The 72,089-nt window shown below is 45.3% G+C and overlaps 1 protein-coding gene across 1 annotated transcript; it reads right to left on the reverse strand.

The window, feature by feature from the left end:
* Positions 1 to 17,437: 17,437 nt before the first annotated feature.
* C1QTNF8 (C1q and TNF related 8) lies at positions 17,438 to 56,620 on the reverse strand. Its single transcript, XM_088464957.1, has 4 exons — positions 56,320 to 56,620; positions 51,236 to 51,374; positions 23,770 to 24,013; positions 17,438 to 19,377 (listed from the first exon to the last, which is right to left on the reverse strand). Exons 3-4 carry the CDS (start codon positions 23,987 to 23,989, stop codon positions 18,830 to 18,832), a joined length of 768 nt encoding a protein of 255 aa, XP_088321083.1. The 5' UTR covers positions 23,990 to 24,013; positions 51,236 to 51,374; positions 56,320 to 56,620; the 3' UTR covers positions 17,438 to 18,829.
* Between the last annotated feature and the right edge of the window lie 15,469 nt (positions 56,621 to 72,089).

A 72,089-nucleotide genomic window follows, 5' to 3' on the forward strand; every position in this document is an offset into this window, starting at 1 on the left:
ATTTGGTTATGCTTAGACATCGATGGAGGGAAACCATCTGGTTCTCCCTCATCGATAGCAAAAGCATTCAACATCGGCCATAAACCATCAATGACTATGAATCATCGATGGTCGATGGCCATCCCTAAAAAGTAGGCAAGTATGGTCTGGGTGTGTCCAGATTTCACATGATTAGATGTTGGTAGCTATGCGTGTACCAGCTAAATCACATGGAATTAGCTTCTCAAGGTATCAGAAGTGACAAATCTGTAACTACTTAACACAATATGGGTGCAGCCTGGACTGGTTGATTTTAATTAAGCATAAGCAGTTGTTACTGCCAGAAAATGTGCATGTAGTTTCTCTTGGATATTCCTAAGGGAATTGTGTGCTTGGATCAGGTCAGATGTAACTGTAATCATATGAAGTAACAAGTCGTTTTGCCTCATTAACGTGCAAATGTTATGTTTACATGTTATGTAGCGGAGCGAGCGTGGGCTGCAATGTACAGCGTCCTCTGCTTGTGGGAGTGAGACGGGAGCCGTTTCCGCTGACGGGGTCACTAAAAAGCCTTTATTTATTTCAGTGTCAGGTAAACAAGGCAATGAGCAAACAATCAGGAACACAGCAGCCAACAAAGGACAATTAAAGGAAAAATGTGAAGAAGTGAAGGGGAGATGTATCAAGCCGTGGAGAGAGGTACAGTGGAGAAGTTGCCCAAAACAACCATTCAGCTGATAGATATCATTTATCTAGGGCAGTCTATAAAATGACCGCTAGAAACCGCGTGGTTGCCACTTCATGTCTGTCTAAGGCCCCCATTTATTAATGAGCCAAAACGAGTAATAAATGTCACTGTGTATGATAAATGGTGCTCCAGCCAATCAGCTCCCATCTGTCATTTTTCTAACAGATGACAGTTGGGAGCTGATTGGCTGGAGCACCATTTACAGTAAAATGTATCACTTGTTTTGGTGATAAAGAACTTAGAGAACTTAGACACATTCTGTCTTGATATATAACTGTTCTCCCATTACTAAGTCCATGGGGTAAATTTACTAAGATGGGAGTTCTGTTTAAGAAGTGATGTTGCCCATAGCAACCAATCAGATTCTACTTCTCATTTATCTAGCACCTTCTAGAAGATAATACCTGGAATCTGATTGGTTGCTATGGGCAACATCATTTCTTAATAGAACTCCCATCTTAGTAAATTTACCCCCATGTCTCTTTTTAAATTTGTTTTATTCTGTTTTTTTTTTTTCCCCCTTGCCCGTCTGGCACTGCCGAGCTTGTTTTCTGATGATGATGCTTAGAATATATTGTAATGTTATGACAGCAGTGATTAGAGGCACACTACGTGGACCCAATGGCGTCGCTACCTCTCTTTTCACCCGGTGCGGGGAGCTTGTACTGCGCAGCGTGGCAGCAAATAAGGGGGCGTGGCATGGAGTGTGGGTGGGGTGTGGCCTCACCGGCCCGAACCCCCGCATTTTGTCACATCGGGAGTGCAGGAGCTGCAGGCTGCCCCCGGGGACCAGCCTGTGTGAAGTGCCGGCTTCCTCACTGTGCTAGGAGCCGAGTGCTGCACGTAATATGCAGCACCCGGCTCCTGTCACTGCAGCACTTTGGTGTCACCCTTCGGCTGGTGACACCTGGCTGCGGCCCGCATCCCCCTTATGACTCCAGTGCGTGGGACGATAATAATTTGAAAGCTGTCATACTTTTGTGGATGGTTAACAAAAGAAATCATATAATATATCAGTATGCCTCCAATAATAGTGGATATATGCCAAATATTCCCTCACTTAGGTGAGAGACCTATAAGCCTTACTTTCTAGAATGTGATGGAGCAGGAGTGGGACCCATCCCTTTTTGGAGCGAAAATAATTAAAATCCCATGAGCAGTATAGTCCTAGAACCACTAGACACACCTGGTTAATGGAGACAGGGATAGGAGCCAATCTCTAGCTCCTTCTCTGGCCAGAAATGGGCCTCATGTATACTGTACCTTTTTGTTTTTTGTTATAGAGCCAGATTATTGTCCAATGTTGACGCATACAATGAAACATCAGTACAGGTGGTGTCACAAGATCTCTTCTCCAGTGATAAAACTCCTTGCGAATGATAAATAGTGCTCCAGCCAATCAGCTCCCAACTGTCATTTTTCAAACAGATGACAGTTGGGAGCTGATTGGCTCATACGCAACAAGTTTTATCTCTCGTTGTGAGTGATAAAACTCTATGATACAGATCTGCGCAGCTACTACACCATGCCTGGCGCGAGACGGACTCCCATGATTGCAGACGCACATTCATATCTCCATAGGACGTAATGGGGATGCACTCCAGCGTTTGGGGACTCACGGGCACGTTTGTGCCACGATCAGCCTCAATGACCTTGGACACATCTGTAAATGAGGTCCATAGACTGGAAATTCGCTGATGCCTACAAGTCACAGGCTATTACAGGCTATTATATTTACCCCTCGTGTTACCACTAGTCTATGATTCTGTTATTTCTCATGTAGGCTGTAATCTATGGATAGGCCACAAAATTAACTAAGAACTCCTAAAGAAGTTTCCCTTGCTTCTCTAGGATGGACAGATCCCACCTGATCCCAGTGTATTAGTTAGGCCGAGCCTGATGCACAGCACCTTCATGTATAACTGTGTCCCTGCTTAGGAGGGAAATAGTAGCTATAATACAAGGTGCGGCGTGTACCCCTTTGTCCCTCCCCCCATCTCATCGTGTTTCTATGCAGTGAGAGGCGCACGGTCAGCACGAGGCTGCACAACTACACTCAGCATGTTTTATACACAAATGATTGGGGTTTATTCTATCATAGTGTATAGGGAATAATGGGGTTTAAAAAAAAAAAATTAAATAAAAAGGATAAATGATAAATAATAAATGATGCCCAATTTGCAGAGTTGTTACAGATTACCCCCCCAGTGGCCGTTGTTGTTTTTTATCTCCTCATTTTTTTAAGGAATTTGGGCATTTTTAATTTCAGCGCTTTCTTGGGCATTTTTTGCACCATTTTTTTCACGTTCATTTTTTTGAACGGATTCTTCACCATCTTGGGCACTTTTGGCTTCTTCACTTTCCTCTGACTCCTGCTCTTCTGCGTCCGCTCCTCGGTACCGGCTCTGTGATGTTCATGCGCTATTCACCATGAAAGAAATGGTGAGATAATATAAGTGCGGAACAGCAAAACCATCGGATATTCCAGACTTAGATATAGAAACTCTGATAACACAGGTCTGGTTTCATCATGTGTAATATAAGGCACTGCTCTAATATCTATTCATATAAGATTGCTAAATGTTTTCTCCGTGTTACTGATTTGGTGACACTGTGGACACAAGTCCATGTGCAGCGTGTATGAGTATGCTGTCCTACAATGTGCATGTGCAGAGCTATGTGATTGGGATATAAATGACACTTGTGGTCCCTTATGCTTGCAGTGGGGGCTCAGGGGTGGGCAGGTATAACCTCAGTACAGTAAGGTGTGCACATGTAAGTGTAATACTCACCCTGGTGGTGCTAGGAGGTACTGCATGCTGTATGAGCTCTCTTTCCTGACAGCTCTGTACATTACAGATACAGTAATAAAGAATTGAAAAACAAATCCTCCCTCACTTAGGGGCCTATTCATCATCACTTATTTTTCACAAAAGTATGTGACAATTAACATTGTCACATACTTTTGTAAAAAATAACTGTCAGGGCCATTCATCAAGGAAAAAACATTTTTTTCGTAACTTGATGGTGTTACTGCACGCCACCCTGAGATGGCGTTCAGCCCCCGATAACCCTCACAGGCTGCTGTTTACACAGCAGCCTATAAAGATTTACAAGGCAGCCGCACAGCACAGGGATCTATTCAGATCCCTCCCTGCTGTGTCTGCACTGCAGGGCACTGCAGACATTTGGCCTGGCTCACCTAAAGAAGACAGGTGAGCCTGGCACGACGGAGGCGTGTCACACTCGTGGGGGGGGCCCAATTGTACACCCGTGGGGGGGGAGCACACACCCATGGGTGGAGGGGGGAGTGCCCAGATCATACACCCGCGGGGGGGCAGTGAAGCTGCACGCAGCTTGAAGACATGTAGTGAAAAGATTCTCACTTACGAAAAACTGCTTCGTAGAAACAGCAATTTTCCGGAAGTGATAGTTTAGGGCAGGGGGCATGATGAATGGCTCCTAAACTGTGTTTGAACTTGCAGCAATTCAAACCATAATTATTATCACATGTGATAATTATGTTTTGATGAATAGGCCCCTTACTCTGCATCAGACCCTGGGGCCTATTCATCAACACTAAAATAACGTTTTTAAGAACATTTTCCTTAAATAGCGTTATTTTGGTATTCATGTAGCCACTTAGCACAGGAGATATCACAGATATCTCCTTGCTAAGTTCCCCTGTGTTAATTTCCACACTCCCCATACATTAGTATGGGGATGTGGAAATTGTGGTATTCAACAAAATCACGAAAATTATCAATTTTCGGAATTTGATGCAGTTACTATTCGCCACTGTGAGGTGGTGAATAGCAGGTGAAACTTACCTGTATCCGTGTGTGCAGGTCCCCCGACGAGTCCCTCCGGCGCTCTGCTCCGTCCTCGGGGTCCGGAGGCTGGTCGGACATGTGTGCTCCCCAGCAGAGCACAAGAAAGTTTAGACAAAAAAAAAAAAGTTTTTTTTTTTTTCCTAATCTGTCATGTGGTCTGCTGGGAAACCACATGACAGACCAGCAGGATGGAGCCGGAGGCTGCTGCGTGGACAGGTAAGTCGGGGGGGGGGGGGTAGTTGAGCGGAGGGGGGGGGGTCGGGGGGTACACAAACTTAACGCATCTGTAGGCAGTGCTGCGTATGCGCTGGTTTTACAGATGTAACAGCGCATGCGCAGCACTGTTTCCAGATGCGATAAGTTAGTGTAGGCAGGGAAAAGTATCTATTTCCCAAAAAGCTGTCATCGCAAAAATGACAGCTTTTCGGAATAGATACTTATGGAGAGGTGGAATGATGAATTCCACCTATAATTAGCTAGAACTCCATGAGAGTTCTAAAGCTAATTATCTCCAGAGAATTTTTAGGTTTAATGAATAGGCCCCCATGTCCTGTAGGGGAGAACTCAGACAGCCGTACACACCTTCGCATGCTAGTGATGGGTCTCTTAGTAAGAGAAATACCTGGCAGTGCCCACTTTGTATAAGAAAGACATAATTATTATTACCTGGCTTAGATATCTGGCGATTCAGGAATGCCTCTATATCTTCTTCATCTTCCGGGGTTGGACGTCCAGTCAGGTACTTAGTCAGGTGATCAGTCAGGTGATCGGTCAACTGTTCCGTCAGCTCCTCAGACCGCTCGCTCACACAATTACTTAGACGTTTGAAGCTGAATGGTAAAAATAATGAGACGCTGTCAGATGATAATAGCGCACACAGCACGGCCCAGAGACTGGTTCCCCCAGTTTACCCATCACTGAGCCATAATCTTATTCTCAGCATCTTTGTGTCCAGCTCAAGTTCTACCTTATTCATATATGTCTAGTCCCCCGGGACGGACGGATGGACGGGTTCCTGAAAAATGGGTGGTGCTCCCAACCACCTGGAAAAGTAGGTCAATATCCCCCAAGAACCCCCCCGCATCCCCATACACACACCCCACAGTGGGAGGGACTAATGAAGAGCATTTCGCAATTAATTGCGTTATCGTGGTTAGAGGTAAGAGACCTATAAGCCACGGAGGGGGCGACCAAAATGTCAGCAAGCATGATCCATAGGTATCTATGCAAACACGTGTATCTGGCAAATATAGGAATAATGTCACCCAGAAGCAGCCACAGGCTCTTACTAATCCATCTCCTGATCACAGCGATGACATAAATCTTAGTCTAGCAGATGTGTCCTCCTGTACTAGACACAATTAAAGTGCATCAGTCACCTACTGACATTGGAGGCAGCCATTTTGTGGGTTAAACCAAGATTCACTGGAATGCAGCCGATCAATTCATTGGGTACCAATGATATCAATGAGGCACCTCATGGCCAATATTCACAAGGCAACGGTTCCTGTTGAATTATTAGGATGCATCCTTATGAATATTGGATAAATCCGCAAAATGGTTTCCAGCACCGTGTGTATGGAGCAAGTGCACTTCAAGGACAGTAGATATTTAAGGTTAGAGCGCCTATAAAATGTAATATAATGTGTAGAGAATGTTAGTAACTTACCAGGCACGAATGAAAAGACATGCTCCCACCAGTATAGCAATGCACAGCATGCCTGTGCCAGCCATCACCACCTTCATCACGATGCCCCGCCCTGGTATAACTTCAGAAAAGAAAGAAAGATGAGAGAAGCACATAGAGAGACTGGGATTTGTGTGAGGTGACTACGTATGCTGTGATACTGCAGCTGATATCTGGCAAATGGTCTAGTACATTGCAAACAACTGCAAATAGCTGAGGTTGCCCGATAATGAGCCTATCGGGAAGATGGACACTGGGCACATAACTGCTGTCGGCCTATCACATGTGGTTATTTATGACCAGGCTAAGAATGGAGGAATCTTGTATAATTCCGAAACTGAATAATAATCCTGTCACAGCACCGTGTAAGAGACAGTGACCTGTACGGGCCTATGCGTGCCACCTGCAGAGAGCTTCTGTTTACCTGAGGTGGCTTCTCTTACACACACTACCATCCATATGGGAGTTATGTGCACTTTAGGGGGCTAATAATGTCATTTCCAGCCCACAAGGTAAATACCATTAATTTACACATTTACATTAAGTGAATTGGGGCAGGGCATAAAATAAAATAATTACTGTACTTGAATACAAATTAAAGCTCCTCTTCTCTATCAGATGGTACTTGGGAGCCTCCGCCGATCCTTTAAAATAAAAATAAATACATACATAATATATATATAAATCTGGGCACGTGTCTTTATTAAGAAAATATAGACACTATGGGACATGCTTATGAAAATTTGCTACCAGCCCCCCAACATTAAGACTCCTTATTGACACATTTAGCAGCAATAATGCAGTTATATAAGGCACAATGATCCCTATGGCATTTCCAAATGACATTACTCCTGGCCACTTATATGGAACCACCTCTGAGTGACAAACAATACATGGACGAGCCCTGACAGTATCTCAGCGTACAGATGTGTCCTCTTACATCATGAGAGATGTTACTATAGATGGTGTCTCATGGTCAGGTAAAGGTTGTGGACGAGTTCAAATTCTCAAGGGAATTTTAGTAAAAAGTTATTTAGTAAAATCTATTACAGTATCATTAAACTCATTCTAGTCTAAACACTGACTAAAATTAGACTGGAATGAAAACTGAGGTCCACTGAATAAATCTTGACTAAGACAAAGCAAAAAGAGAGACAAAAATGTGAGTTTAACCCAACTACAATTTTAAATAAGTGACTTTAAGACTAAAACTAACTTTAAAATTCTTGTCAAAAGTAACACTGGGGTGGGTAAACGCTCTCCTATTATAAATAGGTCCGTTATCCTATATGAATTAGTTTACCAATCCTTACTAATAGAAAATCATACAAATAATTCTCCATTACCTTCTGCTCTATATATAGGACGGCCTTCAGTCTCCGCGGTGATCAACATCACCAAAATCATAAACTTCATCAGCATACTCATCATTAATCCACAAAGTAACTCCTCCTCCACAGATAACCACGCCTTCTTTTCCCCGTTATCAGAGGCACAACACACAGCAGCAGCAATTTATACCCCTCCCCCTACTGTCTGTGATGTCATAATGACACCTATGACCTGCTGCAGGTGGCCAGCTAGCTGGGATTAGGCCTAATAGGTTTAAATAGTGTTTTAAATTGCTGACAAAACTGAAAATATGTTTCACATCCATTGACTAAAATGTAGTTTAGTACAAACAACACATGGTTTAATTTATCTTTATTATGGCTTCGTAAAAAACTATATCCAGATCTATCTTATTTTTTCTAGATGACATCTCATCAAAGGGACAAGAGATATAACAGGTTGTGTCTCCCACATCCAGATATTCTGAAATACGGAATATTTTGAAATACAGAATTTTTTGAACATGACTGAGATAGTGACACCTTTGCTTTCTGATGGTTCAATGTATACAAACTTTGTTTAAGTAACAAAATGAATCATAAAATTGTATAAAATTACCTTCAGGCTGTGTGTAAGGTGTAAATGAACCATAAATGTATTTCGTGTATGTACACAAACTTTGTTTGATGCACAAAATGATAAAAAAATATTGTATAAAAGTAACATCAGGCTGTGTGTATAAGGTGTATATAAAGCATAAATGCATTCTGTTTTTAGATTTGGGTCCCATCCCCAAGATAACTCATTATGGTATGCAAATATGCAAAAATACTGAATATTCCGATATCCATAATACTTCTGCTCCCAAGCATTTTGGATATGGGAAACTCAACCTGTATAGGCTTCTTTAACATAATGACGTAATATATTAATACAGAATTATCTATAAATAATGTTAGCAGCATATGTTTGGGAAATCATTTGATATCATTTAATTATTTATTTACCAAATCCAATGACAAAAATATTTTCCTTAGGACAGATAGTTTTGCAGTTATTAAATTTTATATGAATCACTTACATCAATAACTGATACTTAAAGTACAATTAATGCTCCTTAATAAATGACACATGGAGGTTATAATCCTGTTCTAGATCTAGTAAGGATTAACATGGCCCCCAGCACATAATGATGCTAATGTATCAGACCACTCACTATAAGTTTATATTACATTAATATAACGTACCTGTCTAATTAGTGTTTCTTACATAGGGATATGCGCCGACCCCTGTGTTTTGATTTTGGTTTTGGATCTGCATCTCCTTCAAGGTTTTGGATCTGGATTTGGTTTTCAAACCACCCTCAAGTGTTTTGGTTTTGGGTCTGGATTTTTAAAATAAAAAATAGATAAAAGTTTTAAAAACTGCTAAAATCATGTAATCTATGCAATCCAAAACCCGAAAATCGGATTTAAAATCCGAATTCTGAACCGCAAATAGATCAGAACCGTGACCCAGATTTCCTTGAATCTCCTCAGGCAATTAGAACCGTGACCAGGATGTATCCGAATCTCCTCAGGAGATTAGAACCGCGACTCGGATTTACCCGGATTCACGAAATTCGGGTGGATTTGAATTTCTGGAGAACCGAACCACACATCTCTATTCATGATACAGAAAAACAACCACTAATCCAGGTCCCATGGGATCTAATCATCCCGGACTGGTGCAATACACACATTATTCATTCAGGTCACTGTATTATGATTTGCCTATTGATCACCTGTCCAGTTATTACTCTGCTGATCCATTTTGATTTCCACATGCTAAATACCTCACTAATAGCAATAAGTGGTGTCAGCCATTATACCCACAGCCACTGAGGCATATTGTGGGCCAGAGTGCTAGAGGGGCAAGGCCAAACACAGACGGGAGGCCAAGGCCACAGGTCAGAGCCGTAACTAGACTTTTTGGTGCCCTGTGCCAGAGAGAGTATTGGCGCTCCCCACCCTCCCAATTTTTTAAATAGGGACATAAGATAGTGCACCTTAAAAAGGGCCACGGCCTAATGGGGAAGGGCAAGGGAAGAGATAGGAGAGGCCAGGAGATGCTGGGGATAAAAGAAGAGGAAGCTACAAGTGAGAATGATAATAAATAGGAAAATTGACAGCCCCAAACAGCGCCCCCTGCCCTGCGGTGCCCTGTGCCATGGCACTAGTCGCACTACCCTAGTTATGGCCCTGCCACAGGTGAAAACATTTTCTAAGAAGTCTTGCTGAGGTGGGTTGCATTCCTCCGCCTCCATGGCTGTCCCATATCCCCCCACGCAAGCCAGAATAATTAGTTCCCCCATCTGCCTCCTTTATACAGCATAGATAAGGTGATGCTCGTTGTATAACTTCACCGCTTATTTTATGCTTTTATTATCTTCATCCTTCATCTTCTGATCAGTGATTCCATTTAATCACAACTGGCCATGAATGCTTGCGCTCTAACCTTATAGAAATGATAAACTGTAATATAATAAAAGATATGTGTTGGGTATAATTATAACATTGCTGCAGCTGATAGTAGCTATAATAATAACTTCTTAAGAGTCGTTCTGCAAATCCTGTGGTTATGTAAATCCTGGTACACACTAGACGACTTGCAAACGATGTGATGTCAATGATTTCCCTTGAACTCCAAGCATACTTGCCAACTTTCCCCTCATTATCAGGGAGACTCCCTGAAATAGTAGCAATCTCCCTGTCTCCCTGAAGAGTCTAGCAATCTCCCTGATTACACCTTACCCCCATTATGTAGCTGTTATATAAAAAAAACAGAGATATATACATTCATATGGGATTATTGGTATCATTTCCCTGCATTGGTTATATGGCACAATGATCCCTACGGCTACATTGCATAGAAAAGCAGAGAAAAGTCCTGTTTTGAGGTAAACAGGGCTTCTCTCTGCTTGGTGCAATTGACAGTGCGGGTTACCGTGGAGAAGTTCATTACTTCTCCAGCGGCTCCCCCGCCCCGTGGCTGAATCGCATCACCATACTTTAGTATGGTGAGTGCAATTCATTAAAGGACCGAAAGCTCAGCTTTCTGCTTCTCTAGTGTGCTCAGATTCGACATCTCAGGATAGCATAATCTGAAGACCGCCACAAAGCGAGCAGGGAAGTTTCTTACCTCTCTGTCCACTGCCCGCAGTGCCTCTGCCCCCTTGATGTCCCAGCAGCCACTGCAGCCACCCCTGAACTCCGCCACCGGTTCATGCGCGGGACGGACCTGCCTGCCTTCTCCACCAAGCTACTCACCCAGGCCCCCATTTACTAACGAGTTTCATCACCAAATGAGTGATAAATGTCACTGTGTATGATAATGGTGCTCCAGCCAATCAGCTCCCAACTGTCATGTTTCTAGCAGTTGGGTGCTGATTGGCTGGAGCACCATTATCATACACAGTGACATTTATCACTCGTTTTGGTGATGAAACTCGTTAGTAAATGAGGCCCATATATATATATATATATATATATATATATATGCTGATGTTCATTACATTGCTCCGACATATCATTGTGTCACTAATACCTGTATTAAAATGTTTAATTGGTGCTTAATGTGGTTTGAGAAAGACATTGCCTTGTCAATAATTATGTGAAGGTCATATTGTCAGGGGTGCTGAGAGAGGGGGGTGAGAACGGTGATTATTACATGGCCAGGCTTGACTGAGGGGCCCAAAACAGTAGGGGAAGAAGAGCATCACCCCCACCACCACCACCACTTTTCAGCATATTAGTATAGATGGTGAATATGCTGAGTGTGACCTATACACGCACCCAAGATGTTGACCAAACAGCGGCCATCTTGGCAAAGGCAGATGCTTTCTAAAGGAGTATCATGGAGTTAGCATAGTAGCACACTCCATATTTCAACACAATATTGGTCAGGCCCCCATTCCGTCATCGGCTCCCAGCGGATGTCTCTGCAGTTCTGCACTTTGTCCCTTAAATTTGAAGTGCTGATGTTTTTTTGCTTTATCTTGAATGTGACAGAATCAGTACTATAAGCCTGATACAGAGTAGTAGGTAAACCCAATGGTGAGCGTACATCTCTGATGTTAGTATATCGGCGCATGTACAGGATCAGGACATCAGGACTGCGAATGCGCCAGGCTTCTACGGCGAGATCTCTTGAAGTTCCCCAAGGTCGTAGCTTGATTGACAGGCTGCAGCCATTTGGGGGTAGGGAGAGGGCAGGGCCGGCCTGCGTTCCTGAAAGAGGGGGCGTGTCATCCCCATTTTCTGAAAGTGCAGAGGTCAGGTCCTGCGTCTTCCGATGCAGATTTCCTGGCCTCAGCTAAGGATGTGAGACGGCCATCTAGGTAACTTGAGGGTGACTCAGATGATCCGATGGTCTCGCAACTGATCCGATGGCAGCCATGTATGACACGAGCATGCAGAAGGCACCTATTACACCAGACGCCCCCTGCTACATTAGCATATGTGAGCATTGCAGCTGCGTCCTAACACCGTACAACTATGAATCAGGCCCTATGGTAATATCACCCTTATTATAATGATACTACGGGTGACTGTAGCACTTTTAGAGTGAGCATCTCACCATACAACACATGTGTTGTTTTTGGGAAGGGGGGGGGAGGTTATGTTTTTTTTGTGTTTAATGATTTAAATTGTTTTGACCTTTGAATACAAAAATGGTAGAACAATTACATTTTAAGCAGCAGTATTTATACAGTATGTACCAATGATGTATTGTTCTGGCAATGGGATAAATGCAATCATCTCTCTATTGTCTCAAAGAAGCTATTCTCCATTCTGAGCACAATTCAGATTGTGATTCCCGATCTGTTATACGATTATTATTTTTCCTCACATTAGCTAAACACTTGTAGAGTAATAGATAGAAAATAAGAAGTTTTCGGCAAATGATCTGTGTACAATCTGTAGGAGGCTTCACGGTTCCAAAAACACGTCGGTCAATTGGTATAATCAGAAGGTAAAATCTGCAGGTAGTGACCATAGAAGTGACCTCAGCCCCTATTAGGTCAATTCATGAGCTGGAGCTGCTGGAAAATGATAAAGTCGACGGCAAACTCATCAAAACTGGTCTGGATTTGAACCGTTTGCTATATTTGCAGCTTAGATTTATGTTGGCCAAACAAGGGCCATTATGAACGGCCTAATCTACTGGTAAATTGGCCCGATATTGCCACATGTGCAATCTCATATGATCCATTCAAAGTGATTTGCAATTGCAGTGAACATATTATTACGGAGGCTGTAGTATAGTTAGTTATAGGGGAATCTCACTACTACTGAGATGACATGTAAAAGGGGCAAAGTGAGAAGATTGTATGGAGGGATACCGTATCTGTGGGCACTGCTGTGGAAATCTAAAGCTGACTGCACCTCAAGGCACTGGACCTCGTCCTCTGGTAATCACATTACCCCATAGAGTCCTGTCATCTCATGAGCAATTTACCATGCAGTACGCCAGCTCCGAACACAGTTTTGTCTCTCTCTGTTCCAATCACCTATCGTGTTTACAGGCGAGCACTTCTGTCTGATTGGTTGCTAGTCCCTTTGATAAAAACAAGCAACCAATCAGGGTTCATCAAGTATAACATCATTTGGTTCCTACAGTTCTGCAAAGCAACCTTTTTTTGCTCCAGAAAAATCAATGAAAGAGTATGCTGCCTTTGGATAACCTGGAAAACGGGGATCCAATTCATAAATAACCCAGGTTACCCAGTGGAGGTTTCAGAGCAGCATGGATGCGATGGGTCTTCATCTGAAATTGATGATGGGCCTGTTGTTAGTTGTTGACAGTGTTTGTGTCTCAGTGATTCACTGGCTCCTGATAGCCTTCTTCTAATGAATATTGGACCTCATTCAGAGCCGCTCGCAAAAAGCGAGCACTCGCTCGGAATGAGGGTGGCCCCATTTTATTTTTCCAGCCATCTCCTGGCCGCTCGCTAAGCTGTTGTGAGCGGCCAGGTGATGGTCTCGACCATCGCGCTTGCAACGAGACCCTTGTGGTAGGGTCTCGTCTGCCGCAAGCCCCAGTGAGCTTCCTGCTCTAATAGAGCAGGAAGCTCACTACTAACATCGCGAGTGATGTCAGTAGGGCCGCCCACAGACGGCAGGTGTTCCTTCAGGAACGCCTCTTTTTGTCCAGCAACCCCCCTCCTCGCCTACAAAACGGGGCGAGCTGTCGATCAACATCGATAGCCGCCCCGTTTGTAGCGAGCCCTGAATTTCTCACTCGCTCCGGGGCTTGCACATGCGCGTGGCACTTGCGCAGTGCCCCACCATCGACCCGCTTGCGAGCGCATAGCGCTTGCGAGTGGGTCTGAATGAGGACCATAGCTCCATCCTACAAAACAGCTATGTGCCATCAATAGGTCCATTTTATTTATTTGCTACAATTAATTTAATGTCTTATCCAGCCCCCAGAACAGCAAGCGGAGACCACATCTGTTCCTTAGGAGCTTTAGGAAGACAAGATAGACACAGCTGGAATTGCACTTACTGAGCTGTGGGTTCATGACGGGGGAATCCATTATAAGGTTTTACAGGAACATTAATTATTCTATTGACTTAAGATAAAATGTGGAGAGTAACAGTAAAGCTGTAATACCTGCAATTTTGGGCCCCAAAATTAAAATAAATCCATGCATTGATTCTGTATTCAGCAATACAGGGCTACATTTTGAGCACCCGATAGCCACTCTTCACTATATTGCCCTAAAAATCATTATCTGCTATTAGCAAAATCACTCTGGAGTAAAACCAAGTATCAGATATAGGGCTCTATGTACTACACTTCGCATATTGAATGCAGATTGTAGTGTGATATTATTGACTGAATTCGCATTGCGAATTCAGGCAATATAACAGGGCTTTACAACAAATCCCCAGCAGGGACAGAGCTTGCGATAAATCTCTGTCCCTGCGAATCCCATCCACACACTAGTCACGTTATTTTCTCAAAAAATATTGTGACAAAGTGCCCGCGCATGCGATGACAGGCCGCCACTGCTACCCCCCCGGTGCTAAGCCCCACCCCCATCATTGAACCCCGCCCCCCGCTATCGCGGATCCCCCCCCCCGCTACCCCCCCTCCCTTAATAGCACTTACCTGCAGCATTGGTGCTCCGGTTATGTCTTCCATGCCTCCGGTCAGCTGATATCCCATACTGCACTGGGACCCAATCACCTGATGACCGGGCCGCTGTGCACCATGGGAGACCAGCTGACCGGAGGGAGAACATCACCGGAGCCCCGATCACCGGTCCCTGGAGTCAGGTAAGTTAATTTATTTTTTTTTTTAGCAGAGATCAGCTTGCAATCTGTTTAGACCACACAGCTGATCATTGGGACTGGCTCCCGGCTCTGCTCTCCCCGTTAGAGCAGGAGGAGTCCGGTAACCCGGGGAGACCCTGGGTAACGCCACCTCCAGGTGGCGTTATTATCACAGGGCTTTTCCCCGATATTTTTTTACAATTTATTTTTAGTAACTTTGGTCAGATCACATTTCCCATTACAATTTTGGGAAATGCGATCTGCTTACTAAAAATAAGTCATACTTAGGGGTTGGAGTAGAATTTTACAAATTCTACTCCAATTGCCCTGTAATTACTATAGGTGATACTAAAATAATGTGAAAAGGGTGTGAAAACACCCTTTTTAACTTTATTTTAGTAGAAATAATGTTAATAAATAGAGCCCAGAGGCAGGGCCGCCATCAGGGGGGGACTGCCGGGTCTGGAGTCCCGGGCCCGGGCAGCAAGGGGGGCCCGCACAGGGACAGACCTGCCAGTCATGCAGCAGGTGCCCCTTGGGAGTAATGGCCCGCAGGTATTCCCCGGCACATAGCAGATCCTTCTCATCTGTCACAAGCATAGCCTCCTTTACTTCCTGCTGGCTGGCCCCTCCTCCAGACCAACCACCTGACAATGAGCACAGACAGAGCAGCTCAGCAGACAGCATGTGCCTGAGAGAGCAGTGTGACTCACCAGTCTGCCCACACGGACTCTCTGCAAGTCAAACCCCTTGCAACAGACGGAAGTGAGCCGGAGAGCCTCTCAGGACAGTGACAGAGGTAAGTTAATTGGGGAGGGGTACCACTGAGAGACAGTGGTGGAGGAGGGTGGGCAATGATACAGAGGGAAATGTCTGGGGGGGGCACTTACAGATGAGGGGAATGTCTGTGTCTGGGGGGGCACTGAAAGATAGAAGGGAATGTGTGTGTGGTGGGGGGGGCATTGACAGACAGAGGGAAATCTGTGGTGTGGCACTGACAAACAGGGTGTGTGTCTGTCTGGGGGGGCACTGACAGAGTGGTGTGTGTGTGTGTGTTACTGACAGACAGAGGTGGGGTTACTGACAGACAGGTGAATGTGTGGGGGGTCACTGACAGACAGAGGGGAGAGTGTATGTGTGTGTGTGGGGGGTCACTGACAGACAGAGGGGAGAGTGTATGTGTGTGTGGGGGGGTCACTGACAGACAGAGGGGAGAGTGTATGTGTGTGTGGGGGGGATCACTGACAGACAGAGGGGAGAGTGTATGTGTGTGGGGGTGGTCACTGACAGACAGAGGGGAGAGTGTATGTGTGTTGGGGTCACTGACAGACAGAGGGGAGAGTGTATGTGTGTGTGTGGGGGGACACTGACAGACAGGGGAGAGTGTATGTGTGTGTGTGGGGGTCACTGACAGACAGAGGGGAGAGTGTATGTGTGTGTTTGGGGGGGTTACTGACAGACAGAGGTGAATGTGTGGGGGGTTACTGACAGACAGAGGGGAGAGTGTATGTGTGTGTGTGGGGGGATTACTGACAGACAGAGGTGAATGTGTGGGGGGTCACTGACAGACAGAGGGGAGAGTGTATGTTTGTGTGTGGGGGGGTTACTGACAGACAGAGTGAATGTGTGGGGGGTCACTGACAGATAGAGGGGAGAGTCTATGTGTGTGTGTGGGGGGGGTTACTGACAGACAGAGTGAATGTGTGGGGGGTCACCGACAGACAGGGGAGAGTGTATGTGTGTGTGTGGGCGGGGTCACTGACAGACAGAGGGAAGTGTTTGTGGGGAGGGTCACTGACAGACGGGAGTGTGTGTGTTGTGGGTCACTGAGAGAGGGGAATGTAGGGGGGATCGCTGGGAGAGAGGGGAATGTGGAGGGGATCATTGAGAGAGGGGAAAGTAGGGGGTGTCACTGAGAGAGGGGAATGTGGGGGGATCGCTGAGAGAGAGTGAAATGTGGGGGGATTGCAACTGGTACAATAAAGTTTTTATTTTTTTTATTGAGGCAAGGCACACATGACGCCATTACATCATGCACGCCGCACCACTGACAGAGGATCCGGCTGCAGCTCAAGGAGGAACAGCCAGAAGATACAGGAGAAGGTAAATGTCTGTGGGTTGTAGGGGGCAGAATAGACACTGCAGGGCTGGAGTTGCAGAAACACGGGGAGGTGGGGGGGCCCCTGCCTATTTTGTAAGTCCCGGGCCCCACGATTTCTGATGGCAACCCTGCCCAGAGGCTCTCAGCATATCATGTGATGGGAGAGAAGGAGGTGGCAGATGTTACAGAGAATAAAGAGCTTTGAGGGGCTTTCTAAAGACTTTTTGCTTACTACATCATGTGCCATGTGACTGAGGTTGCCATGGTAATCACAAAACACTGTGAAATAAACTGACAAATTATCTTAAATAATAGCAGCCCGAAGGAGCAAATCAAAGAAAAAGCGTAATGACCAAGCTCATGCTTATAATGTAGAGTACTACAGTGACATTAAAGAAAGAGGTACCCCTACATTTTTTTCACATAATTGCTGCTTTAATATAAAATGTTATAAAATAAATATTATAGTTTCCTTTGTTTATATCCAAGGCATGAGGCATTAATGTCTGATGTGTGGTCCATCTTCTTACAGTGTGTCCCATTTGTACCAGCAACTGCAAATGGAATAAACCATTTGGTTTTACTAGACTGCCGTGTAACCTCGAACAAGCCGGCCGCCTTGCGTCATCACTAATCAGTGGATACTTAAATGAAGACCAAAGAGGTACAGTAGGAGCAGCATGAGCTATCCTATATATAATACACATAGGTCAGGACATGTTAACTGCATGCGATTGTCCATATATCACGTAGAATGCACAATGGAGCTAGAAGGCTTGTCCTGACCAGCACACGGTTCATGAGTTTCTTCAGAATTATGTTATACTAACTGTAGTACCCAACATTGCCGGGCCAGTGACTGTGACCAATCATCGTTAGAATTAAATTGAAAGGGGATTTCATATGTGGACATCTGAGTGACAATTGAAGTAATATATATTAGCTACAAACATTGTGGTTTTTACTACGTGCAGCTATTGTATTCCGAAGTTCTGTGGTAAGCAATTCCAGACTTGCTTACTGCTGTGCAGCACATTGACTGAAACCTGTGTATCCCTAACCCTACTAATCCTTATCCCTACTTAGGGCCTCATTCAGTACAGATCGCAATTGAGATCGCAGTTGCTAATTCACACGCAACGCAGCTGCGAAAATATGCTAAGGTTTGCCAAAGCAGAGCCGGCATAATTACGCCCACTACTGCTTTCTCATATCCATCCAACCTCGCTTTTCTGCATATACATTGGTACCATTGATGCACATCGGCCCTTTACGCACATTTATAGCAGGTCTCGCCAGCCGCAGAAACTGCAATTCTCATTGCACGCAATGGGTAATCAAGCTGCGTATGCGATCAGTGGCTAATTTAAGCACGCCCATGAAACGACGTTCAAACGGACAGACACGCCTGCACAAATGCCAAACGCTGACAGCCTGTCACTCACTTTGCGATGGATTCCTTTGATCGCAGCACACACGCAGTGCAGCTTGTATGCATGCGCAATGGCAAAAAATCGCTCGACTGCGTGCCTAATCGCTATTGCGTACGCTGCTGAAACAGGCCCTTAATATCTAAAAATTTTACTTTGTATGTTTTTTGCTCAGTCAAGGCCAAACCATTGAATCCATCGACTTGACATTACATTTTTATATAATAGTAGGGATTTGCAAGCTCTTAATAACAGAATATTCATTTATATACATTTATTCTATTTCAGCAACACTTTAATTGTGCCGCTACCGTAATTCGAAGAAAGTATAAAATAATGTCCTTGTTAGACTTTGGAGTGAAGGATTCTTTGGTTACTCTGAATTGTATATAACCATTCAGTCATCCAACGGCCTGATCAGGTAACCGTTGAAGATAATATAGACATCGGTGTCATCGTTGTATAGGGCGTTCTCTCTTTCTCGTTTAAACATCCTCACCCAAACTTCGTCCTTCTCCTTCAGCTGGAGCATAAGGCTCTGGCTCTGCATGATGCTACGGTCACTGGGCTGTGCATACAGGATTGCCATCTCCTGGTCATTCTTCATGATGTGTAGATAGGTCTCCTTCAAGTTCCAAGTGTGCACGTTCAGGTTGAAGAAGTAGACGCCGGTAATGTAACAGACAAAGGTTCCGGAGAACATGTTGAAGTGCCCGTATAGGTTCACAAATTCAGTGTCGAACCCCACAGGCTGGAAGTAATCAGTGCTGTGTACTGATTTGCGACGGGCCACGGAGAAAGCTGAATATTGGACCTTGCAGGAATTTCCTGTTGGGCCCACCTGACCCTTCTGGCCTTTTATCCCTGATGAGCCTTGTAGTCCCCGTTCACCTTCTTTGCCTGAGACACCTGGGGGCCCTTTACCTCCTATGTCTCCCTTGTCACCTGTAAAACATGTTTTTTGCATTCATTACTCTCCTTGTATTCAGGAAAAACATGTGACATGTGTCTATTACATGAAGGAGCCAATGTTGCTCCCTGACTCCTCCCCATTCCTGACTTTCCATGTGATATGTCACCACCCTATGTTGCTGCCCTGACTCCTCCCCATTCCCAGCTTTCCATGTGATATGTCACCATCCTATGTTGCTACCCTGACTCCTCCCCATTCCCAGCTTTCCATGTGATATGTCACCATCCTATGTTGCTGCCCTGACTCCTCCCCATTCCCTGCCTTCCACATGATGTCACCATCTATGTTGCTGCCCTGACTCCTCCCCATTCCCAGCCTTCCATGTGATATGTCACCATCTATGTTGCTGCCCTGACTCCTCCCCATTCCCAGCCTTCCACATCATATGTCACCAACTATGTTGCTGCCCTGACTCCTCCCCATTCCCAGCCTTCCACATGATATGTCACCATCTATGTTGCTGCCTTGACTCCTCCCCATTCCCAGCCTTCCATGTGATATGTCTACAATCCTTCAAACGGGCTCTCAAGACCCACTCCTTCATCAATGCTTTCTAGCTCTCATCCTAACTTGCTACTACATGCTCCCTCCTCCCTGTCTTCCCCATCTGTATCATGGCCATCTGTCTGCCCCTCCCCTTGAGAATGTAAGCTCTTGCGAGCAGGGCCCTCTACCCTCTTGTGCTTCTCCTTACTTTATTTTCATCTACTTCTTACTCACCTTGTAGGACACCTAACACTTGGTGCTTATGCTCTGTTGCTTAGTTATGGCCACCAATGTATCAATGTATATTATCCATGTCCTTGTTCTTCATTGTATTGTATTTTACTGTAAGTCACTTTTTTGGTTATGTACCTTGTAAGGCGCTGCGGAACACTTGTGGCGCCATATAAATAAACAATAATGATAATAATAATATGTCACCACCCTATGTTGCTGCCCTGACTCCTCCCCATTCCCACCTTTCTATGTGATATGTCACCATCCTATGTTGCTGCCCTGACTCCTCCCCATTCCCAGCTTTCCATGTGATATGTCACCATCCTATGTTGCCAGACCCTCCAACATGACCCATTCCATTAGGTACAAAATGCTCTGCTCCTGGACTTCCCATCTAATTTATGATTGCAGACACCTGTGTTGAACTAGGTAATTGATAAGACAGGAGTTTCACCACAGGTGGCTGCAATCATAAATTAGATGGGAAGTCCAGGAGCAGAGCATTTTGTACCTAATGGAATGGGTCATGTTGGAGGGTAGGTGTTGCCGCTCTTTATTTTTGCAGCTAAGCTTTCCTCTTGCTAAATATTAAATCCAATATAATTACAGGATTGCCGCCAAACGTGGCCCTGATCTTAGCTTTGCTAGGGTTTCACTGTTACCCATTAACACTATACAGTTATCCAGTTTCTACAAATTAAATATTATAATTTGTAGGATGCAAATGCATGACATGGTCATTTAAACACATATAACTAACATGATAAGAACAATATAACAATTATGTAAGAAACAATATCAACCGACCAAATAACCGACCAATCAGTTTCTTTTCATTCTTAGAAGTTTTAATAAATCTACCCCAAGGAGTCTGGCCCTGATTCAGAGCCGGACGCTCTGACAGAGCGCTCGCTCTGAATCAGGGCCGGTCTTTTTTTTTTTAGAACGGCCTCCTGGCCGCTCGCATAGCTGTGGGTGACCACCCACAGCTATAGCGAGCGGCCAGGAAGATGGTCGCGATGGTCAAGACCATCGTTCTTGCGACGAGACCCTTGTGGTAGGGTCTCGTTGCTGTAAGCCCCAGATAGATTTCAGCTCTAACAGAGCCGAAATCTCTCCCACTGACATCACTCGTGGGAACGCCTCCGTCTGGGCAGCCACCCCCCTGGCCCGCCCACCAAAGGGGGCGTGCTGTCACTCAAAATCGACAGCACGCCCCCTTTGGTATGAGACCTGGAGCGACGGATTGCCGGCTCCATCGTGCGCATGTGCTGTGGGCCACCATCGACCCGGTTGCGAGCGCTCAGCGCTTGCGACCGGGTTTGAATCAGGCCCTCTGTTCACTGAGGGGCGATAAGATATTGCAATGCACATTTGCCGGCAGTCACCACCTCAGTTTGCATTTGATTGTCATGGTCTGCCAGGCAAGCATTATTTTATTTTTGCATATCTAATGTGTGAGTGTTGATTCGTACCCTTCCTGGAGTGTGGTAATGTGCACTTTGTTCCTGATCTTAACTCAGATACATCCATAGATGCTTCTCCGTCCAGCCGCGGCAGCCTACTTAGACCCTGATTCAGAGGCCTAAATCAGGGTAGGCCAATTTTTTTTACACCGGCCTCCAGGCCGCTCGCTAAGCTGTGGGTGACCACCCACAGCTTTAGCGGGCGGCCTGGCGATGGTCACGATAATCGCGACCATCAGGCTTGCAACGAGACCCTTGTGGTAGGGTCTCGTCCACCGCAAGCCCCAGTGAGCTTCCTGCTCTAATAGAGCAGGAAGTTCACTACTGACATCACTGGTGATGTCAGTAGGGCCGCCCACAAACGGCAGGTGTTCCTCCAGGAACGCCTCCGTTTGTCCAGCCACCCTCCCTGCACGCCTACAAAACAGGGCGAGCTGTCAATCACAATCGATAGCCGCCCCGTCTTATAGTGAGTCCCGCAGCGAATGAAAATTCACTCGCTACAGGGCTCGCGTGCACACTGCCCGGCCATCAATCCTTTTGCGAGCGCTATGCGCTCCCGAGCGGGTCTGAATCAGGCCCTTACTTCCATATGCTGATGCGAGAATCTGCCCGATTATATAAAAAATCCGAATGTCTGCAGCCGTCATTATTAGTACCACGACTTACGCCCACCATGCTAGGTGCAAGGGATCCGTCTGCAACACACGTCACATCTCTGTCCGCACTCCACCAACGATTACGGAAGCCGACGGAGTTCCATGTGTTCACACGTAGTCGCTCCCAGATATCGGCCAGAAAGGCCCATTTTATGGATAACGTGCTCCTAGCGAACTTGGTCCATGTACGTATGCCCGATCTGGCGCATTTGCAGACGTCGATCTCTGTCTTTGGCGTATGTGCAATATGCAGATGTCTGGGAGGTCCGTACGCATTTATACTTGGTCCGACTTTATGCCTAATGCGCTGTATATGTCAGGGGTTGCTAATAAATTGATACAACACTGCAGTGGGATTGAGGGTTTGCACCAGTTCATCACATTATAATAACAATGGTATTGGAGCTTGTGTTAGGTGTGCTGTGTACGTAACTACTGTAACAATAACATGATGATCGCCCAGTAAAATGGTTGTTTACAGCTTGAATTAGATTTGTCTTTTTATTACTCATTTGCAATTAATTAACATTCCCTGCACTTTTACCCTAGCCTGTTCAGTACTGTAAGCTCCTGACCTGACATTTTCCTGGCTCTCATTAAACGAACATGAAGATGTCTGTTCCCACGCGCCTCACATCTGCTTCCTCCTCCTTCTGCTGACAGTTTCTTTACCGTACCAAGGGGAAGTCACTAAGGGTTAAATTTACCAAGCGGCGCTTTTCGAAAGCTGCGTCTTTTGGTGGTTTCGCCCCTGCGGGTTTTAAAGCGGCAATTATATTAAATACAACAAACGCTCCTGGTTTTGTATTTCATATTATTGCCCCCTTAAATCCAGAGAATGAAGGCAGCAATGATAATCGATGCTTAGTGTCTTTAGCAGTAAGGGGGAGTAGCACCCAAAGCGGCCACATTGCCGGCCACGATTGGAGGTCTAGTGTGAGTATGCGCTCGTATGCTGAGACTGATACATCGCTACGACTGCACGCCCGCAGCCCCCCGCTTCAGCATCCTTCTCCACAATTATAGGCAATAACACATACCCCATGCAAGGCGCAAAAAGATGCGGCTGAAAATGGCGTACACTCGCCGTACGCACAACTCAGAATATAGCGCAACTTTGGCTAAAAACAACCGCAATGCGCCCACGAGTCAGATTTCTTCCTAACATGCGGCCAGTAACGCTCATTTGACGGATGGAGAGAAATTACCCAGGTTGCAATGGACTTGGAATCGCCTGGCGATACTCAGAGACACGTGTGTTTGCTGCAGCGCGTGTGCAGCTTGTTAAAACTCGCTTGAAGTGGCGGCATTCGAAATTGCGCGTGACTCAGAATCAGGCCCACCGCTCTGGAAAATAATAATACAGGATGGGAGTAAGGAAACCGTGTCAGCGGATTAGCTCATGTGGTATCCATTACATGTGCAAGTACCTCAGGCCAGCCTATATGCCCCACGCAGGAGACCAGTAGTCATTGCCCCATGCCCTCCAGTCATGTCCTCAGAGCCATCGCTCTCTCACCTTTGAGAATAGTCATATCTATGTGCGGCTGGACTCTTGGCAGTGGGTGGACAACATATTCCTTCACTCTGCTCTTCTTGGGGGTCTCCACTGGCTCCCCTGATGCTCCACAGCAGCGCACGCAGGAAGGGCTTCCAACTTCCTGCCATAGGAATGTTCTCGATGCAGCGGCATTAACACACGCAACCGATAAGAAGATGATGAGCGCTGGGAAATCCATCACAGATCCTTCTGGTTTTGTTAACTGCAAAAATACAAAAGAAACTGTAATAACATTCCAAACAAAACTTGAAGAATGACATAATTGTTATCAACACAACTGCATACATTTTTTTTTAAAACACTGTACAACAAATTAATATTTTTAATTTGTTTCCTTTCTAAAAATAGTCATACATTACTAATTTGAGGTCAAGAAAAACTAAAATGATTTCAGAATGTTTTTACTAGCTCTATTTTTTGAGCTACACTACTTGCACTATATTATTATTATTATTATTATCATTTATTTATATGGCGCCACAAATGTTCCGCAGCACCTTACAAAGCACATAAACAAGTTGTAGACAAGCGACTTACAGAACAATACAGTACAGGACCAGGACATAGGCCTTCATTCAGAGCCGCTCGTAAGCGGCCGCTCGTTCGTTCTGACCGATGTTCGCACATCTGCACATGCGTACGGATTTTAATACGCATGCGCGAACCAGTCAGTGCGGCCGAAAATCGTTTGTTCGCTCTATAGCGAATGCCTGCTATTTTGAGTGACAGAAGGAGGCGTATGTTGGTGGAAACGGGAAGGTGCTTGAAAACGGGTGTGTGGAATTAGATCGCAGGCGTGCTTAAAGGTCAAAACGGGCGTTTTAAGGAAGTGCATAATTAATACAGCAGCGTCATTGACCACGTCACTTGGGGTTTTTTTTACTCCAAACTGTACGCAAAATAGCGGTTGAAAAAACCAGCCACAAGAATAGCGAGCATTTCATACGCTGTTCGATGTACTCGATTAATCTAATAAATAGCGGACATGACGTATGGTGTGAGCGGCAAGGGGGCGTATTTTTCAAAATTACAACTGCAAGTTTTGCTCGCTCGTTCAGACTTAGAGGCGTGAACAGACCACAATTAGCGAAAGGTTCATTTGAATAGCCTCCCCTTGTTTTAGAACGAACGACCGCAAATAGCGAGCGGCTCTGAATGAGGGCCATAGATATATATATTGCTACATTAGTGACCATAACACCCAGATAAGCAACAGAACATAAGCAGCCAAGTGTTAGGTGCCCTGGTGGTGAGTAAGAAGTAGATGAAACTAAAGTAGGGAGAAGTACAAGAGGTTAGAGGGCTATACTGTATGTACATTAGTAATATAGTCATAGTGAAAAGATATTTTAAAATAATCTGATATTTTCTTGATAGTAAATAAATAACAGTTTTTTTAATTCAATTAATCACAAATAAAAACACGAAACAAAACAAACATACAGCATAGGAAACAAACATATGGCATACAAAACAAACATACAGCATAGGAAACAAACATACGGCATACAAAACAAACATACAGCATAGGAAACAAACATACAGCATAGGAAACAAACATACAGCATAGGAAACAAACATACAGCATACGAAACAAACATACAGCATAGGAAACAAACATACAGCATAGGAAAGTACTATGTAATATAGCGGCCTATTCATGGGGGTGCTTTCTCTCTGCTTGTCGCTTGTACTCCTCTTCTGGGGCATCTCTTGTCACTGTCCAACAGTAGTGATCACCTACCCTGATATCTTTGTTTCATTGCTGAAATGTCTTGGTGGAATCGCTCACTATGCTTGTCACTCAGTGCACCACAGTTATCTTGTGTGGGTAATCCCGTGAATCGCATATATTTGAATAGGGGAGGGGACAAATAACTGAGTCATTTAATTGGGTCATTAGGCACCGCCCCCTCTGCGCGGAACGCAGATTGCTGGTAAGATCTCTCCATTCTACCCACTTCACCATGAATACCCCTACATCGTCATAAATGGGCTATATCTCGGAACTCAGAGCTAACTGAGAGTTTTAAATGTCATAATCATTCTTTGCATGCTGAGATCAATTAGAAGTAACTATTTTCACATCGGAAACATTTTCATTGTTGTGAGGTGAAACTTATCTTATGAATTCACTTTTGTAGGATTAGTGGATGCTTTACATTCCAGAGCTTGGACCCGGTGGGCAGCCCAATAGAAGCTTCTCTTTGCATTCTACACTGAGAGGGATCCAATTGGATCACTCCCAGTGTCCCCCACGGTGCGTGATTCATTCTGCGCATGCGCGGAGGGAGCAGGAAGTCCCTCTAAGGACAGCTCTTATCAAGAGAGCTGTCCTATACAATTGTAATCACATTTCTAGTTACATACCGGTGTTATTAACGCCGGTATGTACCCGATAAGTGTGTCCTGCGAGGGGCAATCTAAGTGACCTTAGGGTTACTGAGGTCGCTGATGGTCTTGCAGATGATCTGATAATGCGCCTTCGGACGCAGCACTCGGGTCTCTGAGGCGTCTATTGCCCCAGCCGCCTCCTGCAGCATTAGCATAGTAGACAGGGCAGCTGTTACCATCTATTATTACTTTACCATTTTTTAAGCTTTTGTATGGCGAATAAGAGTATTTGAGAAAGAAAAGGTGATCTAATTAACATTCGGTAGACATGACCTGCTGGGGATTGTAGTGCTCCCAGGTACAGTACACTGATGCAGTGTATTTATTCCTGCTTGCTTCCTTTGCTTCTTGGCTATAGCAGAGATGAAATGGTTAGGCATGCCTGGTTATTTTCTTTGCCATTAGATATAACACTGGGCCTCATTCAGAGATATCGGCTCATGCTTTTGCAGCTGCCATCCTGTACGCAGCCACTGTGCGATAACAAGCTAATGCTGCAGCCGCCGAGGTATGTAATGAGACGCCACTGGGGATATCGGAAATCCAAGAAAGTGCGTACAAAACTACAAATACGCAGCCACCGCAGATCATTTCATAATCGGCCATCTGAATAACTTTATGGTCACGCAGAATGGCCGCCTGAACTGAGACACTGGCGCCATGTTTTCTGCCTACAGGATCGCAGTCGTATAAAGAGAGAAATGCCGAGAAAACGGTCACGACAGGCCTGTTTTTGCCGCCACTCTCCGTAACCGCCCCCAAACGGTCCCTGGCTGTCAATCACCTTGCGAAAAAATCCTTACTGCAAGCGGCATCGCTAAGGTTCCTTGATGCATGCACAGTGCAATTGTGATTCATACACAGTCAGCCGATAATTGCTCAACTGCGCAAGTATCGGCATTTCACCCACATCTGAATCAGGCCCGAGATATCTGCTACAACAGTCGAGATGACCCGCGTTTGCCTGTGTGCCACATGACCTTTGTACACTGCACAGAAGTAATGCTGCCCAGCCAATCAGAGGAGGAGGGTGAGTGGGTGTGGTGAGCGTGTGAGGTGTCAGGATTATGTTGGAGAAGTGTGAAAGTCATGTGTGGGGTATGTGGGAGGTCTGATTGTCATGAAGGAAAATCCATGTTATATGGGGTATATGGGTAGGTCTAAGTCAGTGGTCGGGGAACAGGGGTAAATTACCCCACATGGGGTACAAATGAAATTCCCTGGGGTAATGAACGGACAGCCTGGCATGCATATGAATCATTCTACAATATAGAATGATTTATATGCGTGCCCGGCTGTGCCGCAGGGAGCTGCTAAGCCCGATGCCCGCTGAGATGTTATTGCCAGCGGGCGCCCGGCTCCTTCCCTGCAGCGCCACGTTAGCCGGAGGCTGGAGTTCTCTTCTGAACTCCAGCTTCCGGCTCTCTCCATGCGCACTATGGGAGAGACGTCATGACGTTTCTCCCATAGTTCCGAGGAGCAGCCGGGCGGACAGGACGGCGGGAGATGCAGGAGCGGGGATTAAGGTAAGAGGTATTTTTTGGTACATGCGGCATTATATGGGGGCACTACTACAGGGGCATTATATGGGGGCACTACTACAGGGGCATTATATGTGGGCACTACTACAGGGGCATTATATGAGGGCACTATTACAGGGGCATAACTATGGGGGCACTTCTACAGGGGCATTATATGGGGGCACTTACTGAGGCATTATATGGGGGCACTACTACAGGGGCATAACTATGGGGGCACTACTATATGATTTCCTTCCTTTCAAATCAAGGGGGTAACATCGGCGTAGCTAAATATATTTCGGGGTAAAAGGTAAAAAAGTTCCCTGACCCCTGGTCTAAGTGGTTTACTTAGAAGTGTTGGTGTAAATGTATAATCTGAGGGTTGTGGGGTCTGTGGTCATGGGGGACTATTTAGAGAAAGAGGCTGGTCTGAATGGAAATTGTTGGGTATGTGGTGTGATTGGAGTAGCCTGAGGGGAGGTCTCAGTGGGATATGTGGAGGGGTCTGATGGGAAAATCATGAGTGGCACTGGGAGGACTGATTGGCACATGGAGGGTATGCAGGCTGGACTGAGTGGCATTGGAAGGACTGATTGGCACATGGAGGGTATGCAGGCTGGACTGAGTGCCATTGGAAGGACTGAGTGGCACATGGAGGGTATGCAGGCTGGACTGAGTGGCATTGGAAGGACTGAGTGGCACATGGAGGGTATGCAGGCTTGACTGAGTGGCATATGAGGAGATTTCAGTGAAGGATGGACATCGAAGAGCGATGTTTAGTAAACAGTGATGGTCAATGATTTTCCCATTGTTATCGGAAGTTCGACGTTTCCTCACCACCAATTGTTTTGCTATGATATTGATGAAAGTGCATTTCCAGTACTGACCTTTTATAATTGTACACAACAGTTGGTGTATAATACTGGTCATGATTATCGTCGCCAGCATCTGACTTACTAAAGCAATAGCTCCATTGGACCTGCCAGCAGTGGGTCAAAACATTGATGTTTGCCATGGGTAACATCGATGCCGACCCTTCGATTGTCCAACCCTAGTTTCAGTGTACATGTGGGATCTGAGAGCAGGACTATTTTGAAGCAAGTTATTTGTTTGTGGGGCTATTTTGGAGCAAGTGCCAGGTCTGATGGGCACGATTCCTTCACATTAACAGTAACAGCAGTGCAAATCTCTCAGCAGTGCATCTCACAAGCAAATGCAGAAGGAGGTGTCAGACATCACCTTGCTGCATTTGCGATCCAAGCACTGCGGCCGACGTTGCAGGTTGGGATCACCATCGCGACCAGGCTGCCGGAGCTGAAGCCTCCCGCAGGGTTACACAAGAGGCCAGGAATCTGCATGAGCAGACCCAGGCCTCGTCCCTCCCAGAAAACTAAGGCGATAAGCCTCCACTTCCGGAAACGGCTCCCAGGCTTGGCCCTGCTTCAACCTCCCAAACGCCACAGCATGTTATTCTTGCTGCTGCTTGGGGGGAGGGGTCTGCAAGTGAGATCGCAGGACCCGTTCTGCACATGCGCAGAACAGGTCCTGCGCAGGCTCAGACCCTTCAACATCGGAGATGTGCGGTCATCCTCGGATGAACGTACATCTCTGAATCCGGCCCACAATTATATGAATGCACAGGCTAAGGCTATCTGCTTCATAACCGAGGACAATGGAAATATAGGATCTGTCTCTAAGGCAAGTTGCAACATGACAGTATTCACATAATGAATGTTGACATAAAGAATTTACATTCATCTCTATAGGAGCCCATGTAAATGCAATAAGATGTGGCTACAAGGCATTTAGACGTACACTTGGATAGGATAGGAGAAAAACTTCTAGTTTTGTCACAGACACATGTTTAAAAACCATCATAATGTACTTATGAAAGTGCCTTAAGTCATATCACAGCTTACATAAACCTCTTATAACATGTAGAGAAGAGCACATTGCAAACACCAATGTGTATTTAGCCTTAGAGCGGTGTTAAAATCGCGGCCTACAGCTCATCTCTATTCTGCAAACTCAGGAACAGGGATTCCCAATACCCAATCTTTGAGGTTATAGTCATTTTCACATCTCATGAGATTTTGGGCCTGATTCAGACCATTTCGCTAGATGCGATCGCTCGCTCCCAGCGTATGCAAATCCAGCGCACACCCAGCAAGGCAGGCGATCGCTCGGCAAGGCATTAGCACGCCCACTATGTCTTGGCGAGCGACCACTTTGTGTATGCAGACGCCCACCAGCCATTCATAAGACGCCCACTTGCACATGTCATCTCCAGGAAGTGCATGAAAACATTGGTACATCGAGCACCATCAGATGCGATCGCAGCGCTTGAGGTTGACTATACCTGGCCGCAAGCACTGCGATCCCTTCAGTGTGAAAAACAACCAGGTGACGTGTACTATGACGCTGCCTGTTAATTATACACGCCTATGTAAAGCCGTTGAAACACAAGCACGCCTGCGTTCGTACCTCCACTCCCCCGTTTCTAGTGGCCTGCCCCTGTAACCATCCACAAACAGCCTCTCCTGTCACTCACTCTACTGGGCTGTCTATGCCGGACGAGTGACCAAGAATGGTCTCCATTCGTGTTTTAACTCAGAGTCACACACTGACGTAATCTCCCTTAAATAAGTACACAGACTGTGTGCATGGACAGTGCTGTTATTATTAGGACTGCGAGTCCTCACTAATGAACCCGTGTTAAAGAGACTTTTAAATGTATTTAGCATACCAGTGCTCTTTTACCTGGTGCTAATTGAACACATCAGCACTAAGTACTTATTTAAGGGAGATTACGTCAGTGTGTGACTCAGAGTTAAAACATGAATGGAGACCATTCTTGGTCAAATGGAGCAAGGACTGTAATCAACTTGCATGTTTATACATATGGGAAGGAGCCTTTGCACAACGAGTGATCTGTATCAATTACTTGTTTGGAGGCTGATGTTCATTGTGGAATCACATTGAAATAGTGCTACATTCAAGATAGGTCACCAGAGATACCTTCTGCAGGGGTTATCCGTTGTGACCTTTAAAATAATACTGAACCAGTCTGTATGTAATTGTTTTGTATTGTGTGTGATATTTAATATTTTTATATTTCTTGTCTTTTATGCATCATGTAATAAATTGTTTATTTAGCGGTCTTTGGGCCTGATTCGGAGCCGCTCGTAAGCGGCCGCTCGTTCGCTCCGAGTGATGTTCGCACAACTGCGCATGCATATGGGTTGGAATACGCATGCGCGAACCAGTCATTGCGGTCGGAAATTGTGTGCTCGCAAAATAGCGAATGCCTGCTAATTTGAGTGACAGAATGAGGCGTTTGTGGGTGGTAACAGGGGAAGGTGCTTGAAAACGGGGAGTGGAGATCCGAACGCAGGCGTGCCAAACGGTCAAAACGGGCGTTTTAAGGGTGTGCATAATTAACAAAGCAGCGTCATCGACCACGTCACTTGGTTGTCTTTTAGCCTGAACTGCTCTCATGATTGCGGTAGGAAAATCCTACCACAAGCACTGCGAGCAGTTCATACACCTTTCGATGTACTCGATTAATCTAATAAATAGCGGAGATGACGTAGGATGCGAGCGGCCAGGGGGCGTTATTTAAAAAATAGCGAGCGCATGTTTCCTTCGCTCGTTCTGACATAGTGGCGTCAACAGACCGCAAAGAGCGAGCGCTTTATTTAAATATCCGGCCCCTTTTTCTGAACGAGCGAGCGCAAATAGCGTCCGGCTCTGAATAAGGCCCTTTGTCTGGATCTAGTCATAAGCTTCACAATACCACTGGGTTAACAATCATATTAATCTATTCAGTGACAGTATATCCAGATCTATATTTTGCTGAATCAGGTCCCTTGTCTGAGCCGCTACTAAGCCTTGGAGAGTGATAAGTCGGGTACACGATCTGGTGAACTACCACACCAGGGCGGCTTTAACGGGTGGATTTAAATCGCCAACTGCAATAAGGGATACACTAGCCAGATTTAGCCTATAGTAAGGCGCACATCAACTAGCAGATGAGGTAACGACAGTACGATTACAAAATCGTAATCGTACCATCGTTCCCCATCCGATCAGTCGGTCAGTGTAGGCACCCTCCCTCATCCCTGAACATCTCCAATCTGTCGTTATCGGCAGATTGACCGACATATTCAGCCGATGATTGACGTCGGAGACGACCAGCGGGAGCGCGCATCGCTGGTCGTTTCCGACATTATAGTGCGCGATTTGTGCACGATTAATGAGCGATTACACGATTACGATGTCGTAATCGTGCAATCGCTCATTAATAACTGCTAGTGGATATGCGGCATTAGTGTCACCATTTTAAATCCTTTAGTCAAAGCCGCTGATTGATTGATAAACCATGTTTTAGTAAATATTCCCCCAGGTCTGCCAATTGCAGGTGAATGGTAATAACCCCATTCTCACGTGTCCTTGGTGTCTGGCATTCAATCTTCTGTAGTAGGATCTGTAAATCATCGAATAACACACAGCTACCAGGACTACAGTTATCTGTGAATGTTCTATTATGAGCACAGCTGCACAATCGCAAATAAACTGACACATTGATTAAAAAGTTCTCAGGAAGAGATGTTCTTGTTAGAAGTGTATGTCTGTGTGTATAAGTGTAAATAGATAGTTTTAATCGGAAGTATGTGTTTTTATTGTAAATAATATATTGAATTTATTTATTTTTGGCTTCTCATTTATATATTCTGAAAACGTTGCAGATAAAAATCTCTGCAATCATTGAGGAGGGGGAATTTCGGCAGGGCTCGCCAAGGAGCCCCAGGCATGTTAAATAGTGCAAGTAATACTTTGTTATACTACTGCATATGATAATTACCATCACGCCCACGAGCCACCATTGATAAATAGACCCCATGGGGCTGGATGCATCAAGCATTGCATCCTGCCAATCATCACATGCATAAGGCTGTATGCATGATGCGTTAAGCAAAGGACAGCTCTCCTGATGAGCATAGGCGAAACTACGGGGTGGTCCGTGTGTGCACAGGACCACCCATTATCTCTCCCCCAGCAGATAGCGACGTTAGTGTTTCCCCTTGGTTTTAGGATCATTTAGCCAGGCTATGTTAGCATGTGGGAAGTTACTGTGCAATGTTATTCCTTACTATCCACATGGACATAGAGGGGGAATAGGGATGAGCGGGTCCGTTTCTCCGGGAACCAGACCCATCCGAATTTTGGAGATTCGGGACACCACCGGCACCCGTGCACTGCCGACACCATCAAAACCCCCACATTGAAGACACCATTGGAACCCCCTCTCTGCCGACAACCCCCGGCACCCTGCTCTGAGGACACTGCCAGAACACCTGCACTGCTGCCCCACGTACTGAGGACACCATCAGCGACCCCACACTGCCGGCACTCCTGCACGGCCGACACTGTCAATACACATGCATTGAGGACACCGCTGGCACCCCCGCTTTGCCGACACCCTGCACTGAGGACACTGCCGGTAACCCCACACTGCTGGCACTCACACACTGAGGACACCACCGGCACCCCTGCACTGCCGACACTGTCAGCACACGGGCACTGAGGACACCACTGGCACCCCTGCTTTGCCGACACCCTGCACTGAGGACACTGTCAACACCCCTGCACTACTGCCCCACGTACTGAGGACACCGTCAGTGAACCCACACTGCCAACACTCCCACACTGAGGACACCGCCCACCGGTACCCCTGCACTGCCGACACTGTCAGCACACGTGCACTGAGGACACCACTGGCACCCCTGCTTTGCCGACACCCTGCACTGAGGACACTGTCAACACCCCTGCACTACTGCCCCACGTACTGAGGACACCGTCAGCGAACCCACACTGCCGACACTCCCACACTGAGGACACCATCCACCGGCACCCCTGCACTGAAGACACTGTCAGCACACGTGCACTGAGGACACCACTGGCACCCCTGCTTTGCCGACACCCTGCACTGAGGACACTGGGCCTGATTCAGAGCCGGACGCTATTTGCGCTCGCTCGTTCAGAAAAAGGGGCCGGATATTTAAATAGAGCGCTCGCTCTTTGCGGTCTGTTGACGCCTCTATGTCTGAACGAGCGAACGAAACATGCGCTCGTTATTTTGTAAAGACGCCCCCTGGCCGCTCGCATCCTACGTCATCTCCGCTATTTATTTGATTAATCGAGTACATCGAAAGGCGTATGAACTGCTCGCAGTGCTTGTGGTAGGATTTTCCTATCGCAATCATGCGAACAGTTCAGGCTAAAAGACAACCAAGTGACGTGGTCGATGACGCTGCTTTGTTAATTATGCACACCCTTAAAACGCCCGTTTTGACAGTTTGGCACGCCTGCGTTCAGATCTCCACTCCCCGTTTTCAAGCACCTTCCCCTGTTACCACCCACAAACGCCTCATTCTGTCACTCAAATTAGCAGGCATTCGCTATTTTGCGAGCACACAATTTCCGACCGCAATGACTGGTTCGCGCATGCGTATTCCAACCCATATGCATGCGCAGTTGTGCGAACATCGCTCGGAGCGAACGAGCGGTCGCTTACGAGCGGCTCTGAATCAGGCCCTCTGTCAACACCCCTGCACTACTGCCCCACGTACTGAGGACACCGTCAGCGAACCCACACTGCCGACTCTCCCACACTGAGGACACCGTCCACCGGCTCCCCTGCACTGCCGACACTGTCAGCACACGTGCACTGAGAACATTGGGCCTGATTCAGAGCCGGACGCTCTTTCAGAGTGTTCGCTCTGAATCAGGGCGGCATTTTTTTATTTTGAGAGCCGGCTTCCTGGCCACTCGCTAAGCTGTGGGTGACCACCCACAGCTTTTGCGAGCGGCCGGGTGATGGTCTGTAGGGTCTTGTCCATCGCAAGCCCCAGTGAGCTCGCGAGTGGGTCTGAATCAGGCCCACTGCCAAAACTCCCGCACGTATTGAGGACACCATCAGCGACCCCACGCTGGCGCTACTCCCACACCGAGGGCATCCCCGCACAGTCGACACTGTCAGCACACCTGCACTGAGGACACTGCTGGCACCCCCGCTCTGCCGATACTGCCGGCACTATGCACTCAGGACACTGCCAGGACCCCCACTCTGCCAACACCGCCACACTGCCAAGAACGCTGGCACTTCTGCATTGAGGACACCATTGGCACTCTCGCATTGAAGACACGGCCAACACCTGCACTGCCGACACTGCTGTCACAGTAGGTGCACTATTGGTGTATCCAACCCACACTGTATAACACTGTATCCGCGTTGGAAGCTGAACTGCCACATGTTTGTGTCGCCCACTGCTGTTACTTAGCTTACTCAGCCAGCTAGCTGGATGCAACCTTTTGGCCCTAAACTAGATGACAAAAACATATTTTGAGGTGGTCAAAATTGATTGGAAATGACTGGAAATAAATGTTATTGAGGTTAATAATACTGTAGGAACAAAAACAGGCCCACATTATGTGATTTTAGCTGTTTTTAGAAAGAATACAGAACCAAAACCAAAAACCAAAACACGCAAGGATGGTTTTGGCAAAACCAATCCAGATCCAAAACAAGAGGAGGTACAGATTCAAAACCAAAACACGGGGGTCGGCGCACATCTCTAATATAAACAAAAACGGCACTTTCAGAGGTTGGATCGCAATTTTGTACATCCCATCCCACGTCTCCACATCATATTACATATCTGTATAAAAGGCTTGCATAGATAGGTTGATTATCACCTAGGCAAAAAGTAGTAAGCAGGCTGCCTCGGACGGACGCAAAAGCGGTTGCGGATGCGTCCTACTCACACTCCGCACCGTAGTGTCGTTTCCTGCTTGGATATTTCTTAGGTAAGCAGCCAATCACTATTGTAAGGCACATTGAGATGGCAGATCTTTCTGGAGAACGATCCACTATCAGAGCGGCTGATTGGTAAGCTATACACACTTTCTGTACCAATCGGCTGCTCCATATATCTGGGCTGACATCACAACTGGGTGGACAGTTGAGATGTCAGTGTCGGCGCTCCCTGCAGTAAGTGTACATGAGGTCGGCGGGTCGTCTGTACACATCTGCTGAGCTGCAGGGATGATCTGATAGAACGTTGCTCACAGACATATCGCTGGGGGGGTTACACACCCATTCATGCACTTGTAATATATCATTCGCCGATTGATGGAACGATATATCGACAAGTGTGTACCCAGCTTTTGTTGCAGTACTTCTATTCCATCCTGGCGTCCCCCTCTCCATCAAGTCTGTCCAGAGAGGCTGCTGGTGTGAAGGAACGAGTGGTTAGTAATTACAGAGCGATTGTCCTCTGGGTGATAACAGAAGAGAGTAGCCGCTGTAATTGCTGAACCTTTACAAGATGTAAAGATGTTCCTAAATAAATGAATTTGTGTCTGGGAGGTAGATATTGAAAGCACATCCTCTATAGTTAAAATGCCCTTTCATCTTAGAACATTGGCCCTGATTCAAGAGCGTTCGCTCTGAATCAGGGCCGTTTTTTTTTTTTTTTTAGAACGGCGGCGGCATGAGTGTCCGTCTCTCTGAGTTAAGCCTTAAGGAATCTGTTTCGAAAAAAATGGCAATTACAGGGGAAACCTCAGGCCCTGGCCAGAGGGTGCTGTGGACCAGCTGCTGCTGCCGTCTCTGTAAATACCAGGGATGTAGATTTGATATAAAAATTATTAGAATAATACAAAGAAGATATTTATAACTTTTTTTTTTTATAGTCAGCTTTGTGGCGCTCCCCAGGACTGCAGGGAGACAAGAGATGCGGCAACAACAGCTCAGCCTCACTTCTGTATAGTCAGACACTGCTTGCAGAGCTGGAGGTGGGGCCACACCACAGGCAGTAAGCTGCACAGAAAGAGAGCTAATAGAGGCATGCCTCTGAGTATGGCTACTGTATTGTAATGTAATTTGCTGTGTGCCCTTTACTGTATGTACGGCACTGCGGACCACTTGTGGCGCCCTATAAATAAAATTTAATAATAATAATAATGGGGGGCATGCCTTGAGCACTGATGGACACCTAGGAAAGTGTCATGTGACCAGGAAGTGCACTACAGTGTTTAGATATCTGAGTTCAGTCATCAGCAGCAAAAGAAGACACAGTGATGCAGGTACTGGAATAAATGGACACTGAAGCTTAGTATAGTGAGGGGAGAGTTACAGTGAGTAGGGGGTGAGACAGGCTTCCAGCACTCAGACCCATCTCCATGTGTGCATCACCAGCCATTGACCTCACCGCACATCACTGGTAAATACTGTGTCATTTACAAATGAAAAAAACAATATAAGATAACAGACCACGCACTTACCAGTAGATTGTAGTAGATAGTACAGAGGAGAGGTTCGGTTTTGTCGGGGATAATCACGCCAAGTTACAATCTCATAATGAGGCACAACGTCATGTTTCATGGACATCTTGGCACAGATGTCCTGAAAGACGAAGTTCTGCTTCATTCTGAGATCCGAACTTGGCGGGATGATCCCAGCCAAATACGAACTGCATATCTCTAGTATATTGACAAACTCATAAATAGAATAATAATAAAGAAGAATCTATTGTTATTATTATTCTTTTTATGAGTTTGTATACCGGTGAGTGTGCTGTCTGTTATCTCGTTAAGGGGCCGATTTATCAAGGTTTTTTCATAAAATTATATAGAATCTGCAGCTGCTGCATAATTTTATGAATTGTTGCTATGTACTAACAGCCTAGTGCAGGAGATTTCACAAAAATGTGTATTGACAATGTATTGGGTATGCCAGGGCGTTAGATACATGAATGCTGAAACGCTCACCATGCAGGCCATACTCTGATGCAAAATCTGAATAAACTCCATAAAACCTTTCATGCAGTTGTGTCACAGATGTCATTCCTCTTAACAAAAACATTATAATTAAACAAAACGAAGTAGAAATAAAATAAATGTAATAAAATGGTAATAAAAAAAACGAAAACATCTAAACTATATAGATTTACATTACTTATGGTTCTTTCTTAGCTCAATTTCACACAAACATATCGCCAGTCTAAACGTCGCAATTGTAGAAAAAACAAAATTAACTAAAGAACTTTTGACTGATTATTTACATTTACTATTTATATGGCTGAATATTCATTGTGTTCATCAGCCTTTTTTATTTTTATTCTAACCTTGGACCATTTCCATTATTACAATGTTATATGTCATGTTGTTTCTCTTATGTCTAATTTTTTATTTTTTTTAAACATTTCTTTATTTTTAAAGATACAAAAATAACGACATATAAAGAATTGTAAGTTTATTTTGCAGGTTCGGCTCCAGGTGGAGCAGCGCCTGGTTCCAGTATCTGTCAGCACCCCCTTTACCACCCAAAAAAGGGATGTGGGCTAATTTCCAAAGACCACGCCCCCTAGATGACGCTATTTGGGGGAGTGCATGTATGGCACGCCTCCCGCTTTACGTCAGGCTGGGTGCGAGCCCAGCACTCCGTCAGCAGCTGGACTATCCCCAGTCGTCTCCTTGCACTGAATGGACGCGGCGTGTGCGTGGCATCCATTCAGCTTCAATGACACTGCTGCTCTCTGCTTAGCAAAGCAGATCTGCGACGGTGCATGTCCCCAACCTCCCGTGGGACTCTTCGGCCCTGATTGACCGCACTGGTCGAACGCCCCAAGAGCCAGGAATGTATGTAATAATGTAAAAAGGGGGCGGAAAGGAGGGATCAAATGTAAATATTAAATAACTTTAAATAATGCATTCTTCAATGATACAAAAAAGTTAGCAAGTTCACAAGTATTCAGGTAAAATTTACCTATCTGATCCTTATCACTGTTTTACTATATTTAATATTCAGTATGCTGCTTAATGGAGAAAGAGAATGTTTTATTGCTGCTATTTATGAAACCTGAGCCGTCGGTAAAGGTGGCACGGATAGCCATCTTTTTGGTGATGTAGTTTTGTCTCTGTAGTCACTAGTCAGCCTAACGCTGGCTGCAGGGACGGACTGGGGCTGTAGATCAGTCCTGGCAGTCCGCCCTGTGCTCGCTGTTTAGGCTCTAGCAAAGGGAGCGATCCACATGTCACAACCTCGCGGAACACCCCTGTCTCTTCCTGGCCCATTACTGCCGCCGCCTCTGCCCTCTCCCTGAGCGCATAACATGAATCCAGCAGCGTGGGGTGGAGGGTGGGGGCACATCTGCCCTCCCCGAGCCAGCCCTGAGGCCATTGGCCCTCTGCCATTTGCCAGTAGTGCCAGACAGCCAGTCCGGCCCTGGGCCCTGGTTGACTGAAAATTGACAACTACATTTCATAGCTGAAGAGGTCATGTACGCACATTAACTTCAGCAGAATCTCTGAGTAGAAACCCTCAGGTTTGGCTGGCCCGCAGCTCCTCTGTACTACGCATGGATGCACCGAAAGCCCGAAACACATCACGCGAGTGCGGAACAATCTTCAGCAGACTTTAGACGTCAGACGGGACTGTAAGCGATCATAATGCCATATAGAAAGAATTTATCTTTTTATCTCCAACTGAGAAAAGCATCGTGTCTCAGTTTGTTTAAGTGAACTGACTTCGAAGTCCCCATTGCAGGCTATGGGGACTGTGCTACACAGTGAGAATGGAGGGACCACCGGAGAAATCAGGGAGGCACTGCTTAATAAATAGACCCCTACCCAACATAACTATCAATAGAAAATTATCCAGTAAAGTAATAAGGGGTCTATTCATGTAGCAGTGAAAATCCCTTTATCAGTGATAACAGGGCTTTTCACTGCTTCCCCCTATTCAAAGAAAGGGTTACCGTGAAGAAATCTGAGATTTCTCCAGCGGTGCCCCAGCTCTGTGTCAGGATCACTGCCCCATACGCCAGTATGAGGAGAGCGATTCATAGAACCACAGAAAGCTCAGCTTCCTGTTTCGCTTCTACATTTTTATTCTCCATCTCAGGATGGTGGGGACAGCCTCCTGGGGGGGGGGGGGGGGGGAGAAGAGCAGGGAAGACAGCTGTCTCCCTGCCCCTTTCTCTGACACCGGCCAATCAGCTGTGCTCAGGGAGAAAGTGGGAGGGAGACAAACTACACTGCTCCCTGTGTGTTACAGGGACATTCCGGAGAGTATAGTGAAGTGACCCGGCATCAGTCTGCTGACTGGCCATTGCTTCCACTGCCAGCTCGCCCTGCCCCCGCCGCCACACTGTCTTGTATATAGCTGATGTACCAGCATCATATACCAGGTCCCTTCAGACGGCCACCCCTGTGGCCAGCAATTCATACCGCAAGATCTACATGAATAGACCCCAAAGTCTCAATACATATATTTTTTGGAAGTCAAATTTACAATGCACTTACAGTCACTGTTTTATATGTACACCAAGAATCTAAATTGTGTTACATTGGTCTCCTTTACCTTGTAAATCAGGGATGGGGAACCTCAGGCCCGGGGGCCGTATAATGCCCTCGGAATCATTTGGTCTGGCCCTCTGAGCTTTTTTCTGCTAGCCTCATTTGGCTAGCAGGGTGCCTAGAATAGCACCCTGCAGCCAGAGTCTATGCAGCAGTGCCGCCTGGAGCGTCCTTAGTACGGTCACACCGCTGCCCTTACAGCTCCCTGGAACATCCTCAGGATGCTACTGGCATTGCTGGAATCACCAGCAATTGTGGTTCCGCCCCGTGTGACATCACGTGGAGGGGGCGTGGCCTGCACCGGGCCCGCTAATAATGTTATATATATCAAAATGGCTCTCGGAAGAAAAAAGTTTCCCCACCCCTGTTGTAAATAATGGGTCATTATTTCCATTGATACTATAAATTATATTGTATTTCTAACTGTATGCATAGGAGGTACAAGGGTTGCTTGGAAATGTGGCTACCATACTCTTTAGTAGCTTGAAAAGTAGTTTATTAGAGTTTTTACTAAGTCCAGCAATAGACAGACCCAAAACAAGTGTCCGAGGGATCACAGGAGCTGCTGCCTATAATATGTCTTCCATATAATATAATATACCAAGTCTATCTCTGCCGGTGACGGCACACAGGTTTTCATGTCAAGAAAGTTTTGTAAAAATTTTGATTTATATGCTAATTACCAGCTCGTCGCTCTAAGGGACTTTTAATTACCATTTCTCCATCCGCCAGCAGGTCTGTCTAAGCAGCCGCCAGCGAGGCGTGTCACGTTAGTTAATTTATTTTCCTTTGTTTGTTTTGTTCACTGTATAAGATAAACGGATGTGTAATGACTGAGCCAATATTCCTGTAGCTTTACCACAGTGGCTGCCCGCAATGTGGTCAGCTTTTAGGATTATCATTCATTTTCATTCAGCTTACATACATATACGTTCCAGGTGAGATGGGCAGGGAGGCATGGTGCATGAAATGCATCATCATAGCCCCGCCTCCTGCCGTCCAATGCCACGATTTGTGCCATCGGGTGGCAGGGGGCCACGTTGACGTCATCCACCACAAACCGTGTCATCAATCCGTCACACCATACACTGCACTGTTGAAGTGGGCGGGATCTACTCTCTAAGGAGTGCGGGAGTACTCCCAGAAATTGGGGAGTCTCCCGGGCATTATACCAGTTATGCGGCTGATATACGGGAGGTAAGGGGAGTATACTGATAGTAACTGATAGTGGCGTCTAAGGATGCACCAATTAGTATTACAGCATGTAGGGGCACTAAAAGTTGGCATCTCAGTCCTGGCACATTCAGCCATACGGATGTACACAAGGAAAGAGCTTTGTAGCTGCATTTGCATAAGGTTGCAGACGGATGACCGATCAGAACTTTGTGCTAGATGTGAACTGGATGCCTGAACATTGCACTGCTGGGCATTTGGGGGAGAAAAACGGGGGGTGTCTGGGCATTTCATATCCATCTGTGTATTGTTCATCATATCCCCGTGTGTAGTGTACATGACCTAATATCCTGCTACATGGAGCCAGTACTGTAGACATACTTGCCTACCCTCCCAGAAGTAGTGGGGTTCTCCTGATTTATCGGGTAACCCCCTGCACCCCCGGAAAGTGAAGTGGGCAGAATGGGGAGAATATTACCGGGGATCGGCAGGTCAGTGCGTTGGCCTAATGACGCGATTCTATGAGAATTACGTCATTTAGCCACGCCCCCTATTTTAAATATCCGATGTCCGTGTCAAATTCCCGTGAGGGGGCGGGGCTTCGTGATGCTTCCTGGCCGCTCCCAGCTCCGCCCACCTGCTTCTCCTCCCCAGTCTTTTTCCGGGAGCCGGTGACGTGATTCACACCGAATCGTGTCATTTTGGCCCCACCCCCTGCTTCACAATGCCGTTAATCTCTGCATTGTGTAGCGGGGCGGGGCCAAAATGACGCGATCCTGTGGTCACGCCCCTTCTCTGCTCACAAATGCCGGTCACGCCCCCTTGATTTGCCGACCTGGCTGCCCACTCCCGGAAGCGGCAGCCAGAATGTTGGCAACTCGGATAAGAAATGTCACTGTAGTACTAACTGATGCTTAAGGGGCCTATCCACCAGGCGACCTGAAAGACTGAACGTCTAGCGTTCAGACAATCAGTTCGCCGAGGTACGGTGACCGCACTGGACGGCGTTCACTGAAAGTTTTTCAGTGCAGGAGCCCGACCTCCTATCTCTGAACATGCCGAACCTGACGTGCGACGTGAGGTTGACGGGCATGTTCAGTAGATAGTCGGGGTCGGCAAGGACCCAGCGTGCACGCGCATAGCTGGTCCTTGCCGGCTATCCATTACCCGACTTTGTGAACAATGCGACCAAAACCTCCTGTAACAGTAATTCCAATTAAGCACAGAAGAAGTTAGTTATAAACAATAATGACAGAGGGCGAGATGCATCAAGCATTGCGCATCCCGTCAATGATCGCGTTTAGTAACACCATATGCATGATCATTTAAGCAAAGGACAGCTTATCCAATAAGAGCTGTCCTTTGCAGTGTCGGGTTTAAACTATTATTAAGGTGCATGACGCTAATTTATCTACTGGCACAATATATCATTATTATCCCAACATGCTGCTGAGATGATCAGGAGTGACTGCCTGCACTAATCTGCCCAAACCACATAAAGATCTGCCCAAATCACGCAATGATCTACCAAGACCATGTACTGATCTGCCAAGACCACAAACTGATCTACCCACACCACGCACTGATCTGCCCACTCCACGCACTGATCTGCCCACTCCACGCACTGATCTGCCCAAATCACCCACTGATCTACCAAGACCACGCACTGATCTGCCCAGACCACGCACTGATCTGCCCAGACCACGCACTGATCTGCCCACACCACGCACTGATCTGCCCACACCACGCACTGATCTGGCCACACATCGCACTGATCTGGCCACACCCCGCACTGATCTACCTACACGTCACACTGATCTGCCCACACCACGCACTGACCTGCCCACACCACGCACTGACCTGCCCACACCACGCGCTGATCTGCCCACACCACGCACTGATCGGCCCACACCACGCACTGGTCTGCCAACACCACACACTGATCTGTCTGACAAGACCACGCTCTGATCTGCCCACACCACGCACTGATCAGCCCACACCACGCACTGATCGGCCCACACCACGCACTGATCTGGCCACACCACACACTGATCTGCCAACACCACGCACTGGTCTGCCAACACCACGCTCTGATCTGCAGACACCACGCACTGATTGGCCCACACCACACACTGATCGGCCCACACCACGCACTGATCTGGCCACACCACGCACTGATCTGGCCACACCACGCACTGATCTGGCCACACCACGCACTGTTCTGCCAACACCACGCACTGTTCTGCCAACACCACGCACTGATTGGCCCACACCACGCACTAATGGGCCCACACCACGCACTGATCGGCCCACACCACGCACTGATCTGCCAACACCACGCACTGGTCTGCCAACACCACGCTCTGATCTGCTGACACCACGCACTGATCGGCCCACACCACGCACTGATCTGAAACACACACAGATCTTCCCAAATTAAGCACTGATCTGCCCAGCCCATGTAAAGATCTGCCCAAATCAGGGCAGTGACTTCCAGGGCCAAAAGACATCAACTGGCATTATCACAGCCCCCAGAAGTGCACATGGGCAAAACAAGAATTGGCAGCAGATGCAAATCACACAACACCCCCATCAGGTCTGATTGTCTGGTGCTGTCAGGAGTTTAATTGTTACAGCCTGCTGTATGCATGGATTACGGTCTGTCCCTGAAGGGTTCAGACACAAAACATAACCAGTTAGTGATCAGCACATGAGGAAAAATACCTGCAGAGCATTCCATACTTAGGGGTCTATGTACTAAGCCTTGGAGAGAGATAAAGTGGAAGGAGATAAAGTACCAGCCAATCTGTCAGAGAAAACAGGCGACACACCATTTTCTGCAACACTGCCTGTCACCGCCCCATCAGGCCCCAAATGGGCGCAGCAGGTCAGTCAAGCTTCAGCTTAGGGGGGCACTGTGAGCGATCTCGCAGAACAAGATCTGCGCATGCTCAGTGCGGCATTTGCGCATGCGCTGATATCTCACCATGGGCTCTATTTACAACAATCCGCATTGGTAATGCAGACTGTAGTGTGATATTACCAAGTGAATTCGCATTGCGAATTCAGGCAATATCACAGGGAGTTACTACAAATCCCTTGCAGGGACAGAGCTTGCGAGAAAGCTCTGTCCCTGCGAGTCCCCTCCACACACTAGTCACGGTATTTTCGGAAAAAAATACCGTGACAAGTGCCCCGCGCATGCACCGATTAGACGCCGCTGGTTCCCCCCACGGTGCTAAGCCCTGCCCCCATCACCAAGCCCCGCCCCCGTGATCGCGGACCCCCCGCAACCCCCCTCCCCCTCCCCCCCTCGCGACTCCCCCTCTCCCTTAATTACACTTACCTGCATGTTCCGGGCTCCGGTGATGTCCTCCATGTCCTCCGGTCAGCTGATATCGCATACTGCACTGGGACCCTGTCAGGTGACGACCGGGCCGCAGTGCAGCATGGGAGACCAGCTAACCGTAGAGAGGACATCACCGGAGTCCCGACCACGGGTCCCTGGAGTCAGGTAAGTTTTTTTTATTTTATACTTTTTTTTTTTTTTGCAGTGTATCATCTTGTGGTCTGTTTTGACCACACAGCTTGTCAGAGCGGAGCAGGAGTCCGGTAACCGGGGGAGACCCTGGATAATGCCACCTCCAGGTGGCGTTATTATCACAGGGCTTTCCCCGGTATTTTTTTACAATTTATTTTTACTAACTTTGGCCAGATCACATTTCCCATTACAGTTATGGGAAATGCGATCTGATTACTAAAAATAAGTGATACTTAGGGGTTGGAGTAGAATTTTACGAATTCTACTCCAATTGCCCTTTAGGAACTGTAGGTGATACTAAAATAATGTGAAAAGGGTGTGAAAACACCCTTTTTCACTTTATTTTAGTAAAATAATGTTAATAAATAGAGCCCCATAGGAGATGTATGGAAATCATCGGATTTGCGTGCATCTCTGAATAAGGATCAAGGATAGTTGTTCCAAGAAGACTGGCTTTTGCCTTTCAGCACCAATTAGGGATGGCCATTCACCTTCAATGGTTTTGCAACCTCCAATAGTCTGTGGGCCTGAGTCAGATGTGGACAGTATTGCACAGCCGAAAAATAGGTGTCAGAACATATGAAAGGCACCAGTGGAGCAGTGGCCCCGGATGGTCAGGGGCTGTGCAACCAAGCTAAAAGACCGCCCATTAAACCTCCTCCTCTGGGGCCTATTGCTATAAGCACAGCCCCTGACTGTCCGCAGTGCCAAAATTAAATTATATATTGCCCCCACCAATAATACCCGACACCCCTGAATACCGTCCAACTAAAATGCAAATGCAGCAAGAGGTGTCAGTAGAAAATCTGTCTGTAGACACCTCCTGCATGCATCTGTGACCTGAGTCCATAGACGGTGCTTTGGATCACCATCACGACCATTGGGCCTCTACTGCGGAACGGACCTGGTTGCTGCTCCCTCCTGGCCCCAAACATCCACAGCCTGTCAATCATACTGCGCCTCAGGGGGGCACTGCGACCCTAATTGCAGGTCCCGTTCTGCACATGCACAGAACGGGCCCTGCACAGATGCCCCACCATCGGATATATGCGCAAACCATCAGGTTTACGTACATATCTGAATCGGGCCCTATGACTGATGGCAAGTGGGGGGGTTTTTTGCCATCAATGGCATGGCACCGATTCCGCACCATCGATGGGCGTCGCCCAATGTTGATAAAATATCGACAGAGGTGGTCTGATGGCTGAGGTCTGCGCATGTACAGCACTCAATCGATGGTTAAACCATTGATGGTTTCCTACCAATAGTTTAAAACGATCAATCATTGATGGTACAGCCTTCAATGGCCATCACTGTTAACCAAACCATCCATTATATGTATGCTATGTTAGCAGCCTATGACCTTGCTACATAATTGGCTTCAGACCTACTTGAAAAGTACTGAATGTAATACATAAAAGTAACACAATTCTGAAAATCACTCAAATTGTCAGAGCCAATATCCCACTGAGCAACCAAATGGAATAGGACTTATTGTGTATGTTGAAAGGTACATACGATCCATCATCATCCAAGGTTCAAAGAAACAACAGGAAGAGACATAAACACACACTGACAACCTGCTAAAATAATAGTCTATGTTACAGTATGGGAGCTCAGAAAGAAAGGTTGAGAACTGACAACAGACGCCCTTGAAGACATGAAAGATTTTCCAAGTAGGACCTGTGGTTGTGAATCCAGAGGAAGGTTAATATTTCTCTCTCCAAGTTAGACCAAAAATGGAGGTAATGAGGAGCCCCGTGCTGCTCTAGATGTGGTGGAAATCCCCTGGATGTCATCATTTGATGTCTTTATAACCTCAGCGAACATACTGATATCTTAAAAATAAATGATATAAACTTTCCAGGAACACAGCAGACAGCACAGCATCCCATCATCCTCTTGTGTTAGCTGATATTGGGCCTGATAATGATTTATTACGGATCGCTATTGCGATCGCAGCTGCAATTACGCAAGCAGTCTCACAGCGAAAATATGCTAACAAATGCTAACGCAATGCCGTCGCAGCCTAACATAAGGACGCCCATCCGCAATACTTAGCAAGTCTGCAAAACCATCGGTACAATTGAGTACCATTGCAGCCTCATGCACACTTGCACAAGGTCTGACCTTACTCGGGATTTGCTAACCTCATCGCATGCAGTGACAGCCCGAGGTGCGTATGGCATCGCAATGGCTCATTTATGCACTCCCCTGTAACGGCGTTCACATGCACTGACACGTCTGCGTTTTGCCGACCACCCCCCCATCATTTCCCCCAAATAGTCACTACCTGTCAATCAGTCTGAGATGGGTCTGCGTAGTCACTGCGATCGCAGTCTGATCACAGTGGAGCCTTCGCGCACTGCAATGCATACACATACACAGATCGCTAAAATCGGCCATCTGCATGAGTAATCGCAATTGCGATTCTTAATGAATCAAGCCCATTATTGCTAGTGACATTGACGTAAAGCAGGTATGGACATCTAGCTCTAGCTGTACTTCCCAACAGCAAGATACATACGTGTTATCTGTCTCTGACTTTCAGAAATGCCCACTACACACATAGCTACTTTATCATATCTGTGTTACAAAGCTCTTGCTGCTGTACCACTGTGTTTTAGAGCTTTTGCTGCTGTACCGCTGTGTTACAGAGCTTTTGATGCTGTACCGCTGTGTTACAGAGCTTTTGATGCTGTACCGCTGTGTTACAGAGCTTTTGATGCTGTACAGCTGTGTTACAGAGCTTTTGATGCTGTACCGCTGTGTTACAGAGCTCTTACTGCTGTACAGCTGTGTTTTAGAGCTTTTGATGCTGTACAGCTGTGTTACAGAGCTTTTGGTGCTGTACCGCTGTGTTACAGAGCTCTTACTGCTGTACAGCTGTGTTTTAGAGCTTTAGATGCTGTACTGCTGTGTTACAGAGCTTTTTCTGCTGTACTGCTGTGTTACAGAGCTCTTGCTGCTGTACTGCTGTGTTACAGAGCTTTTTCTGCTGTATTGCTGTGTTACAGAGCTCTTGCTGCTGTACTGCTGTGTTACAGAGCTCTTGTTGCTGTACAGCTGTGTTACAGAGCTCTTCTTGCTGCTGTACTGCTGTGTTACAGAGCTTTTTCTGCTGTACTGCTGTGTTACAGAGCTCTTGCTGCTGTACTGCTGTGTTACAGAGCTCTTGCTGCTGTACAGCTGTGTTACAGAGCTCTTGCTGCTGTACAGCTGTGTTACAGAGATCTTGCTGCTGTACTGCTGTGTTACAGAGCTCTTGCTGCTGTACTGCTGTGTTACAGAGCTCTTGCTGCTGTACTGCTGTGTTACAGAGCTCTTCCTGCTGTACAGCTGTGTTACAGAGCTCTTGTTGCTGTACTGCTGTGTTACAGAGCTCTTGTTGCTGTACTGCTGTGTTACAGAGCTCTTGCTGCTGTACTGCTGTGTTACAGAGCTCTTGCTGCTGTACAGCTGTGTTACAGAGCTCTTGCTGCTGTACTGCTGTGTTACAGAGCTCTTGCTGCTGTACAGCTGTGTTACAGAGCTCTTGCTGCTGTACAGCTGTGTTACAGAGCTCTTGCTGCTGTACTGCTGTGTTACAGAGCTCTTGCTGCTGTACTGCTGTGTTACAGAGCTCTTGCTGCTGTACTGCTGTGTTACAGAGCTCTTGCTGCTGTACAGCTGTGTTACAGAGCTCTTGTTGCTGTACTGCTGTGTTACAGAGCTCTTGCTGCTGTACTGCTGTGTTACAGAACTCTTGCTGCTGTACTGCTGTGTTACAGAGCTTTTGCTGCTGTACTGCTGTGTTACAGAGCTCTTGTTGCTGTACAGCTGTGTTACAGAGCTTTTGATGCTGTACTGCTGTGTCACAGAGCTCTTGCTGCTGTACTGCTGTGTTACAGAGCTCTTGTTGCTGTACAGCTGTGTCACAGAGCTCTTGCTGCTGTACTGCTCTGTTACAAAGCTCTTGTTGCTGTACAGCTGTGTTACAAAGCTCTTGTTGCTGTACATCTGTGTTACAGAGCTCTTGCTGCTGTACTGCTGTGTTACAGAGCTTTTGCTGCTGTACTGCTGTGTTACAGAGCTTTTGATGCTGTACTGCTCTGTTACAAAGCTCTTATATATCAGATCTATTACCACAGAGCGCTTTATCCTATTATTGTCTATATCTGTTACAAAGCTTTTGTTGCTGTACAGCTGTGTTACAGAGCTTTTATTGCAGAGTTAAAACATTTCTGATATGCAGAACTGCACTTTTTAAGGCAATCATGGAGCAATTTTACATGGTTAAGAGGGACACTTAGGGCCTGATTCACAGCTATGCGCAAAGCGCCTGCTTCTGTATTGTTCACTCTAGGATGTTTTTGGGCAGGGTGCTTACCACTGAGGAGCGCACATTATAATTTTGGGTGCATCATTAAAGCTGTTAATATGTAGTCAATGTTACATTATATGTACAGTAATATAATGCTCCCAATTCACATTACGACACACATTGTGCCCAAATTCACATGCCACACAATAGGGCCCCAAATCATATTATGCCACACAATGGCCAATTTTCATTATGCCACACAGTAGTGCCCTTGATTCACATTATGCCACACAGTAGTGTCCATTAATCACATTACACTGCACAGTAGTCCCCACAATATTGGCAATTCTCATTATGCCACACAGTAGTGCCCCTTATTCACATTACAATGCACAGTAGTGCCCCTTATTCACAGTATGCCACACAGTAGTGCCCCTTACTCACATTATGCCACCCAGTAGTGCCTCTTATTCACATTATACCACACAGTAGTGCCCCTTATTCACATTACAATGCACAGTAGTGCCCCTTATTCACAGCATGCCACACAGTAGTGCCCCTTACTCACATTATGCCACCCAGTAGTGCCCCTTATTCACATTATGCCACGCAGTAGTGCACCTTAGTCACACAGTAGTGCCCCTTATTCACATTATGCCACACAGTAGTGCCCCTTATTCACAGTATGCCACACAGTAGTGCACACACTTCATGTTATGCCACACACCTCCCTCTTCCTGCTATTAACATCTCTTCCTATACACAGTACTCAGGGTGCGGTGTTACCAGTGTACTATAACATGGCAATAGTAATGAATGAATAATAGAAATAATTAATTCATCAACCTGATGAATTTAGGTCCCCGTACTATTGTATGGGGGCGGCATGCCACATTGGCACTGAAAGGGAAGTAGAAGATATACCACACCCTCCACCCGTGAATAATATTATATTGTTTTAGGCAGTGCTTTTTTGTCTTTCTAAAGGTACACGTTAATGTAAGAATTACAGTAGCTTTCTCCCGCTGGACACATTCTAATTTGGTGCTGCTACTGTGTAATGCTGAGTGCTATCAGAGAAAAAACATTGGTCATGGGAGCAACTGGTTAATCTGAGAAAATCTGCTGGTGACTCACTGGTTGCAGCAGAGCCAGAGGGTGACTCCAGTTATGGGATCAGGTCCTCACAGCTGCTCAGATACAGCCAGAACTGTGTATCTCAGAGAACAATTATCCAGCCATTCTCCTCTACACTCTGAGAGAAAACATCTCCTAGGGCCAAATTTGATGGCTCTGAGGTGACGAATGTGCCGATGTTGGGGCGATTTAACAGAGATTTAAAAAAAAAAAATTTAAGCGCAAAACCAGGTTGGTTTAAATATCACTGCTATCTGACAACCTGTAGCCTATGACATGTGGCACCTTGTGGCAGTGGCTGATCCAGGAGGGGAGGAGAAGGTGGCAATCGCAACGATTGCCCCTTCCCCTTAACACTTTTCTCCTGCCCACTACAGCTGTCAGCTCTAGCAGCCCCTCCAAAAAAAACCCCCACATAACATACTATGCGCTCCGCTGCAAAGCGGCACAAGTGCTCTGCAGCTGGCTCAGGTCCGAGTTTCAGCGGAATGCTGGGGAGCGGTGCGGTCACATAGATACATCAGACTTATAATACCAGTGGATGTTCACGTGGGACTTATGATCGCAGGAAACGGATGGAACTGCAACCGCATTGCGACGCTGCAACTTATTGAAAACAGTCAAAAGTTAATAAAAAAAGTATGGGAGACAAACCATGAAAGAGAAACTATGAGAGCCGGACGTTATAATACACAGACTCTCTGTTCCCGTAATAAACAAAACGTGCTAACAACTCCGGAAACACATTTTGTCCCATGAAGACTGATCTGCTGTTGTGTTTACAGGATGTCTCTTCTCCTACCAGAGTCACTGTCAGAATTAGAGCCTCCACCCTTGACGGTGGTTTAGAAAAGAGACATGTTTGCAGTGTTTACTAAACAATTAGCCAACCAGGCGTGATGATGTACGTACCTCCCGGCATCTGGCACTTACCTCTGACTTATCCGCAGGGTGTTTTGTTGCTAAAAGTTCCCGCTGTCCCCCGGCATGCTGCTCTGTGCCTGTTCCAGCAGCTCCTCTAGTAAATCAGGCCCTGGCTTCCAGAGATTCTCGCAGACATTGCAGAGCGCTCCTGAAGAGTTCAAATGAAAAGTGTTACATTTGGCTTCCAGTTGTGATTTGGCAGCTAGTTCAGGTATCTCATTCTCTGCTAGCTCCAGGGCAAAAACAGAGACAAAGACACTGACACACGCACACATAAACTTACAAAGCAAAAGGTAAACCGCAAACACTTACATACAGTACGTACAGATGCAATCACACACTTGTAATTCAAACAAAACTGTGCACTTAAAACGACTTCAAATGACTTTTTGTTGTTTCCACTGGCTGAAATTGCAATAAAAAAAACTGGTTGATTGAACTTTTTGGCAGTACTGTATATACTTATGGATAGTATTATTCTGAAAGAATTTACTACGGATCGCAACTGCGATCGCAGCGGCAATTGCGCACGCAGTCTGGCTGCGATGACATGCTAATCCATTGCGATCGCTATGCCATCGCAGCACTACATAAGGACGCCCACTTTACCTTACACACATCCGTAATATTTAGCAAGACTGCGAAACCATCGGTAACATGGAGTACCTTCGCAGCCTCACGCACCCTTGCACAAGCCCTGACCTTACGCAGAATTGCTAACCTCATTGCGCGCAGTGCGTACACAAGCTGCATACGGCATCGCAGTGGATAATTTATGCACGCCTCTGTAACGACGTTCGAACGCACTGGCACGCTTGCTTTTCGCCAACCATCCCTCTATCACCACCCACAAATGGCACTTCCTGTCAATCACTCTGCGATGGGTCTGCATAGCCTCTGTAACCGCAGTCCCTTTCGCAGTGGCTAGTTTGCGCACACGCACTGCGATGCATTCGCAGATCGCAACAATCGGCCGATTGCGTGCGTAATGGATCCGGCCCTGAGTCCTTAAAAGAGAACTAGAGTACAATATTTTTTTCTTTCCAAATGAACAACACTCTCCCCTCAGACAGACTGTGCTTTGAAGCACTGGAGATAATTATTATCTCCGTCACTGCATGTTACCAAAGTCTGTTGTGTCTGGGGAAGTTACAAAGCAAATGCTGCTGGGTAGCTTGTGATAGCAGCTGTCTTTGCAGACAATGGGGCTTCTTTACCTGTCATTCTACCTTTTAAAATGGTGCTCTTTCTTCCAGGGACATGCAGGGCCTCCCCTTTCATGATCCTGAGGTTTGATATAAAAAGTATTACAATTATACTTCTATTTATAACTTATAAACATCTTTGTTTATTGTATTCATTTTTATACTAGTTAACATCCACCATTTTTTTGGAGCTTCCTGGGACTGCAGGGAGACGAGAGATGAGGCAACAGCAGCTCAGCCTCGCTTCTGTATAGACAGACACTACTTGCAGAGCTGGGGGCGGGGCCACACCACGGGCAGTAAGCTGCACAGAAAGAGAGCTAATAGAGGCATGCCTCTGAGTATGGTGGGAGTGCCTTGAGCACTGATGGACACCTTGGATGTGTCATGTGACCAGGAAGTGCACTGCAGTTCAGTGATGCAGGTAGGAGAATCAATGGACACGGAAGCTTAGTGTAGTGAGGGGAGAGTTACAGTGAGTAGGTGGTGAGACAGGCTCCCAGCACTCAGACCCACCTCCATGTGTGCCTCCCCAGCCATTGACCTCAACACACGCCACTGCTTTCTTCAGGCGACTAGAATGTGCAGCCGTGTGCACACACCCTCCTGCAATTTTTACTAAACACGTTGCTTTATTAGGAAAAAGAATTCATAACTGAAAGTGGAAAGCAGAGATGAGTGGTAATTCAGGGTAATAGGAAAAAGCCAATCTGAGCCATGATATAAAGGCACAGAACCTATATAAACTGGACACAACAGGGAGCCTGTTTATTAAAGTATTTTTGCAGTCAATATGTTTATTGTTATTGTCATTAATTAATATTATAATTATTAATACTTTTAAATATCATTATGAGGGTACTGCAGCAAATATGTGATATCTGATGTGGTTCTACCTTCGGAAACGAAAGCAGCCCCATAGCTGTGCGGACTGTGAAAATGGGCAATTTATCATGTTCTGAAAAGAGAGCTAATGCCTACTCCTCTACTCTCATTTAACTTATGGGAGGCACCCGATTTTTCATATAACCCCCCCCTGCACCCCCTAAAGAGTAGGCACTTGTCCCGCATCCCGCCCACTTCCTTGTGAAGTGGGCAGAATGGGGAGAATTTTCCTGGGGATCGGCGGTCCACGAGAAGTGGGCGGGATCTAATGGCGCAATTCTATGAGAATCGTGTCATTTGGCCCGACCCCTATTTAAATATGCGTAATTTGCTGCATTTTTCAGTGAAGGGCGGGGCTTAATGACTCTGGTAGTCTGGCCCTGCCCCCATCGCCGCCCACCAGCATCTGCTCTCCGGGCATCTCCCAGAGAGGAAAATCTAAAAGTAGGCAATTATGAGCTAACGCCATCTTTAGCCAGAGACCCCTGTCAGGTAGCTGATACTGGTCGGGTTTGAACCCGACAGTAAAGTCCATCATGAGAGTGGTCAAAACCACCGTCAAGCATTCCTGCCCCCGCTGTGCCATAGACACTTCCCCCATCATGAATTACCCTCGGCCGATGTTGGGATGGATGCTCGTGTTGCATGATTTGCATTCTGTTTGTAGGGTTACCACACATCCAGATGACTTTGGAAACTCTGGTAATGATAAAATATGTCCGGAGTCCAGAGGTGAGTCATCCCTAGACATTGAATGCCATGGGATTCATCCTAATGACTTGTGCACATGGATGCTTATCTTCCTCTTTATCATGACACCATAAACCTACATTTCCCAAGAGTACTTGTAGAGGGCTAAAGCGGAGCCCAGATTTCCATGTCCTGCTCGCAGAGTACATTCCTCCAAAAGAATTTCTATGTACAGACGCAACCATTACAACTTTATTATAAGTATAGATTACCAACACACTTCTCCAAAGACGCTAGTTTAGATGCTGCTAGTAGTAGCGAAATAGTTAATTAAAATAAAAATAAATCAGTAACCAGCCATGGACCTCTCAGTCGTGTCTTCTATTTCTTCTATTTTTAACACACAATGAATCCTGTACAGATCACACTGATCTGTGCAGTGCTATCAGCCCACCCACAAAGGTGGAGGTGCTTCAGGGAGGAACAGGAAGTAGTACTGGAATATCACAGGGAGGCGTTTATGTGCAATCCAAAACACGCGAGACCCGACATTTCCGGGATTATGCTGCTCTGCCTTATTTTGAGACCCAAATTTGCTGGGAGGAACCGAGCCATGCCTCTGTTCAACTCTGAACCCCCAATTTCGGGTGTTTTCGGATCTCACAGAGGGCGGGATGCAGCAAAAGAAGAAATGTGTTGAAGCCCCTGAAAATGCAGTTTTTGAGAGTCTGACCGCATTTCTCATATGCACCAAGCCCCGGAATGCGATATATTCCAGGGCTTTGATGCAGTGGGCAATGCCATCTTCAGAGCTTCTATTCATGACGTCCCCCCTGGTAGGGAACCAATCGGATCCCTCCCAGCACCACCCCCCCCTTCGCAGAAGGACTCCAGAGGGACTTCTGGATCATAGACCCAGAAGTCCCTCATTCGCCAAAACAGATCTTAACCAAGAGCGCTGTCCTTTGCATTTTCCGTCATGCATACCAGCATAATTAACACCGGCATGAGTGGTGGGATGCATCAGCTTCAAGTTGAAACTTGGGTGTGACCCAGTATCACCCCTAACTGCTTACATTCGCCTCCGGACCATGCCCAGTGTGAAAACACGCTAGACGCGCCTGCAAAACCAACTTGTGTTGAACTCTGCATTAAGGGCCTGATTCAGACACGCTCGCGAGCGCATAGCGCTTGCAAGCGGGTCAATGGTGGGCCATTGCACACGCGCGGCGGGCGCACTGGAGCGAGTGAGAAATCACTCGCTCCGGGGGTCGCTAGTAGACGGGGCGGCTGTCGATGTTGATCGCCCCGTTTTGTAGGCGGGGAGGGGGGGTGGCTGCACAAACGGAGGCGTTCCCGAAGGAATGCCTGCCGTTTGTGGGCGGCCCTACTGACATCACGAGTGATGTCACTAGTGGACTTCCTGCTCTATTAGAGCAGGAAGTCCACTCGGGCTTGCGAGACCTGAGATCCTACCACAGGGTCTCCTCGCAAGCCCGATGGTCGCGATAATCGGGACCATCGCCTGGCCGCACGCACACGCTGTGGATGGTCACCCACAGCTGTGCGAGCGGCCTGGAGGCCGGTCAAAAAAAAAAATAGGGACGCCCTGATTCAGAGCGAGTGCACACAAATAGCGTGCGCCGCTGAACCAAGGCCTAAGCCCACAATGAGCAGTTTTGCGTCATTGCACATGGCGTAAAAAAGAAACAAACAACCTGACAAATATAAATAAAACACTAAAACAAAATATCACAAATAGAAGCCAGACACAGAAATCACTGTGTTTAGTAAAAGTTGCAAGAAGGAGTATACTCCAACTCAGGAAATCAAAGTCACCAGCTTGATCACCCCTTGAACAAATATAAGATTTTCAATAAGGTATAAAGTAAGTAGTGATTAATGTTAAATTTGGATGACTGTTTGTGGGATTTAAAGGGGTCTATCTACTAAGCCTTAGATGGAGATAAAGTACCAGCCAACCAGCTCCTGTCATTTTTCAAACACAGCCTGTGATGTGGCAGTTAGGAGCTGATTGGCTGGTACTTTATCTCCACCCAAGGCTTAGTAAATGGCGGGGAGATGCATCAAGTCTTGGAGAGAGATAAAATAGTTGTCCATAGCAACCAAATTAGTTTCTGTCATTTTATAAACTGTGCTAGATAAATGATAACTAGAAGCTGATTGGTTGCTGTCTGATTTGATACATCCCCCCCCCCCCATGTGTTAACACTTACACAGGATTCCTGAACGGGGTCACTGAAACATCACAATAACATGCATCTCACGTTACAGCTGTGCTGTGAGACTCACCTGAGGTCCAGACGTGGGATTCAAACTCTAGGACTTATGCACATATGCAGCTGTAGCATGAGATCCCTTAATTCGCTAAGATTGTTGAGGCATCCACAGAAGACAGGGCTGGCTGGGGGGCGGTATCTCCACACAAGGTCACTTGGGAGGTCCCGGGCTGCTCCTCCATTACTGTTTGTTATGTTATAAATAGATATGACAAAGGAGCAAGCCGAGACTGCTGTAACTTTCCGAGGAAAAGCAATGACCGTGGGGATGTAGCAATGAAAAAAAGATGTTCCCAATCTGTGATATTCTGGAGGAAAACATCACGGGACACAAAGGCATCAAACTGTGAGGAGTAACAGGATGGGCTGTACAATTCTCTTTGTACAATTCTGTTTTCTGACACAAGAGTCACAAAGGATCATTTACGAAGGTGCCAAAAAAAAAATCAGCGCCGCAAGGAAAACGGCGTATTTCAAGGATCGGACAAAGTGTCGGATTAAGATCTGTTGAGGCCCAAGGATAAGTAATTTGTGGGTTGCGGGGGGACGACTGTGCCATTAAAGCTTAATTATCCAAATTGTTTGTCCCCTCAAGAATGTGCGGTGTTCCTTCACCCATTCCACCTGCACAGATTGGGAAGTGCTGCACTCACTGGCCGCAGTAGGTGTGCCCGGCTCTGTTGGAGTCTGAGAGCACATTGCTTGCTATCTTGACCTATCATTAAAAAACAACAATTTGAGTGGTTTTTTTTTATTTTTTAAAATAGCCAGTTAAGTGGTTAAATGAGTTTACTATGAGCAAATACTCACATTGCTTATATTAAATAAGATAACAATACAGTATACGTAATATTATGCAGAATTAGTTTCTTTCAAGTGAAAAGGAGGAAAAGTGGAAAAGACTTGAACAACTGCTGAGCTCGGCGGCAGGAGAATGCAAACGTATCATTCGTAGCCCCAATCTGACTGGTCTCTAGGTACAGTGTGTGTTACAGTAGCTTTAACATCACAGTATACAGTAAGCATGCTTCTGGTGCACAAGACCACCTTCCACTGTTACCAAAAGAATTGCAAATGAGCTTTTCTGACCTTCTTCCAAGACATTTTCTGTGCTGGAGATTCTGAATACCAGATGAATCTATATCTACACAACAGTTCATAAGTTATTTATTTAGCTCAAATATGACTGATACTGTACTGTAAGTATAATACAAACTCTCTATTGTCAGCTGATGGATGTAACCATAAGTTCTTTCATACCATATTTTCTCAAAAATAAAGATACAGACAAAGTTTATGCCGTTCAAAAATAATAGGTCAGCTTTATTTATTTACAATAATAAGTATGGTGGCAGAGGCAAGAACAGCAAACCACCGGCGCCCACTTGACATAGGCAAAAGATGTCCCCCACGTACCAGGGTCAATATCTCAATTAATGGTAAGTGAGATATAAAATACTTGCAAGGGCCACTCTCCCTTATAGCAAGTAAGACACCCATGCCAATATAAAGTACTTGCAAGGGCCACTCTCCCTTTATAGCAAGTGAGACGGTATTCAACACCCATACCAATGCACCATTTTGGCCCATCCGGATGAGAGGCGCCGCTGACCCCAGTAGTAAGTCTGTCCGTTTCCAATGCAAGCCTACAATTACAAACAAACTCCACCATTTTAATAGTAACAGAGGGCCTGATTCAGACCTGCTCGCGAGCGCTGAGCGCTCGCAAGCGGGTCGATGTTGGCCCAGTGCGCATGCGCACGAGGGAGCCGGCTCCGTCGTGCACATGCGCGAGACCAGAATAGTGACGGTCAAGCCGTCGCTCCGGGTCTCGCTACAAAGGGGGTGTGCTGTCGATGGTGAGTGACAGCACGCCCCCTTTGGTGGGCATGCCGGGGGCGTGGCTGGCCAGACGGAGGCGTTCCCATGGGAACGCCTACCGTCTGGGGCCGGCCCCACTGACATCACAAGTGATGTCAGTGGGAGTGCTCTCAGCTCTGATAGAGCCGAAAGCACTCCAAGGCTTGCGGCAACGAGACCCTACCACAAGGGTCTCGTCGCAAGCCCGATGGTCGCGATGGTCTTGACCATCGTGACCATCTTTTTGGCAGCTCGCTATAGCTGTGGGTAGTCACCCACAGCTATACGAGCGGCCAGGAGGCCGCTCTAAAAACTAAGAGGGACGGCCCTGATTCAGAGCGAGCGCTCTCTCAGAGCGTCCGGCTCTGAATCAGGGCCTGAGTCTCTTTACAGTCATTTGTATAGCTTTAAATTTATATATATTTATATTCTAAGCATCATTTTATTTTCATTTATATATTTGTCTAATTTACCATAATACCGTAGATTATTAGGAGTTATATTATGTAAGTCATACCTTTTTTGCTAATAGTCTCAAAATCCTAAGGTGAGCGCCAGTTGCCCCAAACTAAATTTGTCTGTCTATCTAGGAGAGTGGTGACCTCACCAGCTATAGCCGCTCCCAAACCCTCTCCAGTTTTATTCAGAAGAGTGCACGATAGATAACCCGACCTCAAACCTAAATTACCACTCCTTTCACTTTATTAACCCCATCCATCCCTGTATAGAGGTTTATATGCCCTCTGTTCTATGCAAACCATGGTTATCTTAAACTCTCTATTGTCAGATGATGGATGTAACCATAAGTTCTTTAAAACCATGTTTTCTCAAAAATAAAGACAGACCAAATTGATGCGGTTCAAAAATAATAGGTCAGCTTTATTTATTTACAATAATGAGTAATGGTGGCAGAGGAAAGAACGGCCAATCACCGGCGCCCACTTGACTTAGGCAAAAGATGTCCCCCACTTACCAGGGCCAATATCCCAATTAATGGTAAGTGAGATATAAAATACTTGCAAGGACCACTCTCCCTTTATAGCAAGTGAGACGTTATCCAACACCCATACCAATGCACCATTTTGGCCCACCCGGACGAGAGGCGCCGCTGACCCCAGTAGGGTGAAATCAGCCTAACCCGTGCATTGAAGGAGTGTGCACCGCTCCTACTGCCGCAATATGGATGCTTTACAGATTGCCAGTCTTTCCCGTCATACATGGTTCCCAGTAAGGAACCAGGCCCGCCAACATACTACCTAGCTCACTAAACCCCCGCAAAACTGAAAAATGCTCCTCAAGGAACAAACAATTCCCCTCCTCCATGAGTCCAACCCCATCCCTGCAAAAAATATAAGCATTCTGGATTCTGAAACCCAAAGGAATCTGTTGCCGTTGTAGACCGGGCAACTGAACATATAATAAAGTATACTATAGGCGCGCAGGTACAGGAATCAGGCTGCTTCAGACGTATATATCGGGGACACCTTCCCCTAAAAACATTGAATCAGCAATAGGCGCCACAATCACAATAGGATGTGTATGAAAAAATGTAATTTATTCAGCAATAAATCACATGAAAACATTTAAAAAATACATGTATATGAACAAGTTTCAAGGACTTCAAAGTCTCTTACCCTATTGGGTGATTCCGGTGGGCTTTTGCACAAGCAATGTTGGTGCCACCGCAATACACTTGTGAGTGAAGATACAGGCTTCAAATACCGTCCTTTCCAGATAAAGTCATGCTGAACAAACGACGCATTTCGGAGATATAATCCACGGCTATTTACACCCCTCTAAATAAACAATAGATGCAATAATCTTTCAATTCCCGGGTTTTCGTCAACCGGAAGTGACGTTTGCGTTCCATTCGTCTACTTCCAGTTTTCTTGCATAAGGAAGTGACGTATGCATTCCATTTGGTCTCCATATGCGTTCCAAACGGTGGCCATTTTGTTGTGTACATCCGTTTTTCCTCAATAGAGCTTTAAAATTTGGATGCTTTTATTAAAGATTTTTCAAACGACTTCCTTTTATGTTCCCCAACTTCTATTACCTATACACTAGGCTGTACTTTGTATTCCAGCCAAGCCCATCCCTGTTACCGGAAGTGGGGAACTTTCCATAATTTCCATGTTATTGATACCCCTAAATCTACATACCCAAAATGTTGCTATTTAGCGCTACAAGTCACATAATAAATAATTGCTTTCCAATCCAATTGTGGTTCCAAACTACAAAAAGTTATAGTGCAATAAAAAGAAAGTTACACGCTTAGATCTAAAACAATTAGTGCAAAAAGCAAGTAAATACAAAGGTACAAACTGATAAATACGCGTGCGCACTGGCCCAGTATGCAGTATTTCAATCCTGAATCTGCGGTCGCCGTCACCCAAGGATATGGAGAAATGACTGACTACTGCCCCAGCTCACAAGCCTATATTTGGTACAAGTTTCAGAGACAACAAAGGCACAGAATAACAGATGCTCATTGGTTTTGCTTCAGGTCACTCTGTTCATTGGTTAGTTCATATGGTGTCATCAGAGGTATGGATCAGCTTTCCAACTGCTTCTTTGTGTAGGTTTCCCTCTGAAGAACTAATAAAAAACACTACATACAGAGATACATTCTAACCTATAATTCATATCTTGCAAATGCATGCTGTGATCTCCTTGTCGATAGAACCGAGGATCTGCAAATAAACGGGGATTTAGAATGGTCCAAACATGACATGTCTAATAGTTCTATACTTTAAATACCATATACATACATTTCACAACATAATTATATGCTACTAAAACCTCTAATATCACGTTTAATGTGAAGGAACCTTTTTATAAGTTATTGTATGTGTAAGTGTGAGAATATTGTGTAGTTTCGCTAGTTTGCGTTACGTGTATGTGTGGGTGCGTGCGTACTCAAAGGTGCGTGCGTCTGTGTATGCATGTAAGTCTATGTGTGTGTGTTATGTAATTCAATGTATTTGTGATGGATTCATATATATATTATCCATTTCCGACATATTTTAATAAGTTGCTTAAACTACAGTCCAAGGTGTTATAGACAATGAGGTTTATGTCTTAGCAGGGGGAGACCCCCAGCTGTTTGCTGTTGCCACCTTGTCTGGTAGCTTGCAACAGGCCCCTCTCCACTTAATTAGAGTGTAGGTGTCAGTACCTATGAACCAAAACAGCACCGAATAAAAAGGTATACAATTGTTAACGATCTGCAGGTTCCCGACAATGATTCCCAACCTTGCATTTAGACTGTGTTACATTTTTAATTATTTGTTACAGGCATATTGTATCAGTATGTGAAGTCTCTCAAAACACTCATAGACATACACATTAAGACCTATCTTCCACACTCTGACTAAACCCTGTAGTAATATAAATATCTATTTGTGCGTATTGGAATTGCGCTGACGCAGAGTAGCGTCCAAGCAATTCGTCATCAGACCATAGATGACTAAATCGTCAGATAATAATTGCAAGCGATCATATCCAATTGTCTAACTTCGACAGCCCACCCTTTGATAGTAAAGATAAAACATCATATTCTGATATTAACCTTTCCAGTCATACATAATAATTTATTATTCAGTGTTCTAAATGGCAAGACACGAGTCAGTCATTGAACCGTTAATAATGCGTTTCAAGAGGGTAGAGCAACCCTTATACGCACTCAGCGGATCTATACGGGACCATGGGTAGGATGTGGGATCTCATCAAACCTATAAAGGAAGTCTGGGGAAATGAGACTACATTATCTAGGATGTTTAAAGGAACATTTACAATAATTATAATTATACATGACATTGCCTGTTCACATATTATTATCTGTAGGCACATTCAGTGTCGGGGTTGTAATGCAATCCTTCACTATATTAGCATATGTGTTAATGTGGGTTGATCATACAGGTGGTAAAAGAGAGAGAATTAAATTTGGAGAGAATCATAACAATATCATTTTCATAGTTCTAAAAATAAAAAAAACTTATGATTGTTATTATTATGTTATCTTCACCCAATGGGGTGAGGGCACGCTTCTGGTTGATCTGGATCCCGATTATTTCAATCTGTGTCTCGTCCGGTTATCTTCGTCATCTACCAGGAATATCATCTGTCTGCACCTGGGTCTTGTCAGCATCTAGAATAGGAAATTTGAGATATCATTCCTCTAGAATATCTCCATCTTTTCTGCCCAATCTGATGTCTTCCACCCGATCCATCTGCAGTCTTCAGATATCCTGTTGTTGACATGATTTGCCTACATGGACAAAAAACAGATTCTTTGAGCGTTAGTAGTTCCCCCCCCACTGTGACAATTTTCGAATTTTGTCGGCTACATATTGGAGTTTCCAAAAGAAACACAACTTATTGACATTGTCGAGTGTTTACAGACTCAACTTTACCTCGTTTTCTCCACTAGGTGGCAGTCAAGATCCTACAATGCCTTTTCCTTTCTCACTTTTTATAAAAATCTCCAAACAATTATCCCTGATCTAGGAAATTCTAAATACACTTTGACCTGTATTCCGATATTCCGGGGAACTAGAAAGAAATGTTAGTATACATCATACATGTATGTCAATATGTAACTAATTCTTATCTATTCTAGACATACAAACTGTTAATAGATATACCCAGTTCATTTAGCAATAACAGAAAATTATCCTGTGATATCCTCTCTAAAACCATTCCGTATGAACTGTTACCACTTATAACAGCTTCGGTGTCATTTAACACATACAGTACTTCATGAGATATACACCTTATGTTTAGTTATTAATCTTTCCTATATCCTACAAACCAAACCTTGTACATCCATCTATGAATTTGGTCAGGGGTTGCAATACTTACTTATCACCACTATGCAATTTTTGAATCCCCTTCTCTCCGATATACATTATTATACCTTTACCTGTACACAGTCTTGAGAACAATGGCATATACCGTAAACATTGTTATAAGCATAAAAGTTAAATCCATTATCACCTGTAATCAGAAAACATAAAGACGTCTCCTTATGTACTGCAGACATGACAAACCTAGATTTCCTTACCTCTGCTTTTCATATGATATCTCTACTTCTAAGGAATATCTCATGTCCAACATTACGCATATCACATTGTTTCCCACTATCTATAATATTTAGTATATTGCTATTTACAAATCATATTTCCTGCAGTCATCTATACTTACCACCTGACCTGTTTACCTATATAAAAACAATTATTCTGTGGTATTTTAAATTAAATTATCCAATTTTACCTTTACATACTTTGCTGACCTGCGGTTCAGCCTTTTTCAACTCCATTCTGCTTACCAATATATATAGAACGATTATTACAGGACTCATTGCAAACCTGCCATATGATCCAATTAATCACACCCTGCTTAGCAATACATCACCTGATTCTAAGCTTCACACCAGTGTTACCTATATAACTGTTACAGAACTGAATACATGGGTTAAACACAAATACCCCCCTTTGCGAGTTACTTAACCTATTTATGGAAATCCATATCTATCTGAGATATGACTAGTATACAGGGTCAGACTGGACCATAGGGGTACAGGAAACCTCCGGTGGGCCCCAATGTTCTAGTCTGACACTGCTGGTGTATTACTTTTTCCTGTCTATATTGGTGGAAATGAAGTCCTCAATCCTTACAAGATTGGAGAATTTATCTTGCAGATCTGAGATCACCCAGCGAGTATAGCTAATTCACGCCATTCACAGTTTCTCAGTGCGCGCTTCTCTGCTCGAAATTCTTACCGCGTCGCCAAACTGCAGTTCTCGCTCAGACAACTATTAAAGACATGCTTCTGCAGAAAATAAGGGTTAGAATTAAAATAACAGAATATCTTACATCAAAAAATACCCGTGACATCTCAGATATTCATATGCATCTTATATCTCTTTGAACATTGCTAACTTTCCATACAGTATTCTTACGTATCCTGTCCTGTACCACCAGATCCCAGACACCGTGTCGTCATCACTATGCTTTATATATGTAGAGCGACCAAAGCTTCATGTGAGCTACACATGCAAGCTTTCACAGGGCCCATAAACCACCCTTATATTCCTTGATAGAATACATCACGTCCCTGATCATCTTAAACAATGTATTATGCATATTTCAGCAAACAAATCATACTCAGTTATAACTGCAAGGTAATGTGTGGTTTACATGCGATCTAATACACAGATAATACAATATAACACACCACATGTCATAACACACTCAGAACCGAATTTCTTAATCTGAAATAAATCTATAAACTGCTGTACCTACAAGGAAATTTTCAGAAGTACATATAAACTGCACACAGATGAGCACATATATATATATAATATAGGCAGCATAGACAGGGTTAATACAAGATACCTTTGATTACCATTTATTCAAAAATAGAGAAAAATTAACATAAGTAAGTTTATATTTTTTGAGACGGCCAACTTTTAAACTTAAGTTAACATTCTAACTGTTTTAATTTAGAATCCCAATTTTTGTTAATAATAGATCAAAGTAAATCTCTTATAAACACAACAAAAGAATCTACTGTCTAGACTTCTAAGAAGTTTCAAGGGAAAAAAAACTGTTCTTATTAGCATATAGTAACTATTCTGAATTGAATTCCCAATCCCAATATTTACTGTAAACAAAGACATCTTACTTTCTTGAAATGCACACGGATTAATACAGTACATTACAAAATTATGAAACCACCTAAGTATCTAAAATGTTAATAAATGCTCTTTTATAGCAATGATAAATAATTTTGCTTAACAACACACATTTTTCCTTTAAACCATTACTTTTTACATTAATCTCACCAATTTCAGTCATGGCTGATTTTACAGTGGGTTCATTTTTTTTCTTCAGAAACCTTACCTTAAAGTGCCTTAACACAGGGGAAAAAAAATATTACTTGTTACATTTTTATTATTATTTTCATTATCGGCTGTACCATTATAGCCCACCGCATAAGGCGGTGGTGGTGGTGCGCATGCGCTATTCCCTTTGCTATTGAAAGCGCTACCTTTTGTGTGTGCGCGTTCCCATGAGGTGCGCACATGACGCTGTTTTGAGTCACGCGCCACTCAGCCACATGTTTCCCTCGTGCTGCCACGATTTTAAACAGTCATTGTATTTTACACGTGTTTTCAGGGATTTGACTACACATATTCTATCTCTTAAATTATTTAGCACCTTAAAATCGAAACTGCCAATTTTAGGGAAAGGCTTCAAACATACCTCGGTCATCTTAACCCATACATTACATCTGCGCATGCGTACGGATTGTAATACGCATGCGCGAACCAGTCAGTGCGGCCGAAAATCGTGTGCTCGCTAAATAGCGAATGCCTGCTATTTTGAGAGACAGGAGGAGGCGTATGTGGGTGGTAACAGGGGAAGGTGCTTGAAAACTGGGAGTGGAGATCCGAACGCAGGCGTGCCAAACGGTCAAAATGGGCGTTTTAAGGGTGTGCATAATTAATAAAGCAGTGCCATCGGCCACGTCACTTGGTTGTTTTATAGTCAGAACTGCTCGCATGATTGCGGTAGGAAAAACCAACCACAAGAATAGCGAGCAGTTCATACGCCGTCCGATGTACTCAATTAATCTAATAAATAGTGGACATGACGTATGATGCGAGCGGCCAGGGGGCGTTTTTTTAAAAATGACGTTCGCATGTTTTGTTCGCTCGTTCAGACATAGAGGCGTGAACAGACCGCAAAGAGCGAACGGTTAATTTAAATAGCCACCCCCTTTTTCTGAACGAGCGAGCGCAAATAGTGTCCGGCTCTGAATCAGGCCCACAGTACGCAGTTGCATGCGTACCATACTTAGTATACATTATATGCCTTGCCGAACCTGTCGGTCCTTCCATGAGCAGCCTATCGTCGACCATGACAAGCGACTACCTAGCACCCATTTAGGAAAACGCTAAACTCCGCTTAGAAAATGTCGACCGGTACATGAATTCACAAGCTAACGTGTACGCACTCGTTATGCCCACCGACCTGCTAGTCATTTCGATCAGCTTGCACAACGAAGAGCAAAATACCTGCCTATTGCAATCTACCCTGCATTCAACCAAGCTTCAACGCTCGCTTGTTCACGATTCACAACTAACATGTACGCACTCCTGCCCATTGTGTACAACCGGCCCGCTTGTCGATAAGGACAGCGTGCACAACATGGAGCAGAATACTGCCTAGCACTACTCTAGCTCACCCTTTTTTGAGTTACTTTAAACTGGTAGCATGTAATTGTTCCATTAACGCTTACCCTTTCCAGTGATTTGACTCCACACGCCCCCCCCATCACAACCACGGTCTATCCAACCATGTGGTCTAATCGCAATGCCCAGAGAACCTAACTGATCAATGGATTTTGTGATCACTCTGAGGGGCGGATCAACAGCTAACCTCCGTATTCCCGACGCATGGGAAACTTTTGGTTAGCTACCGAAAACCACAATGTACCTGCTCTGTACACTGGCCCAGTAGTTTTCTTGCCCCGTCGGTACCTACCGAGTTTCTCTAAGCCTAACAGACAGTGACCTTTTCATCATACGCATACATTCACTTTCATACACCTTTTGTTTTCTGTGCAGAAAAACTTTTACTTAAATGTGGCAGTTGCAATTTAAAGGGGTTAACCAGTTAACCACGCTATGCATATAACAAGACTATTTATCAAAAATGACTGTTTAAACCCACGGCAGTATTACCGGATACACGTGGATGCTATTGTGCGACTAGTCGCATACACAATAATATGACTGATACACTGATACACAAAAGCGTGAAAATAAAAATGACGCTATTGTGCGATTACTCGCATAAACAATAATGCGACTAACACACAAAGCAACAGACAATAAAAGAAACAAACCTTTCTCTCTTGTCCCCAGGTTCCTAATCAGCGCCTCTTAAAATCACACAATAAAGGACATTGATTCCACAACACTGAATGGTAGCACTGAATGGTAGCAGGGTTTTGAACACAGGGCCTGATTCAGACCCGCTCGTGAGCGCACAGCGCTCGCAAGCGGGTCGATGGTCCCCCACTGCGCATGTGCGGGACCCGACCAGCGACGGGCACACCGTCACTACGGGTCTCGCATCAAAGTGGGGCAGCTATCGATGGTGATTGACAGCTGGCCCCGTTTTGGAGGTGGGCAGGGGGGGTGGCTGGGTAAATGGAGGTGCTCCTGCCAGAATGCCTGCCATTTGTGGGTGGCCCTACTGACATCACTCGTGATGTCAGTAGTTGGACTTCCTGCTCTATTAGAGCAGGAAGTCCACTGGGGCTTGCGGCCACGAGCCCCTACCACAAGGGTCTCGTCACAAGCCCGATGGTCGCGATCGTCTTGACCATCGTGACCATCACCTGGCCACTTGCATAAGCTATGGGTGGTCACCCACAGCTATGCGAGCGGCCAGGAGGCCATCTTTAAAAAAACAAAAATGATGCCCTGATTCAGAGCGAGCGCTCTCAAAGAGCGTCCGGCTCTGAATCAGGCCGACAGTTCGTTCTTACCTGCTTATGGCGCCTTCCACCCTTTGGTGTGGAATCGAGGTCCGTTCGCTATCGTGCGAATTTCAGTGGCGTGATATCCCCATCTATTGATACCCCTAAATCTATATACCCAAAATGTCGCTATTTAGCGCTACAAGTCACATAAGAAATAATTGCTTTCCAATCCAATTGTGGTTCCAAGCACAAAAAGTTATATTGCAATAAAAAGAAAGTTACATGCTTAGATCTAACACAATTTGTGCAAAAAGCAAGTAAATACAAAGGTACAAACTGATACATACGCGTGCGCACTGGCCCAGTATGCAGTATTTCAATCCTGAATCTGCGGTCACCGTCACCCAAGGATATGGAGAAATGACTGACTACTGCCCCAGCTCACAAGCCTATATTCGGCACAGGTTTCAGAGACAACAAAGGCACAGAATAACAGATGCTCATTGGTTCTTGCTTTAGGTCACTCCGTTCATTGGTTAGTTCATATGGTGTCATCAGAGGTATGGATCAGCTTTCCAACTGCTTCTTTGTGTAGGTTTCCCTCCGAAGAACTAATAAAAAACATAACATGCAGAAATACATTCTAACCTATAATTCATATCTTGCGAACGCATGCTGCGATCTCCTTGCTGATAGAACCAAAGATCTGCAAATAAACAGGGATTTAGAATGGTACCAAACATGACATGTCTAATAGTTCTATACTTTAAATACCATATACATACATTTTACAACATAATTATATGCTACTAAAACCTCTAATATCACGTTTAATGTGAAGGAACCTTTTTATAAGTTATGTGTATGTGTGAGAATATTGTGTAGTTTCGCTAGTTTGCGTTACGTGTATGTGTGGGTGCGTGCGTACTCAAAGGTGCGTGCGTATGTGTATGCATGTAAGTCTATGTGTGTGTGTTATGTAATTCAGTGTATTTGTGATGGATTAATATATATATATTATCCATTTCTGACATATTTTAATAAGTTGCTTAAACTACAGTCCAAGGTGTTATAGACAATGAGGTTTATTTCTAAGCAGGGGGAGACCCCCAGCTGTTTGCTGTTGCCACCTTGTCTGGTAGCTTGCGACAGGCCCCTCTCCACTTAATTAGAGTATAGGTGTCAGTTCCTAGGAACCAAAACAGCACCGAACAAAAAGGTATACAATTGTTAACGATCTGCAGGTTCCCGACAATGATTCCCAACCTTGCATTTAGACTGTGTTACATTTTTAATTATTTGTTACAGGCATATTGTATCAGTATGCGGAGTCTCTCAAAACACTCACAGACATACACATTAAGACCTGTCTTCCACACTCTGACTAAACCTTGTAGTAATACAAATATATATTTGTGCGTATCGGAATTGCGCTGACACAGAATAGCCTCCAAGCAATTTGTCATCAGACCGTAGGCGACTAAATCGTAAGATAATAATTGCAAGCGATCATATCCAATTGTCTGACTTCGACAGCGTACATACAAAAGAGGGGAAAAAAATCGATATTAGAATAAATAGATTGCTATATTCAATAAATATACTAAATCCACTTATTTTAAAACTATTAAAAATATAAATAATCAAAATCAGTGTTTATAAGAATATGATATTGAAAATATAAGGTTAAAAATATGAGGTAAAAAATGTATGATTTAATTTAATCTAAAAACAATTTCATCTCAAAATGAGTTATGTCCATTTGGATGCAATGTATTCAAGTTAAAAATCCATCTCATTTCGTTTTGTGCTAATTTGCTTTCTACATCTTTATACCTCCAATTACTTTTCACTTGTTGGATTCTCAAAAATCTAATAATGGCTCCCTCACATTTATCATGCATGGTGGAAAAATGTTCGGAGAGAGGATGGGTGGTCAACCCCTTCCTAATGTTATATATATGCTCTGCTGACCTATATTTTAAACTTCTAGAGGTTTTACCTATGTAAATCATTCCACATTTACATTACATTAAAAGGTAAATGACATTCCTAGAATGGCATGTAATAAAATCCCTTATTTTATATTTCTTGCCATCAACATGGAACTCAGTGGTTTTCCTATTTACATCTTTACTGGTTGTGGTCCTGCACTTTAGCAGGATCCACAATGGTAAAACCCTATTGTTCTGGCACTAGGGTCTTTGTCACTTTGAAGCGCACTTTTTACCAGGATTTTCTTTAGAGATGGGGCCCTTTTATATATAAATCTCTGGTTTTCTCATATCACTTTCCTTAGGATTGGGTTGTCCTTTAGAATTGTCCAGTTCTTCTAAATGATAAGCTCTACCTTTTTATGATGTGCCCCATATTTGGTAATAAAAGCCCACTGTTGGGGCTTATCATTATTTTCATATTTTTCTTGTTTTGATTTTCTTTTATCAATTCTTTTCTCTCTATTTCTTGGATCCTATGTTTTGCTTTTTCTAATATTTCCTTTGGATAACTCTTTTGTTCAAAACGTGTGGTCATCTCTTCTATTTGCTCCTTTAAAGTCCCTTCCTTAGTGCAGTTCCTCTTTAACCTCTTATATTGCCCTAAAGGAATATTTTCTAACCACCTTCTCTGGTGTTCACTTTTTATATCAATATAAGAGTTAGAGGGCCTGATTCAGACACGGTCGCGAGCACTACCGGGTCGATTTTTGCCCACTGGGCATGCGCACGATAGAGCCGGCTCCATTGTGCGCATGCGCGAGACCCGGCTAGGGACGGGCGCTCCGTCACTCCGGGTCTCGCACCAAAGGGGGCGAGCTGTCGATGATGATTGAAAGCTTGCCCCATTTGGGAGGCATGGCTGGGGGGTGACTTCACAAACGGAGGCGTTCCCAAGCGAAAGCCTACCGTTTGTGGGCGGCCCCACTGACATCACCAGTGATGTCAGTGGGAGAGCTTCCAGCTCTATTAGAGCCAGAAGCTCTTTGGGGCTTGCAGCCACGAGACCCTACCACAAGGGTCTCGTCGCGAGACCATCGCGACCATCATCCTGGCCGCTCGCTATAGCTGTGGGTGGTCACCCACAGCTATGCGAGTGGCCAGGAGGCCGCACAAAAAAAATAACCGCCCAGATTCAGAGCGAGCGCTCTTTCAGAGCGTCCGTCTCTGAATCAGGGCCAGAGTCTGTTGGTTTCCTATGTGTTTCTTCAATATATATAATTAAATCTAAAAACACCAATTCTGAACTGCCAATCAAAACCCGTTATACATGCCATTAACTGCAGCTGTGGCATACAATATTTGGACGCGACTACAGTCACATAGTGTTCCTATGCATGTACGTTTATGACCAAAAGGTGGTCTAAAAATTCTAACTGTGAAGGCGAGTAAACAAATTAAGGTTAATAGAAGAGGAGGTGATAGGTTCCCAATACTGAGAAGCATTTTGGATAATTAGATTAAATTCCCTGGCCCCCAATGGTCTCAATGACAGTATAGAGCTAAGCATTGTTGAAAATAATTTCAGGTATATTAGAAATTGTAGACTATGATCCTGTGTTACCAATTCACAAGATGACAACAACTTGAGCGGATGGAGGGAGGGGGAGCTCTTACTCGCTTTAGGTCCCTACATGGTCTTTAGGTCCCAATACACTCAAAATCTCTATTTAACTTAGGAATACCCATCTATTCAGTACATTTATGATGTAGAGAGTATATTTTAAGCATGATATTAGTAATATTTCTAATTTTTTAGTGAAGGTGTCATTTCGGATATACTATCTGCTGAATACTCCATGAGACATATTTCCCCTATCCACAGTCCCCTATATGTACTTATTTTTTGATCTATGTGAATGACTATAAACATAAATGTATTGCTGTAATAAATGAGATTGATGGACGATATGGTCTTTATTCAGATTGAAATAATTAATTGATTGTTTTAATATTAGAATCAATATATCTTTATTGTATGTACCGACTTATAATTTTCGAATGTTATATGCAAAAATTTATATACGCAATAATCTAATATGAGACTGTGCCAGAAGAACCGAAGAACAAAGGCACAGTGGTTTCTGACATGCTGGTGTATGATAACGTGTGCTACAATGCATGTAACGCGTAGACACAGTCTTTCATTTATTTATGAAATAAGGCCCTCATTCAGAGCCACTCGCAAGCGGCAGTACGCTCGTTCCGAGCGATGTTCGCACATCTGCGCATGCGTACGGTTTTTAGTACGCATGCGCGAACCAGTCAGTGCGGCCGAAAATCGTTGGTACGCTATATAGCGAATGCCTGCTATTTTGAGTGACAGAATGAGGCGTATGTGGGTGGTAACAGGGGAAGGTGCTTGAAAACGGGGAGTGGAGATCCGAACGCAGGCGTGCTTAAAGGTCAAAACGGGCTTTTTAAGGGAGT

This window comes from Taudactylus pleione, unplaced genomic scaffold (genome assembly GCF_031769625.1).
Source record: "Taudactylus pleione unplaced genomic scaffold, aTauple2 ptg000061l, whole genome shotgun sequence".
NCBI classification, from domain to species: Eukaryota; Metazoa; Chordata; class Amphibia; order Anura; family Myobatrachidae; genus Taudactylus; species Taudactylus pleione.

What these genes read in the sequence shown, in the direction of transcription:
- C1QTNF8 (XM_088464957.1), bottom strand. Translation starts at nt 23,989, where the DNA reads ATGGATTTCCCAGCGCTCATCATCTTCTTATCGGTTGCGTGTGTTAAT. An exon ending in AGATATGACTATTCTCAAAG is followed by an intron (nt 19,378 to 23,769) that starts GTGAGAGAGCGA and finishes CATGTTTTACAG; the next exon opens with GTGACAAGGGAGACATAGGA.